The sequence below is a fragment of the Protopterus annectens genome, chromosome 7.part0, assembly GCF_019279795.1.
Source record: "Protopterus annectens isolate FY-2018-M chromosome 7.part0, PAN1.0, whole genome shotgun sequence".
NCBI classification, from domain to species: Eukaryota; Metazoa; Chordata; order Ceratodontiformes; family Protopteridae; genus Protopterus; species Protopterus annectens.
Window position 1 is genome coordinate 1,627,767,690 of NC_056739.1, and position 72,089 is coordinate 1,627,839,778.

The window sequence follows — 72,089 nt, forward strand, 5'->3', positions numbered from 1 at the left end:
ACCCTGAGGACCTTCTTACACACTACACCCCACATTGCCATAGTTAGAAATGGCTGCTGCTGTAATTCACATTAAATGTACCTTGTTACACTCTAAACCCTATGGACTACCTGGAGCTTGCAGTACCAGCATAACACTGTTGTAAAATGGATAGATAGGCATGGGTTACCCTCTGAGTCCTGGCAAGTGTGTGTATGTGTGCAAGTGTGTATATTTGTAGGATACAGCATTCTGAGACCGCATTCTCCAAATACAATACACCTGGCTATACAGTATAAGGCATACTGATGTTGCTGACATTAGGAGAGCCATGACAAACCATCACCCTACTATCCCTGTGGCATATGCAATAAATGCATATTCCTTTAGTAGCACTGATGAGATAGACAAGGGGTTGTATTGCAGTCCTGGTCAAAGTGTGATTGTGGGTATGTCAGAGTATTATCATGGGTTTCAGTGAGTAAAGTATCCAATGTGTGGTGTGGGTGCTGGGTATACTGTCTTTACACCATGGTACCCCCAGTACATGTCCCAAGGTTCACTGTATGAGGACCATGGTCACCATCAACCATACAGGCAACTGAGTACACTATCCATCTCAATGATGCATGTGCTGTGTGCAAATTATCTATAACAGAATAGACTCACTGACAAGGTAGTTGGCACTGATAAATCCAGATCTCTCAGATGTGTCTATGACTGTTATGTGTTTGTCAATGTGTATATGACATTATGGCATACTATGTATTGTACATTAACACCCAGCACATCCCCCATTACCATACTGTACAAGGCCTGGTGATATTCCTCACTTAACAAGAGACTCAGGACACACCTCATCCTAAAAGCTGCATGGTGTGTGCAATTAAGGCCAAACACATTAGTAGCAATAAGTACCTAGGTAGGGGTTCTACTCTCAGTGTTGCCAAGTAAGTGTGTGTGTATGTGAAGTGATCAACTTCCGTTTGCAGAATATACATGTTCCAGAAGGTCATCTGTCCAACAACTGACTGGCAAATGCTAACATTTCAAAGGAATCATGTCATGGAAATTCATTCCATCAAAACTAGTAGTAGATGTGTAAATGCCCTCTTCCCCACTGTATAGATGTACAACAATACTGGAGATGGTATATATAGTTGGTTGTCAATGTTGTGGACACAGCCACCTTCATTGGGATTATTGTTGTGTGTAACCCCATGCTTAGTCTGCTGAAATACTGTACAGTGTATGTTAACAGGTTAGGTAGTCATCACTCACACTATGTGTGGCTCTACACCACTCTACACCCTCCAAAGTGTAGGGCTTTGCCACCCACACCAGCACACCTATGTTTACCAACACCGGGATTGCTCTACATTTGGGAAGGGGACATATACCCTGCCAGTACCATCGTCTATGGCATTAAAGTAGCAGACTGGTTATTTATTGATGTGATGTTTTGCCTATTATGTCTTGGTGGAATTACATAGGCTAAAATGGGTTCACTGCAAAATTAAGTACATCCATGTGTACAGTATTCTCTGTCTATTGCATCAACACCAAAGTCTGTGTGTCTGTGTGTTATACATAAACATGTGGTGTGTGCCACCCAGAACACTTGCCATTGTCCACTGTAAAAGGGCTGCTGACATCAGCCACCATGCACTCACCTGTATACACCCCTCAGACCTATCAGCCATGTGGCACATGCAGTAATGCTTATACAGACCTGTTACTTGTGTTCAGCTGTACTCAGGATATGACACAGTCAATGTGTCACCACAGTGCCATACCCCTTGTCGGAAACAACAGCAGATGAACATCCTGCTGACACATAGACACCTACAATACAAACTGAATACATTATGGAGACCACTATCAGTCAGTGTTAATAACAGCTATAATGCATCATGACTGCACAGCTACACATCCTGACATGTAAGCATTAAACGTTCCTGCTGAAAACATGTTACACAGCATTACATTGCTACACATTTGTACATTCACCCTGTGCATCAGAACCATATTACCCTGTCCCTGTATTGATGGTATGGATGACGGGGATGTGGTACAGGTATCATCATATGCACAAATTGTGTTGTGGGTTTGCCAGAGACCTAGGATGAGCTGTTTGGTTGACATCATGTGTATGTGTGTTAGGGGGTTTCATTATTAATTGGGCTGTGCAGATGTGGTGTGTGTAGGTATGGAGGTGCCCTAGCTGTGTTGGAGATGTGTGTGTGTATGTATGCACACAGTTCGGTCATGTGGCTGCCCTTTACAGGGGTTTGTTGGACAGCTGCAGACCGTACATTGCAAGGTGTGCAGTTCACTGTCTCCGGCCATGGACATGTGAACTGTGCTTGCCAGGGGTTATACGGACACTACCAGGTACAAGGCCAGATATGCTACTCTCCCCTGATGATGACACATGTCCACTGGATCCAGGTCCCTGTTGGGACTGGCCAGGGCCACGTGCATGTGGCTTGCTGTGGTGTGGACAGCACCCCCCTGCAGTGCTAGTGCTAGTACTGCCACTACGGGAATTGCTCTGACTTGTTGCACGTCCATCGTAGACCTCCACCTGCTGGTGTTGCTGACCTACGTCCACATGGCTGTTGGCCTACTCCCACCATATGCTCTAACATGAACATTGGACGGTCGAGGATTCCCACCATCTCACCCAACCATCTATCCAGGACCGCTGCAAAATAACGGTGGGCACCTGCGAGATCAAGGATGTTGTCAATAACAGCAGAATGAGTAGCCCTCTGGAGCCTCAGACCCTGTCTGGTATAACATTCCATATGTGCCTGTGCCCCCATGATGGCCCGAAACATGTGTCTGGTGACACCTGCTGTGGCACTTCTGCGAGGGGCATGATGGCCAGCAGAAATCCTACGAGCACCCCTGTACACCTGGCTGTGTGGTACCTCACCGGTCATCTGGCTATGGCTGCTGTGCAGAGACACACTTGCCATAGTCCCCACACTGTCCTGTCCCATGCCACCACCCACCAACTGTCCCTCATCTATGGCCAGTGATGATGGGGTATGTATAGACAATGTGACTGTGTGCGGGGATGGGGTGTATAACAGTGGGATGTTAACCCATAACACAGCTTCAGCCCCTGACAACCCTGCCTGTGCCTCACCATACCTATCATCATTGTCAGTGTCTGTATGGACACTAACATCAGTTTGTCTGCAGGAGGGACCCTGACCCACCTCGCCACCTGTGAGAGGAAAACAGAAAATGTACTTTAAGACCTGTATGTCATTGCTTACCTCTACACACATGCACAGACACACAGACACACACACACACACACACACACACACACACACACACACACACACACACACACACACACACACACACTTGCTGGTGAGGTGACACAAAGATATTACACAGACCTCTCATTACCCAACTGTCAACATGCATGACATATGGCACTCAACAGCATGCACTACAGCTATACTCAATCCCTGTTACCAACATTATACATATCTGTGATGCATGAGTTGTGTTAGTAGGTGATGCCCCTTCCCCTGGAACACACTACAACCATGTACACAGTATTGCTGTGCACCTGTTCAGCACCCTGCCATGTACTGTGCATCATACCTCACAAGTGTACACACCATTGCTGAATGTGTATATGTGTGGCAGTTATGTTTGCTCTGTTGCTCACAGCCCCTATGTGTTTGTCTGACACATACCTGGGTTGATATGAGGACAGATGTCAATAGTGTATGCCTGACATCCGATTTGCAGATCTCATCATCAGCAGTCCATGTATGAGCAATAAAATCCAATTATACTGACAACCTCCAAAGCTTACTGTGGCTATGAGGAGTGTACATACCCTTATTGACATGCCACCCTCTTCCCTGATATGCCATGGTGCCACAATACTGCATATGTTAACATTACACACACCTGATATGTGACATATGACCTGTGAAATCAAATGCAGTATCAAACAAATGTGTTAGTTTTGCAGATGTTGGGATGCATACAATATGTGGGTTGCATAAGTGTGCACACCCTTAACATGATGGTTTGTTGCAGCACCTGTTAAGTGAACTACAGCAGTCACTATTCCTGGAAGGTGTATACTAGCATGGCCCATCTTCACTTGTCATTATTTGGTCACTTCACCCTACAAATGTCCCCCAACTCTGCCAGACTGCAAGTTCAGCTCATGTGCACAGCCCTTGGAGGTCACACAGTGCCTTCACTATTGCTGTGGAGTCAGGGTTATGTCTGGCACAATGCATGACCTTGACTGTGTTCAGATACAGACATTCTTAGCAAGCTTTGGACGTTTGCTTCAGTTCACTGTTGTGTTTCAGGATGACACCCCTTCCCATCCCCAGCCTTTTTGCAGATGCTTGACAACTATGGGCCACACTTGAGTGTCAGTTTGCAGCGTCCCATATTCAGAACACCATGTCTATGGCCTACTTCCTGCTAATGAACAGCAAACCTACAGGTGTACACTGGCACCAGCAAGGTACAGATGGGGATGGTGGGCCTGAGATAGAGTGAGGTGTTGCTTGTGCAGCATCTTTATTAATACTGTCTGTAAGTTTCAGTCTTGGTCTCAGTACACCATTACACATTGCAACACATGCCTTTGGAAAACTTGATGTTATGCTTATGCTACCTGTAGTGAGCCCTGGATGATGTATCCTGTGGAACAACTGTTCCATCTGATTACCCTTACCCATAGGCCACACTTATGCAGAGTCCAGGTAATTGTCGACACATGCACTGCAAAGGCAGTACTTGCTAGACATTCCTGCAAGTCCCTCAGTGTTGCTGCATGTGTCTGTGCAGCCTCCATGACCAGTTTGCAACATATGTTGTCATCTGTCTTGGATGGGCATCTGTTTATTTCCTACACTAATGGTGTCCTACACTTCATCATCACATACATGCTTGTCTGCACTGTTTGCCATGTTATATGCAATGGCGAGGTAAGGCAACGTCTCTCACTCCTGAGTGGTACCTTTTCGATATGGGATCCATTCCATGGTTTGTAAGATGTGTGCAAGCCATGGTTGCCTCTATTGCAGGTAAGTGGGCAAATGTAATGGACATACTTCTTGGACAGCAGATCATTACTTGGTGTGAAATTGAGGACCCGTACTTGATGGAAGGTGCATACTCAAGACGAGTGAATGCTGCAGTACCTAAAAATCTGCTTCCACAGTATGTTATTTGGAGTGTGTGCACACATATGCTTCCATTGTTTCTTAAGGTATGTAGTCCCCATAGTTGTTGTCCTAACATAGGATTACATCTTACACATTCATTGCTAATGTTAGGATCACATTACAGGTTGTAAATGTTGTGGAATGTGATATTGTGATATGCCGTTGTGTAGATCTGTAACAGTTGCCATTGTAATACTGATATATACACTCACTGTTCTAGCCACTGTATAAGGGTAATGTTTCAGACATTTCCCTACTGTAGGCCATGTGTCCCACCATTATGTTTATCTCTGTACACACATCTTGCACTGACAGGCTATTAGTTATGCTGCAGGACTCTTACATACCCTTCAGATATGCCACCATGGTCACTACTGTGATACAGTGCAGTTAACAGCAACAATAAGTGAACATGTACATCATGTATTATGGGTAGGTGTGTTAAATGTGTGCATGGCAAATGCCATGGCCATAACATGGTTGGTGTATTGACAAACCTGAACAAAAGACCTCCATACTCACCAGCTACAGGCTGCTGCCCCAGAGGTATATCAGAGGGACCAACATAGTTGTGTGAGAGATGTGATGTCATTAGCCACACCTGTGGCATTAGTACAGGGTGGTAGCAGCATTTCAGTACGTCAACAGTACAAACCCACAATACTACAGATTATGCACATCTGTTCATTACTACACTGCAGCGACTGACTATGTTATCTGACATATGCATAAAGATACTTTATAGATAAGGATGTAAAGCAACAGTAGTCTACTAATGTGCACTGGGGCCTTACCTGCACACTCCTTGTCCATTGTGTAGGTAGCACCAACCTTCACAATGCTATCTTCCAGTTCTTGACTTTGCTGGTGGGCAGGTGCCCCAAGGCTGGCAAGGAGCTCCTCCATATGTGTCAGTGGGAGCTGGATGGCATGACCCCCACTTGTGGCTAGCTGGTCCCTCCCAACTGCAGCAGTACACTGATGGGCATGGTGGATGAGGTCAGTGCAATGATGTCACACTGGCTCATAACTGCGGTTATGCAAGCCGACATCATTTACCCTCTGGACGAGCTCATTGCACAGGGCAGTCCTCTCCTGCAGATCATGGGCCATATGCCCAAAGAGGGTTGCATGGTGATGCACCAGGAAGTTGATCAGAATGTTGTTCTCTTGTGGGGTGAACACCGGCAGACACTCTCTTGACATGGTACCTGTAAGACATAAACAAGTAAAAAGGTCCGAGGTCCTCATACTGCAAGGATATTATAATTGTTAATTGACATCTCTCTCTAACCCCTGCCATATCTGCAAAACTATCTCAACACACACATCAATGGGTATGTTTACACCAAACCTTCTGTTGGGACATATATCCTATTGTGCAGCAAATACTGAAATGTGTTTCTATTCATGTTCCATGTTGAAACACTATCATTGGTGGCCTGTTGCTAACAATGCAACCTGCATGCCATTGTAATGGCCACTGTGGTTCCATATATGATGTGTTCTGTTTGCTATGCAACTGTTCCAAATCTGGTGTTTTGGGTTACTGGGAATATGTATGCATGCTGTCATAAGTAATCCTGGATTGTGTTGACTATTACTACCCATATATGTTTTAAACTGCAACAAAATAGCACATTTAGGAATGCTGTTCCCAGCAGAATCACCTCTCCCACCTCATTTGGCCATGGCACCAGGCCACAGCACATCTGGGACCCAACCTGGCACTTCGTCATCTGCTGGACCTGCACTGCCTTCAGGTGGAATTACCTCAGGGTATGGGGCCTGTCCCCCCTGGGAGCATGCACAGACAGGATCCTGTAACCTGAAGTCAGGTCCAGGGTCTGGTGCATAGGGAGCTCTGCAGAGAATTGTAGGATCTGCTACACCACCTTGAGGCCCTCGTAATACATGTAGAGGCTCAGGTTTCTCCTCTTGCTCAGCCCTCAGCACAGCCACCTTCAGGGCCATCTAGGTGCAGCGGTGACTGCCCATGGGTGGGGATCTCAGCCCCACTGTTTCCATTTGGGGGCTCATGGGCTTCCAATTTCCAACTCCCCCATCCAAGGTGTCTACCCACCACATGTGTCATATACCACCCCTGTATGCTGTCTTGTCTGTCATGTCTGTCTTCTGAACCAACCAACCTCCCCATATATACCTACTATCCTTCCCTAACATCTCACTCTCACCTTAACACAAAAAGGGCAATCTGTTACCAACACAAATGTCACACCATACATGACTGTCCATTTCACACCCACTTACAACTGCTTACGGGTGCCTTAATCACTCTGTATCTAACAGCCCTTGTTCTGGCCAGCAAATACATTATCAGCCCTTGCAATTGTGTAACCCAGGACCATGAACACCATAGCCACATCAATTTACCAGTAAGCCATCTGAGCTGCAGATATGTGTGATGTGTTCTCAAACATATCATGTAGCACAGTCATTCAACAGTAGGGGAAATGTATGTGTGCATATATATATATATATATATATATATATATATATATATATATATATATATATATATATATATATATATATATGGTGTGCCTTCAGACATTAGGTCCATACTCTGAACCTCCTTCCTCAACTGCTGCACTGTTTTGCCTTGCTACAACACAGAGCATCACATGTGGACACAGCCTAAAATTTGGGGGATATATAGGGACAGATTGTAGATAGGCCTATTACAAACCTATGAAGTTTGTACATGATGCATTTCACATTAGCATGACTGTTCTGAAGGTGGTGGGGTCTGACACTCATGTGTCTATCATGACTTCATTACTTCAACCTTCAGCTATTTGCCAGACTAATATACATGTTTGGAGGAACAGAACAAACACTATGATGGCTTATATCTTGTCATTCTGTGCAGATCCGCACAGTTGACAGGTATCGCCCACTGCCCACAGGCCCAGATGCTATGTCCATAGCATTTGTTCAGCAGGGCATCATTACAGCAAGTCTTGATGACACATATCAAGCTTTCAAAATCATCTGTCCCATTATTACAGGCCAAGTAATACATTCAATTACATGCTGACATGTTTCACATACCTGTTTTATTAGTATGCTCTTTTCTGTGTTGCACTTCAGGATGTCTCCCTTCTTTGTTTTTTTTTTTGTTTGTTTTTTTTTAGTATTATTTTTGTTTATTTACTATTATTTCTGTTTTTGCTGTTTCTTTTGTTTATTGTTCTCTCTCTCTGTCTCTCTCTCTCTCCACTACAGGGATTGAGCTGGTTTGAATAGGTTGCAGCATGGCTTTTGTAGATGCTGCTAATAATCAGGTGATGGCCTCTGGACCAATTGGTGTTCTCCACTTGCTAATTGCATGCAGCCAGCTGTGTAGTACTTCCAATAGCCAATGTTAAAGCAACCCACTACTATAAATGATTACATCATGTGGATGTTGTCCTTTTACCTTTCCTGTATGGAAGACATCCTTCCTGTGTGTGGGCAACAGTGTTACAGAGAGCAGGTAGCAATATCTCTTACAACAGGACTTGGGGACACAGGCCAAATACATGTTTGTATAAGGTTCCAGACCTATGGACAGTGTGAGTATTGCTATTATATGCAGTGAATACTGCTGGGTTTACAGGATTTGTGTGTACATGCTAGTTTTGCATGGAATGGAGTCTGTCTGCATAGCTCACAACTGTGGGCCTATTCACATGATGGCCAGAGGATTGGCTGTTATGTTTTGTCTGTTCACCACACAGGTCTTGTGTCTGACATATCAGTGGCATTATCTCCGTTGTTTGCTATCGGTACATGGCAACATCCATTTGTGTTTCTGACTTCATATTCCTGAGTAAGGGTATGTTGCAACCAATCCTGTAACACTAGCAAAAACTTTCACAGTGTATAACAGCAATATTGCAAATGTGGCCCTGTGTTCCAGCCTCTGTCCTCCACATATATACCAGACTTTGTCCAAGTGTCATGCAGTAAGAGGTTGTTAGGTAATGTCCTATTATTATTTAGTGCTGGCATTCCTGCTATCATTCCAGTGATGTTGTGGACTCCCACACAAATTGTGGGGTGGGGTCCATATATATGAGGGCAACAGCTGGACAAAATGTGTGTGACCGTGTACAGTCTGGAGGTCAGTGAATGGAAAACACTGTTATATGCCCTTGTAAGACATTTTATGAGGGAGTGGTATTAAATGCTTTTAACCTAGGCTGTTACAACATGTGAGGGATATCAGTGTTAAGAAACATTGAGGTATATGGCTGTACATTTTCATACATTTCACCATGGGAACATTGGTGGGCTACAGCTTACTGTCTTACACACAGTTTTGTTTGTCAGTGTGATAGTGACATTTTAAGTTAAGCATTGTTATGTGACAGATACATTTACATTGTGACAACTAATACTTTCCCCCTAGGGGTTGAGTACAGAGTGTAATTGGAGGCTGCTGAACTACATCTGTAATTAAGTGTTGATTAGTTCTTATCTTCAAGGCAAGTGTTTTTTTTTTACTGTTTTACTACTTGAAGGCCTTAGCCTGGACAGCAAAGTATGTTATGTTTTTCACATTACTGTGTCAAATGTTTTGTTTGAGAGTTGCATTAATCAGTTATTATGTATTTCATACACCTAACTGCTGTACGAAATGGCATAAGCAATTAAACTGTACACAATTAAACATTTTTGTGTATGCAAACTTGTGTGTGGTGTCATGTCCTTTGCATTGTGTGTGGGTATATATTTCATGCAATAATTCTCATTTGTAGGAATGAATCCAACACTGTCCATTTTAAAAGGTGGCAACTGTAGGAATAATGGCTGTTTGATATGCTGTGCACCCTCTATATATACTCTTCTTATACATATCTATAAGTACTAATATCTTTATATGTGTGTGTGTATATATATATATATATATATATATATATATATATGTGTGTGTGTGTGTGTGTGTGTATGTATATATATATATATATATATATATATATATATATATATATATATATATATGTGTGTATATGTATCATTGGAATGTTTAGTGCTTCCACATAGGTTCATAGGTTCATAGGTAGGTACTAGGAATATCAGCCCAAGGGCCTAAGTAGGCCTAGCCAACAAGGTTCCCTGGCTTACACCACCCAAGAAAGTTAATTTCCTGTGCCCCTGTCGAGCAGATCCACAGAAGTGATCCCCAGGGTGTATTTCCTATTTCCCATCCACTCATCAAGATTTTTCTTGAAGAGTGCTAATGAGGAACTTTGCTTGACATAGATGGGTAGCTTGTTCCAGAGTATAGCAAGTCTCTGGGACAGGAATCTATCACTCCAGCATGTCCTGTTTATTGTGGTGACAAGGTTTAGGTCCCTAGAGCATGTAGCTCGGGGGGATTGGGATTTCTTTAGAAAATCTCCTTGGAGTAGGCAATATGCTACAGAGTAAAGCTGGAGTGTTTTGACACTATCAGTGTAGGGCATCTGTTTTAGGCCAGTAATCCTCTTTGTGAGGTACGTCTGTGGCCTTTCCAGCTACTGCAGATGTCTTGTGAGGCACATTCCAAAAGGAATGCTGTACTCTATAATGGGTCTAATGAGTGCCGAGCAGAGGGGACCAATGACCTCTTTTTTCCTGGATGAGAACCCTTTTGTGATGAGGTATGCCACACAGAAGGATTTCCTGACTACTGTGGCGATGTGATTATCAAAGGAGAGACTACTGTCCACCTGGGTCCCAAGGTCTCTTATCAAACATTCAGCATTAAGTAGACTATCGTTTATGTGGTAGTTCATGGGTACAGAGTTTTTACCAAAGGGGATGACAATGCACTTTTTGGCATTGAGCTTGAAGCCATGCATCTGACACCAGACATATGTCTCAGTGAGGCCCTTCTGTAGGATGTCCACATCATTTGGGGACTTGACTATGGCTCCTAGTTTGCAGTCATCTGTGAACTTTGTTAGCCAGAGGCCTTCTGTGTTAGCCTGTACTTCAGAGAAGTAGATACCAAACAGGAGAGTTCCCAGGACTGAATGCTGTGGTACTCCACTTGTCACTGGTTTGAAGTCAGATTTGGAGTCTGCAAATTTTACAGTGTGGGTTCTGTCAGTGAGCCAGTTGGCAACCCATCTTGTGATGTAGGGATTTATACCGAGTTTAGTGAGTTTAGCTATAATTCCAGAATGCGGGATGGTGTTGAAAACCTTGGCAAGGTCAAGATAGGCTGTGTGAACCACCTTACCCTCATCTACGGCTTTGGTGACTGCCTCAAAGAAGTCGGTCAGGTTCAGAAGGCATGATTTGCCTTTCACAAACCCGAACTGGGTGGGGTCCAGAGTTTGGAGGTTACCAATGTCTTTGTTTATAAGTTCCATGATGATATGCTCCATGGCCTTGCAGACCAGGCTCATCAGGCTAATAGGGTGATAGTTCCCAGGATCAGTGGTGGCTCCCCCTTTGTGGAGTGGGATAACTGTTGCAATGCACCATTCAGTGGGCACAAAGCCTGACATGAGACTATGATTGAACATGGTGCTTAGGTGTGGTGCCAGTTCGTTCTGAAATTCATGTAAAACACAGCCTGGGATGTTGTCCGGTCCCATGGATGCTGTGTTTTTGGTTTTAGAGAGTACAGCTTTTACCTGCAAAGATGTGATTACAGGGACTCTGTATTCTTCCTGTATAGATATAGGCCCTTTAGGGGGCACTGAACCTATCTGCCAGGATGTTGGCAATATCAGTTGGATCTGTAATTTTTGTGCCATTGTGCTGTAACTCAGAGCAGATCTGGGTGTTGTCATTGAGATTCTTGACATAGCTATAGAATGCTTTGTGGTTGCACTTAGAATCAGTGGCAATTTTGTTGTACATTCCCTATGGTAGACTGACTCTTCTGCATAATATGTTACGGATATCATCCTGACATGTTACAGCTGAGATGGCTTACTGTTAACTTGTTGTGGGTGTATTGTGCAGGGTCCTGGGTTCACGACTTGCAAGTGCTGGTTATTGTGTAGCAAGGGATATCTGTTCAGCTGTGGAAGAAGAGGAAATGGCAATAATTACAAGAGATCTCTCATTTGGGTGCCTTCACCCCCATTAACACTGTGTTTGGTCAGATGTTTTGCAGTGAGCGGTTCAGAGTGTGGTTTCAATGTGTGAATGCATATATATATATATATATATATATATATATATATATATATATATATATATATATATATATATATATACATGTCTGTCTACATATATACATACATACATACATACATCTACATATAAAAATAAATTTTCCTACTGTTGAATGACTGTGCTGCATGATATATTTGATAAAATATCACATTTATGTACAGCTCAAATGGTGTAGTGGTAAGTCACTGTGGCTATGGTGTGCGGGGTTCTGGTTTGGAGACTTGAAAGGGCTGATTATTTTATTGCTGGGCAGAACAAAGGCTGTTGGATACAGAGTGACTAAGGCACTTTTAAGCAGTTGTAAGTGGGTTTGAGCGGGTTTGCGTGAAGGTAAGCAATGCTAACTCCTGGTTACATATGCTTATAGCCAGTTAGCCAGTAAATTGCTTATTCTGTGTAGGCATTGCTTACCACCACACAAACAGACTTAAACATGCTTACTACTGCCTAAAAGTGCTTACTCCCGCTTACCCCATGTTAATTTCTTTAAAAGAAAAGTAAAAGGGGTGATAAGAAAGTGGTAAAAATGAGGGCACGCAGATGGAAAGACAATAGGAAAGTAGCTAGGCATGTGCAGGATGGGTATAGGGAAGGTCCATAGCTGTCCATTTCTTCTACAGCAACAGCTGTGCATATAAACTGAATTTGGAGGTAGATTTGGACACTCCAACCCCTGAGAGAGAAGTGAGGACAACAATAATATGTTTTAAAACCAATTAGACCAGATTGCATGTGTCCAGTGGACACATGCGAAATTGACAGCTATGTATGGGGCGAGATTTTTTTTTTTTGGGAACAGATTGCCCTTCTTTTCTATAAGGTGAGAGTGGGATGCTGGGGAAGGATAGTAGGTATATTTGGGGAGGTAGGTTGGGTAGGAAGACAGACAAGACAGCATACAGGTGTGGTATATGACACATGTGGGGGTAAACACCTTGGACGGGGAGGAGTGTTTGAAAGTCGGAAGCCCATGAGCCCCCAAATGGAAACAGTGGGATTGAGGTCCCCACCCATGGGCAGTCACCACTGCACCTTCACGGCCCTGAAGGTGACTATGCTGGGGGCTGGGTAGGAGGGGCAGGCTGACCCTCTAAATGTGCCACGCGGCCCTCAAGCTGGAGTAGCAGATTTCCAAACTCCCTGCAGAGCTCGCTATGCACCAAGCCCTGGATCTGTCTATGGGTGACAGTTTCCTGTCCTCGCCCGCTCCCGGGGGGGTAAGCCCCATCCCCTAAGGCGGTTCCATCTGAAGGGGGTGCAGGACCAGCAGACGAGTAGGTCCCAGGGTGGGTCCCAGATCTGCTGGAGCCCGGTGCCATGGCCAGATGAGGTGGGAGAGGTGGGTCCGCTGGGACCGGCCTTCCCAAACGTCCTATGGTGTTGCAGTTTTAAAACATATGTTGGTTAGTAATAGTCAGCACAATCCAGGATTAGTTATAACAGCATGCATAGATATTCCCATCAACCCAAAACACCAGATTTGGGACAGTTGCATAGCAAACAGAACACATGCATATATGGAACCACAGTGGGCATTACAATAGCATGCAGGTTACATTGATAGCAACAGGCCACCAGTGATAGTATTTCAACGTGGAACATTATTAGAAACACATTTCAGTATTTATTGAACAATAGGACATATGTCCCAACAGTAGGTTTGGTGTAAACATACCTATTGATTTGTGTATTTAGATTATTGTTGCAGATATGGTGGGAGGGAGAGAGAGAGATGTCAATTAACAACTTATATATCCCTGTATTTCTCACAACTTTAATGCTCATTGCTCTTATCAGTAAGGTACAGGTATTATTACACTATCCTATGGCCTTGGTTTGGCCAGTGGTATGTTTGTAAACAAGTGTATACTTCAACTGTCTTATGGCTAAATTCTACATCTCTTACCTGGTATACCTGTGCAGGGAATGATTGCTAACAATACCTGACTGTTTCTACACATATTCCCAGATTCCATGTTAATATTATGCAAATACCTCTCAATCTCTTATTGCACACACTCTGTTCAAAGCCTGACAACATGGGGGTGAAAATGGGACATATTTTGAATATTGCTCTCATAAATTTGGAGGGCTGATAGAGTGACAGGATTTGTTTTCATATACATTTTCTGAAGGTTTTGAGGTCTGAAAATCAAATGTATGTCATTATGTGCTGACTACAAATCTGAGATCATCCCACTGATTTGCCATGGGGACAGGGGAACAGGCAAAAATATGAGCCAATTATCTGGACATTGTGAAAGAATGTGTACAGTTGAGAGGTATGATTATCCATACAGCTTACTACAACTTCCAGGATTCAAACCATGGCTGTGTCTGCTAACAATACAACAGTTTAAGTCACAGTAGAGTGTGCTATTTGGATATTGCTGTCTATCTCTTCAGTGTTTTCTGTCTATGTCTCTCGTGGTTGTACAATTTGACCTTGTAATTACAACAGTCTTATACAGACATTTCTAGACATTTTTATTATGTAGCACAGTGTGGGTAACAGTGGTTAATATAACATTACTATTCAGAAAATGCAACACTAAAATTGCCATACAATACCAGATTAAACACTACCAGTCCAGGATTTCAATCTTTATTGGCAGGCTCAGTTTTCTTATCTGACAGACCTGTGGAGGGAATGCTTGTTAACACTAACTGAATGTTTCCACACATTTACCAGATTCTGAGTTAATATTATGCACATACCTCTCAATCTGTTAATGCACATACTCTGGTCATAGCTTAACAACATGGGGGTAGAAATGTGACATATTTTGAATATTGTTCTCATAAACTTTTGGTGAGTTGCTAGAGTGATGGTTGGTTTTCATATGCATTTTCTGAAGGTTTTGATGTCTGAAAATCAGATGTATGTCATTATTTGCTGTCTAAAATTCTGAGATAATCCCACTGATTTGCCAGGGGGACAGGGTAACAGGCAGAAAACATGAGCCACTTTTCTGGACATTCTGAACAAATCTGTACAGTTGAGAGGTATGATTATGCATACAGCTTACTACCACTACCTGGATTTGAACCATGGCTGTGTCTGCTAAAAATACAACAATTTAAGTCACAGTAGAGTGTGCTGTTTGGATATTGCTGTCTATCTTTTCACTGTTTTCTGCCCAAGTCTCTCTCGGTTGTACAATCTGACCTTGTAATTACAACAGTCTTATACAGACATCCCTAGAAATTTTTATTATGTAGCAGTGTGGGTAACAGTGGTTAATACAACATTACTATTCAGAGAATGCAACACTAAAAATGCCATAAGATACCAGAGTAAACACAATCAGTCCAGGATTCAGAGCTTTATTGCCAGGCAGTTACAGTTTTATTTAAATATGACCTATATGGAACTATTACTGTCATATTGTCTAGTTTATTCAGTACAACCCATACACAAAACAGTTTTTATACTGGCAGTTGACTTTCTACTACTTTTATATTTATTTGGTATGACTACTACGAGCAGGATTATTACTCACCAGCCTTGCGACACAGCCTTTGCAGCCTACTCGCATGGGCTTCCTGATTCACAGCCCACTCAGCTGCAGCTGTAAGAGAAATAGAGAAATATTTCGCCATACCTATTCATCATATACACAGGCTGGACATTACTAAACAGTTACTGGTATGAGTACTTACACACTGCTGGGACATCACCCCTCTGCCTAGATTCTTGGATCCTCTGATATAAGAGCTCTCTCTTCCTCCATTTCAAATCGGCATAGTGGTGCTTGACCTGCTCACCAGTCCGAGGGATAGCAGTAGCACTGGTGAGGTCATGGGTGAGATGGTCCCAGGCTTCTGCTTTATATTGGGAGCCCTGGTACTGGCCCTGCAGTAGTCTCTTGTCATGGTTTTCTACCAGGAGTCCTACCATGACCTTGGACTCCTGGATGCCCAGTACTGCGCCCGGAAGTGCACTCCCTCTCCAACTCCAGCCATGCTGCCTACAGTGGGAAGCTACAATCAGTTATGAGCTGTATTCCCACCTGTGGGGTTTAAATATGGCCCATTTTCCACCCTTTGCTGTGATTGGGCAGTTTTGAATATACTGAGCTAAGCTAAGCTACGGGCAAACCTGCTTAGCTAAGGTTGGCATTGCTTAAAGGGTCAGGTTCAGCATTGCTTACCAATGGGCAAATCCACTTAGCTGGGCTACTCATTGCTTAACAGTCATATTTACACATTGCTTACACCTGGTAAGAAGAGCTGTGCAATGCTTAGCATTGTTTATTTTTCATTTTATAGACTATTTGCTGTATGGCATTAATTTATCATTCATTACATCCCTGACATCCCCAATGTGCTTTCATTACATTTATTCATGTGTGACTATACTGTATGGGTCACTTGTGTGTATATGGGGATTTCTCCACTTTATTACACTGACACCTCACATCTGGACCTAATGCAGTACTCCAGTTAACAAATATATGTTATTTAGTAGGTAATAAAAAATTGTTTATGCACTGCTGTCACATTTAAACAATGAATTGGTTATAGTGGGGATCAAACCAGAAATGGTTGCTTGAAAAGCATACGTTCTACCCACTACACTATTGCAAAACTCTTTATGTTGGATGTCTCTTGCTATTTAACTTCTTGTGCTGTTTAAGCTGGACTAAGGGTAGCTATGCAATGGGCACACCCGCACAGCTATGCTTAAACTTTAGCACATTTATAAAAAAAAAGTTTTGTTGTATTATTTTATCTATACCCTTCAGAATATCCCTGCTAATGCTAAACCCATTCTTTTGTCAACTTTCTGCTTCATGGTGGGAAGCACTGGTTGGACAGAGAGGGTACTGGACGTTTTAGCTTGGCCAGTTAGGCTGAGACCTGGACCCTATAGCTGTGCCAGTGGGGAGTCTTATTGGGGACCTGGTGAGCAAGGGAGCAACCAGCCCCAGACTGACTGTGCACTTAAGGGAAATTGTACTTTACTGTGTATATTAGTTATCCTTTTCTCTTCTAGGACATGACCTCCCTGGTGTTAGTGGTGAGGATTGAGGCTCCTTGATTGCTGGGCCAGGGCACGGTCATCACAAGTGGTGGCAGTGGTGGGATCTACTTCACATACTAATTGGCTTGTAGTGGTGTGGGGCAGAGTGAATTCCTGGAGCTTATGTACAGTGATCTTGAAAAGTGTTTTGTATTCTAAAACAGCCACGCAGTGTATACTCAGAGTTCAGATCATAATTGTTTTATTTCTTTTATTAGCATAGTGTTAGTCAGGGTGAGCAGACAGCATGTCAACAGAAGAGTATGGAAAGCTGACAAGGAGCCAGCTGGCGGAGATGTGCCAGGCTAGGGGACTGGTGCATGGAAACCTAACTAAAGCAGACCTGCTTGCAGCCTTGGTTACAGTTGCATTAGAAAACAGCAGCCTGGAGGACAATCAGACTGACAGTGGAGATACAATATCCTTGGAGAATGGACAGCTCAACCTTTCTGCAGTGGACTTAAAAATCCAGCTGGAGCTAAAGAGGCTTGAGTTGGAGGCCCAGCGTATGGAACTAGAAGCAGCTGAGAAAATGAGGAGTCTACAAGCTGAGGAAAATTAATGCCAGAGATGGCATGAGAGGGAAATGCTGACTCTTCGCCAGAGTCATGGAGGTAATGGGGAATGGAGTAACTGGACCCCAGAAGCACAAAAGGTCAGTACATTTCTTCCACAGTTTAAAGAGTGGAATAATTTTGAAAGCTTCATTCATATGTTTGAGTGGGTATGTAAACAGTATGAAGTTAACCAAGGGCTCTGGTTATGGTTCCTGACCCCCTTACTCCATGGTAAAGCCGTAACTTTGTTAGCAAAAATGCATGACGCTGACTGTTTTGATTATACTGCTGTAAAAAGACATTTATTAGAATGTTTTAAGCTAACACCTGAAATGTATAGGAAAAAGTTTTGTGAGCATAGATGCAAGGCAGATGAAAATGTATGTGAATATGTTGTTGAACTGAACACTTATTTTCATAACTGGGTGAGTGGATGTCAGGTCACCACTTTTGAAGGGCTGGCAGACCTTTTGGTGAGGGAACAAGCCCTTAGCACTTTGCCTGAGGACATGAGGATCTGGTTAGCTGATAGACAAAGTGCTACTTCGGAGGAGTTGGGGAAGAAGGGAGACCTATACCTAGCAAGCAGGGCAGCCCTGCACAGGAAAGGGACCCCCAGTACTGCTCATGGGACTAAAGGAACCCATAGTGGGCAGCACAGACTGCCCCAACAGAATCTGCCAGTAGCAGGGGAAGCCACTAGTCCAGGTACATGTCCAGGAGCTAGGGGTAAATGTTTTGAATGCAACCAGTGGGGCCATGTGGCATACAGGTGTCCACGGAGGCAAGGTGGAAAACCAAAGGTGATGGAGCCAGTAAGTGGGAAAGACAAAATGCCAAAAGTAGGTTGTCTTGAGATAACAGGGGAATGGAACTACCATCCTGAAGATATCCTGAGAAGGAAGGATTTGGATAAGGCAGTACTATGTACTTATGCAGTTACATGCAGTGAGGCTAGGAGACAAGCATGTAGGTCTGGTAGCCTGGGAGAGACCCAGACAGACTGCATACTTGCAGCCAGGACTGCTGAGGTGGTTACTTCAGGGAGTGAGTTATACTGTAGCAGTGAGACTGAATGTGAGCCACAGCTGCTTGTGGGTACTGATGTTCCCTTGGACAGGGTAACTGCAAAGGTAGAGGTGAGTAGTAATACCCAGGCTAACAGTGAGGCACCGCTGTCAGAGGATGCCAGACTTCCTGTGGAAGGGGAGTTGGGAAGGGATACAAGGAGATAATTGAGACAGGCTCAGCTCTCTGACCCTACATTTCAAGGCCTGAGGCAGGTAGCTAGGGAGGTACCTGATTCTCAAGGGAAGGGGGAATCTGTATACTGGAACAAAGGGTTACTGTACAGAGAGTGGACCCCTGAGGGAGGGCTAGAAGGTGAGAGAGTACAGCAGTTGGTAGTGCCTAGAGCTTACCGTCTGGTGCTTCTAGCCATAGTCCATGATATTCCCTTTGTAGGTCATGTGGGCATAAAATGTACAAAGAGGTGTAGTATGCAAAACTTCTATTGGCCTGGAATTTCCAAAGATGTAACAGTGTACTGCAGGACCTGTGAGCAGTGCCAAAAGGTAGGCAAGGCAGGAGACAAGGTGAGAGCTCCTTTGATGCCTTTGCCTGTCATTGAGGTGCCATTTCCGAGGGTAGCTATGGATATTATGGGTTCTCTGAGTACCCCAGATTCCACAGCGAAAAAGTATATCCTAGTGATTGTAGATTATGCTACACGATACCCTGAAGCAGTGGCTTTGTCTTCCATTGAGGCAGAGAAGGTGGCAAATGCTTTGCTAGAGATTTTCAGCAGGGTAGGTTTCCCAAAGGAAATACTGTCTGACAGAGGTGCCAATTTTATGTCAGACCTGCTGGCTTGTCTGTGGAAGTCCTGTGGGGTGAAGCACATGAAGACCACCCCCTACCATCCCCAGACTAATGGTCTTGTTTGGATGTTAAACTCTACAATCGAGTCCATGCTATAGGCATTTGCAGATCAGTTTTAAGAGGGAGTGGGACAAATATTTGCCCAATCTGTTGTTTGCTTGCAGAGAGATTCCTTAGGAATCAACAGGTTTTTCACCCTTTGAGTTGCTGTACGGGCATAGGGTGATGGGTCCTCTAGAATTAATTCGAGATGAGTGGGAAGGTGACTGTGAGTCTCACAAGGAGTCTGTTGTGGCATATGTCCTGAACCTCAGGACAAGACTCAGGGAACTCATGGGCCTGGCCCAGGAGAACCTGGCAGAAGCCCAACAACAGAAAAAGGTGTGGTATGACAGGAATGCTCGAGCTAGAGAGTATGCTGTAGCGCAGCAGGTGATGGTTCTCATTCCTGTCAGACACAACAAGTTGCAGGCAGCTTGGGAGGGACCCTACAAGGTGGTAAGAAAGGTAAGTGGTGTTAACTACATGGTGGAAGTGCTAGGCAGATGACAGGGGCACAAATTGTACCATGTTAACATGATGAAACCTTACCATGATAGGGAGGCCCTTGTGCTGAGCATTTGTAGTGGATTGCAGGAGGAGTCTGAGAGAGATCTTGTGACTGATCTCCTCAGTGAGGCCCCAGCTGACACCTCCATGGAAGGGGTAGCAATGTCCCAGCAGCTATCTCCTACCCAGGTTCGAGAAATCCGAGGAGTGTTGCAGGAGTTTGGGGGCATGTTTACCGAGAAACCAGGGAGCACCCACATGGTGCAGCACCAGATGGATGCAGGACCCAAAGGCCTATCAGGCAGGCCCCTTATAGGGTGCCTGAGAGAGTCAAATGGACTCTGAGACAGGAGGTACAGGAGATTTTGGAACTAGGGGTGATTCAAGAGTCCAACAGTACTTGGGCCTCACCAGTGGTACTGGTGTCAAAAAAGGATGGCAGCACCAGGTTCTGTGTGGATTACAGGAAGTTAAATAGTCACACAGAGTCAGATGCTTACCTTATGCCTAGGACAGATGAGGCCGTAGGGCAGCTTGGTGGGGCTAAGTATCTTACAACCATTGATCTTACCAAGTGTTACTGGCAGGTGCCCTTGACTCCCAGTGCTAGAGAGAAGTCAGCCTTTGTGACTTCTTTTGGCTTGTATGAGTTCACAAAGATGCCCTTTGGGATGAAGAATGCCCCAGTGACTTTCCAGAGGCTGGTAGATCATATCTTAGCAGGAGCAGGACGGTCTGCCCTTGCTTAAATAGATGATATTGCTATCTACAGCCATTCCTGGCAAGAGCACCTTCAGCATGTCAGGCAGGTGTTGGGCAGACTACAGAGGACAGGGTTAACCATTAAGATGAGCAAATGTCAGGTGGGTATGGCAGAGGTCTCCTACCTAGGGCATAGAGTGGGGAGTGGTAAGATAAGGTCAGCACCTGCCAAAGGGGAAGCTATTCAGGCATGGCCTGCACCTGTTACCAAATAGCAGGTGAGGGCATTCTTAGGGACAGCAGGGTACTACAGAAAGTTTATTCCCAATTATAGTACCATAGCTGCTCCCCTCACAGACCTGACAAGGAAGAACAGGCCAGATAAGGTAGTGTGGACCCCAGCATGTGAGCAGGCATTTCAGAAGCTTAAGGAAGCTTTGGGAGGACCCCATGTGTTAGCCAGTCCAGACTATAGCAAAGACTTTGTTGTGCAGGTGGATGCTTCAAACTATGGGGTGGGGGCTGTACTTATCCAGATTTCTTCAGAGGGAGAAGAGTACCCAGTGGTTAAGCTCAGTCATAGGCTCCAACCCAGGGAGGAATGCTATGCAGCGGTAGAAAAGGAATGTGTAGCCATAGTGTGGGTACCACAAAAACTTCAGCCTTATCTGTATGGAAGAAAATTCACTGTGATGACAGATCACAACCCTCTAACATGGTTAAACAGAGCCAGTCAGCAAAATGCCAAGTTGCTAAGATAGAGTCTGGGGTTGCAAGCATATATGTCAGTGCAGCACTGTAGTGGGAGTAGCAATGCCAATGCAAATGGGCTCTCAAGACAGGGAAAGAGGTGAGGTACACCCAGATAGACCTGACACTCTCAAGCGATGTTTCTCAAGGGGCACTTGAAAACCTTGCTTGAGTTCCCTGAGGGGGAAGAGATGTGACGATTGGGGATAGATGGGCGAAAGCTTCCAGCCTAGTCAAATAGAATTTGATACATAATTCTATCAACTGTATAAATAAATGTAAAATACAGGCTTGTGTTTTTAAATGTAAGAAAACACTGTAAAATGTGAACTTCAAGATTGTTGCAACATTGCCATCTGCTGTAAGGAAAACCAAGACAAGTATTTCAAATGTGTCTTTTTAAGTTGCAAAGATCTTATTAATGTTTTACAAGTTGGTTCCAGTGCAGCTAGATGAAGGTTTCATGTCCATTGTTTTAAGGCTAAAGTTTATGACTAGAATTTAGATGTAGAATGTGTTTTATTACTCTGGTTTCTGCTAGAATGTATATGTGAAATGCCTTGTATTGTAAGTTTCTGAGGAGGTGTTAGATTGCTAAATAATGCAGTTTGTGGCCTGAGAACTCCGACCAGGTGTTAAGATGATGCAATATGAATATTGGGAAAACCTAAGTGTCAAAAATGATGTAATTTTGAAAGGGCCTTAGAGACATGTTTGTTAGTAATGTTTAAATGCTATTTCCCACAAGAGACCCGGAAGCAGTTTGATCTTGGATATCCACTTATCAGCACTCTGCCTTATGCTCACATGTAAGTTTTAGCACTGTGATTTCTTGTAGGAATAGTTAAAGCTAGTAAAGATTAATTGGGTATTTTTCTTTGAAATCAGACCTGTCCTACTGTATTATTTTAAGTTTCTGTGTGATCTCTAAACTCTTAGTTATCTCTGCGGTGTAGTAGTTTTGTCTTGTGTTTTAATTATTTATTATTAAATATTTTTAAAACCTTCTACCTGTGGCTGCTTTGTGTAGAGATAAGCTCTAGAGTACATTGCATATTTATAGAGGTTATTGTAATTGGCCACTCTAAAGTACGCCTTGACTGTTAGTCATACTACCATTGGATATTAATATTGCACAGTAATAATTGGACACTCTTTTTAGGGTCTTTTAGTAGCTGATATTATTAACTGGGTGGTGGCAGTAATTACTACCGTATAGCCTGGGTAAAGGAGCACAGTTGGAGAATCTGTGTCAGCCTTTCCCAGGAGTGTCTGTGAAGTTGTATAAATACTTATCTCAAAGTGTGTGTGTTTTGTGTCAGCTACTTGGCAGGGTCACAAAGCACTGGTTGGACAGAGAGGGTACTGGAGGTTTTAGCTTGCCCAGTTAGGCTGAGACCTGGACCCTATAGCTGTGCCAGTGGGGAGTCTTACTGGGGACCTGGTGAGCAAGGGAGCAACCAGCCCCAGACTGACTGTGATCTCTGTGTGCACTTAAGGGAAATTGTACTTTTCTGTGTGTATTAGTTATCCTTTTCTCTTCTAGGAGATGACCTCCCTGGTGTTAGTGGTGAGGACTGAGGCATCTTGATTGCTGGGCCAGGGCACGGTCATCACAGTGGGCATACCTCTTAACCTCTTGGAGCAAAAACTCTGGACAAACCCTAAAATGATGGGGGGACAAATAAAGGGACGGATTTTAAATATTGCTCTTACAGTCTTGCATTAGCATGGATTTTCTGAAGGATGTGGAGTCTTTTAAACTCAAATGTTTGTCATTTCATTTATTGACTTCAATTCTCAGCTATTTTCCAGGAAGGTACAGATTTTAGGGGGAACATACCAGAAATATGTGACAAAACTGTGGACTTTCTGCAAAAATCTTTACAGTTAAGAGGTATGTCATCCTGTTGGGGTATTATGAGCATTCTCGCTCATTTTAATTGCCAAAAGGCAATTCTGGAGTGCAGGGGTGTGTGTATTGTGAGAGCTCTGCTCTCAGACACACCCGCTGCACTTGTACAAGGCTCCGGGTTAGTTTAAGAGCACAGGCAGCGTGCCTTCATGAATATGCAAGGCGCGCTGCCATGCTGTTCAGGAGCAGTCCCTGCCGTGCAGGAATAACGTATTCCTGCATGGTCACTTGCTGAATCCCAGGGTATGTTTACATTGTCAAGAAGAAAAAGAAACTAGTGAACATGTGTTTTTGAAATATAAGAAAGTAAAAACCTTACAGGGAAAACCATGTAAAGAAGATTTTTTAAGATATAAAATAAGTGGATAAAATAAACATGGATATGACTAAATATGGATTTTATAAGAAAAGAAGTAAAGAATACATTAAAAGAATAGATAAAAAGTTATATTATATGGGTTATATGGAATGAAATAATAAATGAAATTATGTTTAATGGCAAATGATTTTACCAACAATATAAAAACAAAACTAAACACAATGCCTTCGAACTGTGTAACGAACAAATAAAAAACTAAACTAACACATTAAAAATGAGCGATGCCACTGAAAGTCTCTTCAGTAAGTTTAATGCCACAAGCTTAGTGCTTTCGGCCAGAAACAATGGCCTTCTTCAGAACAAACACTTTAATTACATACCATCTTTAAATATTAGTTCAAAACTATCACACCAATCAGCAACAAACTTCAATTAACCCTCAACAACAGATGTAATTATTGAAAACAATGAGGGTAAGGGAAAAGAGAACAAAGATTGGGCTGTGTCTATGCCCTTAACATTCACCACAGACAGTAAGGCCATCAAAAATATTGTAGCCAACAACTGGAAGATTTTAGAATCCAATAGTGAGGTCAAAGCAGTAGTAGGTGATGCATCCTCCTTTATTGATAAAAGGGCAAAAAATTTCAAAGAATTGTTAGAAGCTAGTCATTATAAAAAAGCAGTATCACAAAGAGGCACTTTTAAATGTAAGAGTTGCAATTATTGTAGGTACATTGCAGAGTGGCCCTTTTTTGAAGTAACGACTCATGATAAGATTTGGGAGGTTCCTGGTATTTTCACATGTAGTTCCACTTACGTGGTACATATGCTAAGTGCTATCTGTTCCTCCTTTTATATTGACCAGACTAACAGACAGTTAAGAAATAGGCTTTTCAAGCTGTGACGATTGGGGAGAGATGGGCAAAAGCTGCCAGCCTAGTCAAATAGAATTTGATACATTACATAATTCTATCAACTGTATAAATAAATGTAAAATACAGGCATGTTTTCTTGAGTGTAAAGAATACTGTGAAATGTGGAACTGCAAAATATGTGACAACATTGCACTCTACTGGCACAGTGAAGCATGTTGTGACCCTTTCATGTTAGAATTCAGCTCCACTGTGGCTGGATGGAGGTTTCATGCCATTGTTTTAAGGCTAAATTTTATGACCAGAACTTAGATGTGGAAGGTGCTTTACTGCTCTAGTTTCTGTTAGAATATACATGTGAAATGTCTTATAGTGTAAGTTTCTGTGCAGGTGTTAGATTGCTAAATAATGCAGTTTGTTTGCCTAGGAACACCTAAGTGTCAAAAATGATGTAATTTTGGGAGGGACCCAGCAAACATGTTTGTTAGTAATGTTTAAATACTATTTCTCAGAAGAGATTGGGAGCATTTTGATCCTGGATATCCAACTATCAGCACTCTGCCTTGTGCTCACATGTAAGTTTTAGCACTGTAATTTGTTGTAGGAATAGTTAAAGCTAGTAAAGATTAATTAGGTACTTTCCTTTGAAATCAGACCTGTCCTACTGTATTATTTTAAGTTTCTGTGTGATCTCTGAACTCTTAGATATCTCTGTGGTGTAGTAGTTTTGTCTTGTGTTTTAATTATTTATTATTAAATATTTTTTAAAACCTTCTACCTGTGGCTGATTTGTGTAGAGATAAACTCTAGAGCACATTGCATATTTATAGAGGTTATTGTAATACGCCACTCTAAAGTAAGCCTTGACTGTTAGTCATACTACCATTGGATATTAATATTGCACAGTAATAACTGGACACCCATTTAAGGGCCTTTTAGTAGCTGATATTATTAACTGGGTGGTGCAGTAATTACTACCGTATAGTCTGGGTAAAGGGGCACAGTTGGAGAATCTGTGTCAGCCTCTCCCAGGAGTGTCTGTGAAGTTGTATAAATACTTATCTCAAAGTGTGTGTGTGTTGTGTCAGCTACTTGGCAGGGACACGAAGCACTGGTTTGACAGAGAGGGTACTGGAGGTTTTAGCTTGCCCTGTTAGGCTGAGACCTGGACCCTATAGCTGTGCCAGTGGGGAGTCTTATTGGGGACCTGGTGAATAAGGGAGCAACTAACCCCAGACTGACTGTGATCTCTGTGTGCACTTAAAGGAAATTGCACTTTACTGTGTGTATTAATTATCCTTTCCTCTTCTATGAGACGACCTCTCTGGTGTGAGGATTAAGGCTCCATGATTGCTGGGCCCGGGCACATTCATCACAAGTGGTGGCAGTGATGGGATCTACTTCACATACTAATTGGCTTGTAGTGGTGTGGGCAGAGCGAATTCCTGGAGCTTATGTACAGTGATCTCTAAAATTGTTTTGTACTCTAAAACAGCCACGCGGTGTATACTCAGAGTTCAGATCACAATTGTTTTATTTCTTTTGTTAGCTTAGTGTTGGTCAGGATGAGCAGGCAGCATGTCAGCAGAAGAGTATGGAAAGCTGACAAGAATCCAGCTGGTGGAGATGTGCCAGGCTAGGGGACTGGTGCATGGAAACCTGACTAAAGCAGACCTGATTGCAGCCTTGGTTACAGCTGTATCAGAAATCAGCAGCCTGGAGAACAATCAGACTGACAGTGGAGATACAATATCCTTGGAGAATGGACAGCTCAACCTTTCTGCAGTGGACTTAGAAATCCAGCTGGAGCTAAAGAGACTTGAGTTGCAGGCCAGGCGTATGGAACTAGAAACAGCCAAGAAAATGAGGAGTCTACCAGCTGAGGAAAATGAACGACAGAGGAGGCATGAGAGGGAAATGCTGACTCTTCGTCTGAGTCATGGAGGTAATAAGGAAGGGAGTAACTGAACCCCAGAAGTACAAAAGGTCAGTAAATTTCTTCCACAGTTTAAAGAGGGTGATAATTTTGATAGTTTCATTCATATGTTTCAGAGGGTATGTAAACAGTATGAAGCTAATCAAGGGCTCTGGGTACGGTTCCTGACCCTCTTACTCCATGGTAAAGCTGTAACTTCTTTAGCAAAAATGCATGACACTGACTGTTTTGATTATACTGTTGTAAAAAGACATTTATTAGAATGTTTTAGGCCAACACCTGAAATGTATAGGAAAAAGTTTTGTGAGCATAGACGCAAGGCAGATGAAAATGTATGTGAATATGTTGCTGAACTGAGCACTTATTTTCATAGCTGGGTGAGTGAATGTCAGGTCACCACTTTTGAAGGGCTGGCAGACCTTTTGGTAAGGGAACAAGCCCTTAGCACTTTGCCTGAGGACATGAGGATCTGGTTAGCTGATAAACAGTGTGCTACTTCAGAGGAGTTGGGGAAGAAGGGAGACCTATACCTAGCAAGCAGGGCAGCCCTGCACAGGAAAGAGACCCCCAGTACTGCTCATGGGACTAAAGGAACCCATGGTGGGCAGCACAGACTGCCCCAACAGAATCCGCCAGTAGCAGGGGAAGCCACTAGTCCAGGTACACATCCAGGAGCTACGGTTAAATGTTTTGAATGCAACCAGTGGGGCCATGTGGCATACAGGTGTCCATGGAGGCAAGGTGGGGAACCAAAGGTGAGGGAGCCAGTAAGTGGTAAAGACAAAATGCCAATAGTAGGTTGTCTTGAGACAACAGGGGTATGGAGCTACCATCCTGCAGATGTCTTGAGAGGGAAGGATTTGGATTAGGCAGTAATATGTACTTAAGCAGTTACGTGCAGTGAGGCTCGGAGACAAGCATGTGGGTCTGGTAGCCTGGGGGAGACCCAGACAGACTGCATACTTGCATCCAGGACTGCTGAGGTGGTTACTTCAGGGAGTGAGCTATGCTGTAGCATTGAGACTGAATGTGAGCCACAGCTGCTTGTGGGTACTGATGTTCATTTGGACAGGGTAACTGCAAAAGTAGAGGTGAGTAGTAGTACCCAGACTGACAGTGAGGCACCACTGTCAGAGGATGCCAGACTTCCTGCGGAAGGGGAGCTGGGAAGGGTTACAAGGAGAGACTTGAGACAAGCTAAGCTCTCAGACCCTACATTGCAAGGCCAGAGGCAGGTAGCTAAGGAGGCACCTGATTCTCAAGGGAAGGGGGAATCTGTATACTGGAACAAAAGGTTACTGTACAGAGAGTGGACCCCTGAGGGAGGGCTAGAAGATGAGAGAGTACAGCAGTTGGTAGTGCCTAGAGCTTACCATCTGGCGCTACTAGCCATAGCTCATGATATTCCTTTTGCAGGTCATATGGGCATAAAACATACACAGAGCCGTGTTATGCAAAACTTCTATTGGCCGGGAAATTCCAGAGATGTAACAGTGTACTGCAGGACCTGTGAGCAGTGCCAAAAGGTAGGCAAGGCAGGAGACACGGTGAGAGCTCCTTTGATGCCTTTGTCTGTGATTGAGGTGACATTTCAGAGGGTAGCTATGGATACTGTGGGTCCTCTGAGTACCCCAAGTTCCACAGGGAAAATGTATATCCTAGTGATTGTAGATTATGCTACACCATACCCTGAGGCAGTGGCTTTGTCCTCCATTGAGGCCGAGAAGGTGGCAAATGCTTTGCTAGAGATTTTCAGCAGGGTAGGTTTCCCAAAGGAAATACTGTCTGACAGAGGTGCCAATTTTATATCAGACCTGCTGGCTTGTCTGTGGAAGTCCTGTGGGGTGAAGCACATGAAGACCAACTCCTACCATCCCCAGACTAATGGTCTTGTTGAGAGGTTAAACTCGACAATCAAGTCCATGCTACGGGTATTTGCAGAACAGTTTAAGGGGGGGGGGACAAATATTTGCCCCATCTGTTGTTTGCTTACAGAGAGGTTCCCCAGGAATCCACAGGTTTTTCACTCTTTGAGTTGCTGTATGGGCATAGGGTGAGGGGACCTCTAGATTTAATTTGAGATGAGTGAGAAGGTGAGTGTGAGTCTCACAAGGAGTCGTTTGTGGCATATGTCCTGAACCTCAGGACAAGGCTCAGGTAATTCATGGGCCTGGCCCAGGAGAACCTGGCAGAAGCCCAGGAACAGAAAAAGGTGTGGTATGACAGGAAAGCTTAAGCTAGAGAGTATGCTGTAGGGCAGCAGGTGATGGTTCTCATTCCTGTCAGACACAACAAGTTGCAAGCAGCTTGGGAGGGATCCAGCAAGGTGGTAAGAAAGGTCAGTGATGTTAACTACATGGTGGAAGTGCTTGGAAGATGGCAGGGGCACAAATTGTACCATGTTAACATGATGAAACCTTACCATGATAGGGAGGCCCTTGTGCTGAGTATTTTCAGTGGGTTGCAGAAGGAGTCTGAGGGGGATCTGGGGACTGATCTCAGTGAGGCTCGGGCTGACATCTCGGTGGAAGGGGTAGCAATGTCTCAGCAGCTATCTCCTACCCAGGTTCGAGAAATCCGAGCAGTGTTGCAGGAGTTTGGGGGCATGTTCACCGGGAAACCAGGGAGCACCCACCTGGTACAGCACGAGGTGGATACAGGACCCCAAAGACTGGTAGGCCCCTTACAGGGTGGCTGAGAGAGTCAAACAGACTCTGAGGGAGGAGGTACAGGAGATGTTGGAACTAGGGGTGATTCAAGAATCCAACAGTCCCTGGGCCTCACCAGTGGTGTTGGTGCCAAAGATGGATGGCAGCAACATGTTCTGTGTGGATTACAGGAAATTAAATAGTCACGCAGAGTCAGATGCTTACCCCATGCCTAGGACAGATGAGGCCCTAGAGCAGCTGGGTGGGGCTAAGTATCTTACAACCATTTATCTTACCAAGGGTTACTGGCAGTTGCCCTTGACTCCCAGTGCTAGAGAGAAGTCAGCCTTTGTGACTTCTTTTGGCTTGTATGAGTTCACAAAGATGCCCTTTGGGATGAAGAATGCCCCAGCGACTTGCCAGTGGCTGGTAGATCATATCTTAGCATGAGCAGGTGGGTTTGCCCTTGCTTACATGGATGATATTGCTATCTACAGCCATTCCTGGCAAGAGCACCTTCAGCATATCAGGGAGGTGCTGGGCACTCTACAGAGGGCAGGGTTGACCATTAAGCCAAGCAAATGTCAGATGGGTATGGCAGAGATCTTCTACCTAGGACATAGAGTGGTGAGTGGTAAGATAAGGCCAGAACCTACCAAAGTGGAAGCCATTCAGGCATGGCCTGCACCTGTTACCAAAAAGCAGGTGAGGGCATTATTAGGGACAGCAGGGTACTACAGAAAGTTTGTTCCCAATTATAGCACCATAGCTGCTCCCCTCACAGACCTGACAAGGAAGAGCAGGCCAGATAAGGAAGTGTGGACCCCAGCGTGTGAGCAGGCATTTCAGAAGCTTAAGGAAGCTTTGGGAGGACCCCCCTGTGCTAGCCAGTCCAGACTACAGCAAAGACTTTGTTGTGCAGGTGGATGCTTCAAACTATGGGGTGGGGGCTGTACTTAGCCAGATTTCTTCAGAGGGAGAAGAGCACCCAGTGGTTTAGCTTAGTCATAGGCTCCAACCCAGGGAGAAATGCTATGCCATAGTGTGGGCACTACGAAAACTTCAGCCTTATCTGTATGGAAGAAAATTCACTGTGATGACAGATCACAATCCTCTAACATGGTTAAACAGAGCCAGTCAACAAAATGCCAAGTTGCTAAGATGGAGTCTGGGGTTGCAAGCATATAATATGTCAGTGCAGCACCGCAGTGGGAGTAGCAATGCCAACACAGATGGGCTCTCAAGACAGGGATGGGGTGAGGTAACCCAGATAGACCTGACACTCTCAAGCGACGTTTCACAAGGGGCACTTGAAAAACTTGCTTGAGTTCCCCGGGGGGGGGGGTGTGACAATTGGGGAGAGATAGGTGAAGGCTGCCAGCCTAGTCAAATAGAATTTGACACATAATTCTATCAACTGTATAAATAAATGTAAAATACAGGCATGTTTTCTTGAATGTAAAGAATATTGCGAAATGTGGAACTGCAAAATATGTGACAACATTGCACTCTACTGGCCCAGTGAAGCATGTTGTGAACCTTTCATGTTAGAATTCAGCTCCACTGTGGCTGGATGAAGGTTTCATGCCATTGTTTTAAGGCTAAAGTTTATGACCAGAATTTAGATGTGGAAGGTGCTTTATTGCTCAAGTTTCTGTTAGAATATACATGTGAAATGTCTAGTATTGTTGCAAGTTTCTGTGCAGGTGTTAGATTGCTAAATAATGCAGTTTGTTTGCCTGGGAAAACCTAAGTGTCAAAAATGATGTAATTTGAGGAGGGACCCAGCAAACATGTTTGTTAGTAATGTTTAAATACTATTTCTCAGAAGAGGCTTGGAGCATTTCGATCTTGGATATCCAACTATCAGCACTCTGCCTTGTGCTCACATGTAAGTTTTAGCACTGTGATTTCTTGTAGGAATAGTTAAAGCTAGTAAAGATTAATTAGGTATTTTTCTTTGAAATCAGACCTGTCCTACTGTATTATTTTAAGTTTCTGTGTGATCTCTGAACTCTTAGATATCTCTGTGGTGTAGTAGTTTTGTCTTGTGTTTTAATTATTTATTATTAAATATTTTTAAAACCTTCTACCTGTGGCTGATTTGTGTAGAGATAAACTCTGGAGTACATTGCATATTTATAGAGGTTACTGTAATAGGCCACTCTAAAGTAAGCCTTGACTGTTAGTCATACTACTATTGGATAATAATATTGCACAGTAATAATTGGACACCCTTTTAAGGGCCTTTTAGTAGCTGATATTATTAACTGGGTGGTGGCAGTAATTACTACTGTACAGTCTGGGTAAAGGGGCAATTTTGGAGAATCTGTGTCAGCCTTTCCCAGGAGTGTCTGTGAAGTTGTATAAATACTTATCTCTAAGTGTGTGTGTGTGTGTGTGTGTGTGTGTGTGTGTGTGTGTGTGTGTGTGTGTGTGTGTGTGTGTGTGTGTGTGTGTGTTGTGTCAGCTACTTGGGAGGGACACGAAGCACTAGTTGGACAGAGAGGGTACTGAAGGTTTTAGCTTGCCCAGTTAGGCTGAGACTTGGACCCTATAGCTGTGCCAGAGGGGAGTCTTATTGGGGACCTGGTGAGTAAGGGAGCAACCAGCCCCAGACTGACTGGGATCTCTGTGTGCACTTAAGGGAAATTGTACTTTATTGTGTGTATTAGTTATCCTTTTCTCTTCTATGAGACAACCTCCCTGGTGTTAGTGGTGAGGATTGAGGCTCCTTGATTGCTGGGCCAGGGCACGCTCATCACACAAACATTATTATGCCATTAAAAAGAAGACTTTAGACAATGCATTATTTAAGCATACCCTGTCATGCCCTGATAGTAAAAAAAAAATATTTTGCTGTAATTGAGCACGTTCCCAGTGATTTTAATGGGGATAGATAAGGGAAACTTGATTGTAGGGAGTTAAAATGGCAAATTTTGTTAAATGCCTGTAAAGTACCTGGGTTAAACAATGGGGTTAATTATAAAGTTGTTTTAAAAAGTAAAGCTTATTATGACAAATGTAGATAACTTTTTAGTATATTATTTTTTTCTAGAATGTTTAGAAATGTTTTCAGTAAATAGGAAGTGATTTTTTAACAAGTTTTTAAAACCTCTGAATTTTTGAGGGTTAATTGAAGTTTGTTGTTGATTGCTGTGATAGTTTTGAACTAAGCATTTAAAGATGGTATGTAATTAAAGTGTTTGTTCTGAAGAAGGCCATTGTTTCTGGTCGAAAGTGCTAAACTTGTGGCATTAAACTTATTGAGGAGACTTTCAGTGGCATGGCATCACTCATTTTTACTGTGTTATTTTAGTATTTTAGCAACAATATTAAGTAAAACAAGATGGTGGTTATGGAAAAAGGAGTGAGGGTCTAATAGGATAAAAATTTAATATGACGGTAAAGGAAATTATGAAGATGTGTAAACAGACTTGTTTATCTATGTATTTTTACATTTGTAAATATTTGTAAGTATGTAAATGCTTTGTAAATAAGACTTCTTTTTGTATATAAATAAAGGACCCCTACTCTGTTTGATAGGTGCCATGGGATCTTTTACATCCACCTGAGCTACCACCAACTTAAGCAGATGGGGCCTCTGTTTAATGTCTCATCTTAAGGATGGCACACTCAGGAGCGCAGCAGCCATTGCTTTACGATGTTCTGTAATAGATAATTGAAGCGATGTAACTGACAGAGAATCACACTTTTCCAGGAAATTAATTTCGTTAAATTATGCAGGTAATAACTGGATGCTAGAAATAAAAGTGCAATTCTTTAATTCTTCATAGTGAAGAAGCATTAACTATATCACCTAATGTCTCCATCAGGTCATCATATCTCTTTTGCCATACCTTGGCTGCCAAAGTAAATTACACTTTCAACCCAGATAAATGTAAGTAAAACAGATATCCTTGGTGCAGGAAAAATGCTACACTTAACCTGAAACCAAAACCTTTGTTAACCCTAGAGTTCATGAAGAATATCAAAGCCAAAAAATCAGCCTGGGTTACTTTTAAAGTTCTCAACTCATGCTTCAAGTGCCTCAGCTTTGACTCTGTCCGGAAAAGATGCATAAAAGCCGATTCTTAAATCTGGATCTGCATACATGAAACTGCATTATTATAAGCTTCTGAGAAAATAAATGAGCTTACGACAGGAGGTCCACAAATCAGTAGGTAAACCAAAGTGACTCAGAAATATCACACTAGAATATTACATTCACTGCCTCTGTTGTTGACACACTCATGTATTTTTTTAACTGCTGACCTAGCATCAGTTACAGTAACCTTAATCAGAATTGCAGGGCTGGTCTTAGGCCAGTTGGACCTATTTTTCACAATAGGGCCCTGCTCCTTAATGGTGTCCTGTGCTAGGCTGTGATAGGGTCATTGTACCTTATGTGGTCCAGATATCTTCCTGAGGGACATTACATCAAAGTGCAAAGCATTTCCTACTGGTAATCTTTCTTCCATCATAGTTACAAGTCTTTAGTAGAACAGACAATATTTTCTGTCATGCACTGCACTAGCCAGTATTTTTTGTAACTGCAGGTTCAGACTTCGTGTCTGGTTCACATTGTCAGCTGCTCATCCACCCATTGTAGTCTGTTGCTGAATGCTCAACAGTGTTTACAACCCAAAACTGATCACACTACCCATCTGGTTCTCTGAACCACTCCTTTTTTTCTCTTGTAAGATAATATCATCAGGCTTAACCTAAAAACTGATAGGCACTATGTTTTATTGTACCTCTCTTGTTAACATGATGATTGGTTAACAAATACAGTTACAATTACAACAAACTGTGAATTAGCCATTCTCAGAGAGAATGAAAACAGGCATTCTAAGCATAAACAATAAATAAATACAGTGACATACTGTAATGTGAGGTGACTTAGGATCAATAGGACTTGTGACAGAATGTTGCCATTTCAACAGTATGACAGAAAAATGCTTGTAGCAGTCATAGTCAGGAGCAAAATAATCTCAAAAAAGTAAAACATAAGGTGTGTGTGTGTGTGTGTGTGTGTGTGTGTGTGTGTGTGTGTGTGTGTGTGTGTGTGTGTGTGTGTGTGTGCAGAGTGGTGGGAGGTACAGGTAAACAGAAAAATTGATTCAATGGCTGAAAGTAGAAAAACAGTAACCAAAACAGTTTGACTCATAAATGTGCTGGAGCAGTATCACAGTTTTATTGTCACGTACAAAACTGGAGGGCAAGCAGAAACTCAAAGCTATAAAATACTTTTACTGGGGAGGTGTTTTTGAGGGAAATGTATTAATGAAAACTGAATACACTATCAGCTTTTTATGTTTTCTCTACATCCATGTGGATTTCTTTAAAGTGTTTTGATTTCCTTCCACCTGCCAAAACATTATACTTAGTGACTATACATTATCCCTGCATGTAACTGTAATCCTTACTGTTGCCTTAGTGACCTGGGATATAGATGAAACAGATCTGCATTTATTATACCATTTACCCAATTTAAGACATCATTAAATAAATAACAATAAACGTTTAGAAATAGCTATAAGTGGGGTGATCTGTGTCCAATGTAATTTCTACAGATGCCTGAGATTATTACCGTTATTATTGCTGATCGTTCTGAGGAAATTCTTCAGTTTTATGTGGTTTTTGGAAACACATTGATTGTAACAAGATAGGAGAATTACCTGGATAAGAAATCCTAACCATTCACAGCAAGTGTAGGAGATGACTTGAGGCCTGTATAGAAAGAAAGGGGTAATATGAGATGAGATTGTATAATGGAACTTAAAAAATATTCATACTCTTTCTGAGCTTCCAGTCTTTCCACAGCCATTGAGTACAACTTCCCTGACTCATTTGTCCAGTACCTCCTGGCATCCAATGACATCGGGCATAGGAGGTGAAACACAGAGACTGCAATGAGCTAGACGTTTTACCAGGTTTCATGTTTCTAAATGAGTGCACTTCTCAGTAGTATGGTCTACTTGGTGCTCTCTGCAGCATTTATCGATGATGCTGGAATATGTAGAGCACTTAACTTACAGACATATTTTTATTTTATTTTACTTTTATTTATAGCACTGATAGTGCTAGACCATTTTCAGGCTCAGCATAGCAGAAATACAACCAAAGAAACAATAAACTATAATCTCTAACACCACAACAAAGGTAAATGTAAGAGCAAGCATGCAGAGTGGTATGTCAGGATAATGTATAGCATAAATTAACATAATCATAAGTAGACATGGTAGAAGAATTCACTCATCAAAATAAGTAAGAAAAGTACCTGTTCACTGTCATAACATCACATAGTATAACATTTCTATGCAGAAAATAACACACAAAGAAAAAAGTATTTGTAACATCTACACTTGCTGGGCTTGTGATGTGAAGGAGGGTAAGGCATTAGTCAAATAAAGGAAAGAAGAGAAAGGAAAACAGAAAAAAAGAGAACATATAAAAAAGAAACAAATGTGAGGAGAAACATAAGGGGGAAGTATGCAGCTATCTTCTACCCCAATTCAGAAGATCTGAGCAGTGTTACAGGGATTTAGGGAAATGTTTTCTGGTGTACCACTTGATGAAGTACCTCTTAGACACAGGGACTCAGTATCCAAACAAAAAAGGTCTGAGCCATTTAAACTGACCCTGAGAGAGAAGCTACAGGAGATGCAGGATGTGTGGGTAATTCATGAGATCAGTAAATAACTTCTGTTGTAACAAGTCTTTATGATAAACTATAAGTTAACAAGTTAGCATATTGTTTTATTTTTAATTATCAGTAGTTGCATATGTTCCTGATACTTAATCGGAAACAGTCTTTATTCTGGAAGCCAACAAGTAGATGGATGGGGGTATCAGTTAAGGATCCTACCATAGTGGTCCAAATTGGGCCACAAAACTGCTAAGGCTTCCCTGACAATTGTGTCTAGTATGATGGCTACTTTCATAGACTGTTCACTTTTGTATTCTCATTTCAAACATGTTACAATTAATTATGTCAAAAATTGGCCATCAACTTCCCAGTTGTGTTGCATCTAATTCTGACAGCCTTTTTCGAAAGTGGAACATATTCACTGCAATGTCTCTTTATCACATCATCAATATCTCCCTTACTTCTGAACTTTTTATGGACTTTGAAATGATTTTACAATTATTTCACTGTGCAAGTTGTACCTAACCAGCTATATCCAGCAATTAGAATGTTCACAGAGGTTCCTCACTAAAAGAATACAGGGCTTAAGTAAAATATCCTATGAAGCCACCTCAAGGTTCTATCCCTGTATTCTGTCTCCTACAGGCTTTTGAAGGGAGAGCTACACCTGATATGCAGGGCATTATCAGACCCCCACTCTGATGACCTCCTGCAGATCCACAAAACAAACAGCATCAGAATTACCTGTTCTAAAGACTTAAACCTTGCCTGTGATATAAATAGGACCTGTTGGAGAGACAGGTATGTATCCCACAAATTACCCCATCTCTGGAACAGATCCATGTGAATTAGAGTTCCTGCCTAACTCAATTCAAGTGCACCCTGGACAATTGGATGGGGAACAGGAAATTCATTCCTAGTTTGGCACCAATGTCTCTAATTGACACAGGTAACCTGTAAATGGTTCATCTCCCAGGCCCCTGCTTACAGTTATCAATGGTATCAGAACTTGTCAGAGATTTGGGATGCATGGCTAGGCTTAAAAAGGCCCTTGTGGTCATTAGCCTAGTGAACACCTATGAACCTATGAACACAAGTAAGAACCACCAAAATTGGTTTTAAGTCTTACATCTTGATCTTACTTCTCTCTGCTGTATACGCAGTACCAGTGAAAGTAAGTTTTAATAGAGCTTAACAGTTATGGACTCCTTAAGAAGCTACAGCATTGTTTCTGTAAGGGTCATATCATGTTTGTCACCATGTTTTCCCTCCTTTCTAATAACATGTTGAGCAATAAGGATAAAGGAAATATGACTGCAATAATTTAAATAGTTATAACCAAAGTCTTTTATTTGGTGCAACACCAATGACTAATGAATGAGATCTCGGCTTGGAATAAAGTGTAATATCCTTGACTGTTTTTGTATATTCCTGATAAAATCATTATTTACAATTATGTAATACAGGCACATTCCTACTAAATCTTAGCCACTGTAGGAATTGGTTTTGCTGCCAGTTTTATTTTCCACATTTATTAGTTCCTTTTCTATTAAAACCCAACCGCCCTCTCAATATTCTTTGTGGATAACCTTACCTTCAGGTTTTCTGATCAATCCCCTAATGTTTTTTAGCAAAAGTAGGTTACAGGCCTGTGATGCAGTAGGACAGTTGTCAGTAGGAGCTTTAACAAGATCAGGGATGGGCACCTAACAGACTTAGCCTCACACTTGCAGTCTGGGCTGTAAAATCTCTATTAGTTGGCTCCCTAAACTTATTCAAACATTTTAAGTACCTTGGTCTAAGGCTGGATTCCTACCTATTATACACAACACATCTTGATAAAGTACTGGCTAAATAATCTTATGTTGAATGCAGGTTATAAATTGTTCACTTACTAGCAAAACAACAAAAGGCGCTCTTGGCAAATGTGAGCTTCTCATGATCTTGGAAGACACCTTGCCTGTTACTGGCACTGTCTCACCTATTAACTGTCAGAGAATGCAAGTTACTATGGACAAAATCTGCTGATTTATGGTAAGTGTACCCAAGAGTGCACAGTCTTGTGATGACATAAAAGAAGTGGACATATTCCAAATCATAGAAAAAGTTATGTCTAACTAGTACATTCATATATGACAGTGAATGCAAAGTATTATCTGACTTCATATTATTGTTTAAAGCTAAAACATGTCATATGGACTCTATCTATCTATCTATCTATCTATCTATCTATCTATCTATCTATCTATCTATCTATCTATTTTGCTATACTATGTATGAATCTACCTATTTTGCTATACAGTATGTCAGGTTAATATACATTTCTGAATACCCAACCTCCACAGATTGCTTCACTATAATATTATATGAAGTGCCACATTATGTCCTTCTCCATCTGTGCTCCCAAAATGGGGAAATAACTATTATTTATGCCTAAGACACTTACTATCCAAGGGAATTTTGTATAATAAAAGGCTGCATTGTGCAAGTGAAACTGTGTGTAGATATTTTACCCTCAGAGTAGGGAATAAATATGCTTATTAAATTTTGCTCATAGGTAGTTAATAGGTATGCCATGTAGGAGAACATTGAGGAACCTAGTCTAGTTTCCCAATCACCCTAGAGTACTGCCTGGTTAAGGGATTTGCTCAGAGTCACACAGTCGGCAAATGGGTGCTGAGAGAATCAAACCCTGTAATTCATAAAGCACCTTGTTAACAGTGCACATCCTTAAACATCTGCTGTAACTGCCAAATCTTTCTGGACACTTTTGGACAGGGGACCTTATTGCAAGTAAGGTAAATGTGATGTGTTACACAAGGGTAACAACCCCTCCACTTTAAGTTTGCTAAAGCATATTAACCTCTGTTATCTTAGGACCTTAAGTGGCTGTTATTGCAGCTATGAAAATATTGTGACTAATGCTTCTTTTTATGGATACTGGTGTACTGCTGTAACCCATTACATCTCAACCTCTTAATGAAAGAAAACTGGACAAAGCCAAAAATAATGGGGGGAGATCAAGGGTCTAAAAGCAAGGACGCATTTTAAATATTGCTCTCATATACTTGGAAAGTTGATAGAATGATGGATTTTGCACTGACATGCATTTTTGGAATGACATGAAGTCTGAAACTCAAATTTCTGTTATTATTTATTGACTGTAATCTTCAATGATTTGCCATAAAAACCCAACATTTTGTGAGGAAAAGACCAAAAGTATAAGGCATACGTCTGGACTTTCTGTGAAAATGTTGACGATTGAGAGGTATGCTGTAACCACTTTTGTCTTTAGAAGGCTGTAGCTAAAAAGAGGCCTGAGAGTCAGTTCACTTACTTTAAATAAGTAAAATAAAAGTTTATTTGATATATACCTTATCTCTTAGTCTCTTTTTAACTTCAAGACAGGTGATTCATTTATTGGCATTGTAACTTTATGCTGGCTAATCATAAGGCACACACACACACACGCACACACATACACAGACACACACACACACACACACACACACACACACACACACACACACACACACACACACACACACACACACACACACACACGCGTGCGTGTGCACACACACATGATACTTTAAGCAACACAAATTTTAGTTGCAGAGGAAATTTTTAGCATTTTTTTGTCTCCCCATGGCTAAACATCATGTACTCCGAAGACCCTTCCTCATTTGCTAAGACTACCAAACCCTCCTTACTCCCAGACTAACTCTAATCCATGCTGGGACCAGTGAGAAGATTAAGGCATCTTGGGCAAAGCGATACTAATGTTGATGAGTGTTTTCTTCACACTGTGGGTGGAGTATTCATTTGACACAGGCACTGGACTGCTTTTCATTTCCACAAAAGGCCAGTGTCAGCTCCTCTATCCAACCACCCACAGCCAGCCCACATGATTTTTTCTCAAATCTCTGCCAGAGAGATCAACCCACAAGAATATGTTCTGAGCATGTGTGCCTCTGACGTACCTCCAGAATGGCACATCCATTCTCCCTACCTGTAACATCAAGTGCCTGAGAAACTATTCAAACCTGGGTATCCCAGAACTTAGCCATGGTTATATCCTTCTACTCTGCTGGCACAGACATGGTGAGCACTAAATGGAGCTTATAGAGTAGCAAGTCCTATTATAACTAATAAGGTGAGCATGTCCAAGTTACATGTAAAAAGTTAAGCTTGAACGTCATGCTTTTTATCTGTAAGGCCATTTACATGTTTAATTTCAAGACCTTTTTCAATTCTTCAGAATTGAGATGTCTGGATGGCTTCAATAGAAGTCTCTGAGTTGCTGTTCATCGAGCATCAGGTTCACAAGACATTAAGATGACAAAGGTCAAAATGCCAATGGCTGTTTTCAATTGAAAATTACTGCCAGCCCATTTTTTATGTGTGCGATAGCGGTTTTCTCCCTTCTTAGTGTTTTTATGACTGTGGAGCTTATATATAATATATATATATATATATATATATATATATATATATATATATATATATGTGTGTGTGTGTGTGTGTGTGTGTGTGTGTGTGTGTGTGTGTGCGTATATAGGTGCTAGTGACTATATCTAGTGTGTGTAAGGTGGACAGCTGTTAACTTGACCGCATATGGTCAACTATGTAGTTGATTTACAGGTGTGCACAAAAATCTATGAGATGGGAAATTTACCCCATATTTGTGTGATCTTGGTGTTAGTATATATAATTAGCAGGGAGTGTAGGGATGGACGGGGGCTATTTTTGCTTGTTTTTTTCAGTGTTAGATTTTGCATTCACCAAGGATTTTTTCAGTGCATGAGTGGCACTATCTCAGTTATGCTGATTTCAAACTTTGGCAGTTCATATTATAGTAGTTGTTTTTGGCTGTTTTAGATTATATGTGGCACACACATATAGATAGACAGATAGATATAAGGTCAGGTGTGTGGGGAGCTTGCCATCCACATCAGTTGGGTGCAGGGGGCAATGCTTATTCTGTAATTTTTCATCCTGGTGCATTTTGGGCATTAGTTTTTGGCATTATGGATTATTGGATTTTAGTAGAGGAACCTGTAGAGTCTGAGCACATGTGGATGGGAACAGGAGACATTAAAATAAGGATGTGGGTGTATATGCCCACCCAGTAAAAATGTCAGAAGAAGGGTTAGAGTTACTTAGATGTTAACTTAGCATTTGTAAAAAAAAAAAAATAGCATGTAACAAATTTTGATTTGGCAGTAGAAAAGTTATGCTAACATTGTAAAGGTTTTAAAAAAGGGAATTGGGATTGGTCATGGGAATAATGGCCATAGCCTGAAATGATGTATTGTTTAGATAACTTTTAATTAATTACAGATAACCACTTTACCATTATCAAATCAATCATTACTATTGCATTTTAGTTACCTGGCACTTGCTCACTAAAGCAATTATATAAGTCAGCACTAAAATATTAAAAGCACTACACCCTCACAAACTCCCCTTGAGTACCTCGTTCCCCATTGGCCCTCTTTTTTTCAATTATAAAGGAATTCCCAATACTATTCTAGCATGTCCAAAGGTCAGTTGTCAATCTCCTCTCCGGTCCAGCTGGTGAATCTGGGAATCTTGAGGCAATGTTACAACTGCCTCATGTAGACAGACAACCCTCTCCTCCTCCCAACAAATTCCAACACATGTGAGAGATGCAACCATATAGCCATACTGGAGGCTAAGCTCTCTCAACTCAGTACTGGCGAAACCAGTCAGGAGGAGAAGGAAACCACACTCACTACAATTCCAGTCTCACATAGACCTACCACGACAGCAAACCAAACACATAAACACACAAAAACATACTCGGAGGCTCTAAATAAAAATCTGCCTAAGCAGCAGAGACCTCCAAAGCAGATACCCAAGGAACCGCTACCCCAAAACAAAACACGTGCAACACATAGCTCACAAAGCCAGTGTGCCAAACAGTCACAGCCCTTAAGGCTAAACAACACACCTGATACACTTGTAATAGGTGACTCTATCGTCAGGCACACTGACGTCCCACTCACTAGGCTGAACAAGGAGAAGGTCATGGTGAGCTGCCTGTCGGGCGCTAGGATCCGCCACATAACACAAGCACTAAGGTCACTCCAAGGCAAGTACAAATATGACTCAGTCATTGTTCATGCTGGTGTGAATGACCTGAGACGTACCTCCCTGGACTACATGAAAAGAGACATAGAGGAGCTCTCTGAGCATGTAGCCCAGGCCGGTATGACCCTGACCTTGAGTAGCATCTTACCCTCACCAAGAATGATGCCACAATATGAAGACAAGATGATCAATTTCAACAATTGGCTTAAGTATTGGTGTCATTCAAAGGGGATTCAATGCCTGTCAGCCTGGGATGACATGCTCGACAAGCCACGATGCTTCGCTAGGGACGGCTTGCACCTGTCACCCCTGGGCTTTTGGATATTGGCAAAGGCTCTTGCTACCCCCATAGTGCCTTTTTTAGGCTAGACTCAAAAGACAAACCCACCTCCATAGGTATCACAAGGGATAAGAAACTAAGAGTAATGCTACTCAACGCCAGAAGTCTAAACCTCAAGATGCACGCACTTGAAACTCTCCTTAGCATGGAGAACATCGATATCTGTGCAGTAACAGAAACCTGGTTCAAGGCTCCTGAGAGCACCCCAGCACTACCAGGTTATACCTCATACCATGCTTTTCGGCCCCAAAACTTGGACCGAACCACAAAAGGAGGGGGAGTATCAATATTTGTCAAAGATACCCCCACCTCCAGGTTGGTGGCACAGCGCAAAGCATCAGAGACTATCCATGTGCAACTAACAGTGGGTAGAACTGCCTTCCAGTTTATAGCCCGCTACAGACCACCCTCCCAAACCCAGGAACCCCACTCGGCCTTCCTGAGAACACTGGAAAATATGAAGGTCTCTCCAAACACCATTATATTGGGCGACTTCAACTACCCAAACATAGACTGGGAACATTATTCTAGCTCCAACACCCTAGCCCAAAGGTTCCTAGACTTTATAAACTCAAATGTTATGGAACAACTTGTTACCACTCCCACAAGAGGGGAAAACATACTGGACCTGATCATCACCAACATGGGGACTCTATGCTCCAGACCAGAAGTGTATCCCTCACTGGTAAGATCAGACCATAAGGTAATCTCACTGGATATTCACATCCCGACTCCACCCCCTGCCCTGAAAACCACAGTGAAAAACTTCTCTAAAGCAAATTTCACACTCTTCAAAACCAAGGTGGAATCCTTCAAAGACCCCAGGCCTGTGGAAAATACAGCCCAGACCACAGAATCCTTTATAAACGCATTCTATGAACACCTTCAGGAATGCATGGATCATGCAATCCCAAATAAAACCAAGACCCAGTCCTCCAAAGGCAGACGTCCTGTCTGGTGGACCTCAGCCATAAACAAACTATACAATAGAAGGAGGAAGCTACTACATGATAGAGCAAAATCCCAAAAAGGGAAGGCATCTCTGATCAGTATTAGCAAAAAACTATGGGCACTCATAAAATCGTCTAAGGCCAGCTTCGAGAGAAAAATTGCACAGGACACTAAGGATAATCACAAGGCTTTCTTTAGTTATGTTAGGAACCTGGGTGGGAATTCCCAGATATGCTCAGAATTAGTCCAAAATGACAAAAAATACACCAAACCCACAGACATTGCCAACATCCTAGCTGACAGGTTCAGCGCAAACTTCTCCCCCCCCCACCAAAAGGGCAAATATCTATCCCAGCAGAGTGCTGTCCCCCTGACATCTCAGATGCTCAGGTAAGAGCTGCCCTCTCCAAAGCAAAAATCACAGCATCAATGGGACCAGACGGTGTCCCAGGCTGCGTCCTACATGAACTCCAAGAAGAGCTAAACCCAAACATAAAACTACTGTTCAATCTCAGCCTTACTACAGGATATGTACCCAAAGAGTGGCGTACAGCAACAGTGGTCCCTCTCCACAAAGGTGGTGCCTCAACGGATCCTGGAAACTATTGCCCCATAAGCCTGACTAGCTTGGTCTGCAAAGCTATGGAAAGGATCATCATGGACCTCATAAATAAAGATATTGGGGACCTACAGACACTGGATCCTACCCAGTTTGGCTTTGTTAAGGGCAGATCCTGCCTCTTAAAACTGGTTGAATTCTTTGAAACAGTCACCAAGGCCATTGTCGAGGGGAAGGTGGTCCACACAGCCTACCTGGACCTCGCAAAAGCCTTCGATACAATACCCCACTTGGGCATTATAGATAAGCTCACCAGCTGAAATATAAACCCCTATATCACTAGATGGGTTGCAAACTGGCTCAAGGACAGAACCCACATGGTTAGAATTGCTGGAGCCATGTCAGACTCCAAACCAGTTACAAGTGGTGTCCCACAAGGCTCAGTCCTGGGACCTCTCTTGTTCCGTATATATTTCTCAGAGGTACAGGCCAACACGGAAGGACTGTGGCTGACCAAGTTCGCAGATGACTGCATACTGGGTGCCATAATCGACTCTCCAGCCGAAACAAGCATCCTCCAAAAGGGCCTCATAGGAACAGACAACTGGTGCCAGAGCCATGGCCTCAAGCTAAATGCCAAAAAGTGTATAGTCATCCCCTTTGGCAAAAACAAAGTGCCCACAAATTACCACATAGGTGGTAATCCATTAAGTACAGAAGAAGTAATTAGGGACCTGGAGACCCAAGTTGATAGCAATCTCTCATTTGACAACCACGTGGCCAAAGTGGTTAGAAAAACATTTTATATAGCCCACCTAATCATGAAGGGATTCACATCTAGATCAGGGGAGGTCATCGTGCCTCTTTACTCATCCCTTATCAGGCCCATAATTGAGTACAATGCCCCTTTTGGGATGTACCTTACCAGACACCTGCAGCAACTGGAAAGACCCCAAAAGTACCTCACCAAGAGGATCAAAGGGCTCAAACAGATATGCTGCCCGGTTAAAGAAACTCCAGCTCTACTCAGTGGCATACCGCCTGCTCAGAGGCGATCTGTGCCTGATGTATAAAGCCATGTCCAACCCGGAATTAATGGACATGCTGCACCTCAGAAAATCCAAATCCCATCGAGCTACGCGCTCGAGAGACTTGAACCTCAGCACTGAAACAAATAGGACATGCTGGAGGGACAGATTCATAACCCAGAGGCTCCCTTCACTCTGGAATAAAATCCCAGTCCAGGTTAGGCAGAGTCCCTCATTGACTCTCTTCAAGAGGAATCTTGATGAGTGGATGGGAGATCGTAGGTTTACCCAGGGTATCACTTCTGTGTCACTATTAGACAGAGGCACAGTATACTAACCTCGAAAAAGGGCATAGCAAAATTAATTTAAAATGGGTGGCGAAAGCAAAACACACTCTGGCTAGGCTTATAAATGCCCTAGGGCAGATAGCCTAGTATGAACCTATGAACCTATGAATTGCATTGTTAGGAGAGTATCATGCAAAGACATACTGTAGGATTCAATAAATGCGGTAGGCTTTGCGCAAAGCCTACACAGAGTTTACATGTTTGTGTGGTGAGCAACAGCGGTGATTATGTATTCATGCTGCACACCGCATTTAAACATAAACAAGAGCAGTTTCATGGCAGGCAGCAGTGTTGCTGGCCAGGAAACCATGGAAAGAAACATGGATAGCAAACTTGTTTACCTTAGAGCACACTAGGTTAGCAGGATTGCACGGAATGCCACAGTGATTACCAGGGTTTATCATATAGTAATGAATATGGTCCAAACACAGTACAGAATATTGTATACAGTGCAGAGTATTGTAGAATCCCTTTTCAGGCATTCTGTAGATAGGTTGTGTAAATGATCTGTAAGGATACACGGGCTGCCATTTAAAATATACAGTCAGGGGAAGTGTGTATATTGAATAAGGACACACAGATGAACTGTAGGAATGAACACAGGGAAACAGGACAGGTGAAACATCGTAATGTACAGCAGATGATGGCATGCAAATGGAAGACAGCTGTAGCAGGAACACTAATCACATATTGACATGGTACAGTATGGACTGCAGAGTGAAAATGTATATTATGTGACTGTCAGACAAGGTAACATAAAATGGAAAAGATGTCTTTGTTATATAAGCATCCTGACATGAACACTTTAGAGGATATCTAACAAGGATGTAATACACAATTGGGGGAGGGTGCATATTGTGAAGCTGTCCAGACTGATTAGTCTGAATTTTACTGTAATGTTAGTAGAGGTCTCCAACAGTGGGTCCCAGTTACAGGCTCATGGACAACAGTAAAATAAGCACTCACTCTGTGTTCCAGTAGAACAAAGCTGTACTTTATCTGTAAGACTCCTGTAATTAATTAGCAAAATAACTAAATGATTGCAACTAAGTGAACAAGAAAAGGTAAAAAAGGACATATCTAGCTTTAATTTTAATTCCACAATAGTCAATGGAAAACTGATTAATAAAAGAAAAAAAGAATATCAGGGTAGCTTTTATATAAATATATTTAAATATGGATCACATTCAGATGCATACCTCTCAACCTGGAAATATCAAAAATCTGGACAAGGCCCATGAAAAATAGGTACAAATTTGGACGCTGATTAATGTAAAATTTGCTTACATAATTACACAACTCCACCTACTCCAATGAAATTGTGGGATACAACATTTCAAACGCAGACCAGAACAGAGCCAAAATATAGCACCAGATGCATAACTCTCAACCTGGAAATATCAAAAATCTGGACAAGGCCCATGAAAAATAGGTACAAATTTGTACGCTGATTAATGTAAAATTTGCTTACATAATTACACAACTCCACCTACTCCAATGAAATTGTGGGATACAACGTTTCAAACGCAGACCAGAACAGAGCCAAAATATAGCACCAGAGACTCCCTGTAACCATTCCAATGCCCCATTACCTGGCTATTTCACATCATTTACCATAAACACTAATGTGTGCATACAGCTTTACTACAATGATTATTTGGATTTTATTTTTTACATTTTATAGCACAATGCACAAACAGTAATAGATATCTGGCTGTTAAACAAAGCAATACTGTCTCACAATGAAAATAGATTCGGCATTAAAACTTCTCTGCCCTTGAAACTCTCATTCGCTGAAACAGCATTGAAACCCACAGATTACCTTTGGGCTGTATTCATATCAGAAGCCCCTTGCACACAAAACAAGAAACATATATTCGTTCTTTGATATACAAGGAATATAATAAAATCAGGAAGGTGTAATACAGCACACTTGTTAGACTTAAGTTAGAGCACATTTTAAATTTATTGTTTAAACATTTTTACAGTAGGCAATGAAACAAAATGCATGAACAAATAATGACAAAAATGCCTTATTCAGAACACTTCCATGATAGTCTACTTATACACACACACACACACTAATATATATATATATATATATATATATATATATATATATATATATATATAAATCACAGTAGTGTAAGCCATAGGCATGTTGCACAGCTTCTTGCACTTATTTTTAATTGAGGGGAGGCAAAAGGCAAAAAAACAGGGATGCATTTTAAACATTGCTTGAATATAATATCACCATGCATTTCACTGCCAAGTCTTGAACCAAGGTATCTCTACACTACAGTCAGAACAACGTACCACTAAACCAAATCAACAGTTTGCTGAAAGACAGGAAGACAAACTTAAATAGCTATCATTTAGTGAATTCAGTTCACACTCTCAACCTCTTAGCACAAATAAACAGAGCAAAGACAATAATGGGGGAATACAGCCCCAAACCATTTCAAATGCTGATCTTATAAACTTAAAACAAAACCTTTTATTCTAGCAATTTTCTACCATTTATTTTATGAAGAATATGAAGCTTGAAATTGAAATACAAAATACCATTACTTCGTTTAGCCAACAATGCAATGCCTGTTACCATGAGCCACTCTGAATGCATGTTTTCATGTACCCACGCCTTGTTGAGGTCGCACTCGCACATTCTCTCAGAGGGTACTCGTTAGATGAGAATGGTCTTATTTCCCTCTTATGGTGCTGCCTTCACAAGAACATAAGCTGCCATTTTAACTAAAATTATCTTGGGCACAGTCAGTGCTAAAGCTATTGTTTTGAAGACCTGGCTGAAAATGACATGCCTTTTTTCACAAGGACTGCTTCTGGCAGGGTTTCACGACATAATACACAAACACACACACACACACACACACACACACACACACACACACACACACACACACACACACACACACACACACACACACACACTTTCTTCCTTACCTGTTTCCCCCGCATAGCAAAGCAAAAGTCCCTCTCTTGGCAGCATATTCAGCAGTCCCTCTCTCGGCAGCATAAAGCAAAGCAGAAGAAGCAAGTCAGCAGTTCTACATCCATCTCTCAGCAGCATTTTCAAGACAAAGCACTTCCCGGCAGTGAAGTCCCTCTCTCGGCAGCATATCCACTTATCCAGCAGTCCTTCATCCCTCTCTAGGCAGCATAAGCAAAGCTTCTTCCCTCGAAACAAGTCAGCAGTTCTGAGTCCCTCTCTCAGCAGCATTTTCAAAACACACAGCAGTTCCCGCCTGCACGCAGTCAGCCGGAAATGATGACGTGAGCTCCTTGAGCTCAATTCCGACTGGCTGGTAGTGCTGTTGGAGCTGACGTCATTGCGCACGTGATGACGTCAGCTCCGACAGCACAATATTTCAAAAAATAAAGAAAACAGCAGCAAAGAAATCGGAAATGAAGGGGTGCCACTCGGGAATAGTGGCACCCCTTCATTTGGACACCAAAACTCAGTAAAAACCGAGTAATTCTGGATGGTTGGGAGGTCTGTTCAGATGCTACACTAATCACAAGACCAAATAAAATGGCTGACCATGCAAAGTTGTCCAATGCATAAAAACTAAGAAAAAATAATTTTTAGGGAATAAACGTCTCTTTTTCCTTTCACATACATTTTTTAATTATATGATTTCACTCTTTTCCCTTTCTTGAGGTTCTCTGACCCTAAGTGTACACTAATGGAAAATCTTAATGTTCTTGTAAGCAAACATATGCATATGTCACAGATAAAAAAAGCAGACAGGCAATTTTCTATACAACTTGTAGAAACTTACAAATGTTGTCTGTGACCTGTTTATTTGAAGTTAGCCCAGTCTGAATTATTGCACAACGTGAGGTACTTGGGAGCTGAATGAGGCCTTCAAAGAAGTTATGTGGATTTTGCTGTACAGAGTCTGTTATGCTCAGGTTAATAGGAGCTTTCATGCTTGTATTTCTCTGACAAAAAATGTAATTTCTTGTTTTTGCAGTAGAACATTGGCCACCTCTGTATCACTCATAGGGGCAACTGCAGTTATACTACTGGTCATTAAAAGACACCAATAAGGTAGGACAGGAGATCAGTATAGGAAAACAGATATGGCATTCCACAGTGTGCACCTTGCCTTTTTAAAATACTGTATTGATTAGGCTGGCTGTTTCAGACTCAGAAAAAAGTCAGTTATCAGGGATTGAAGGCTAACTAAAAAAATTCAATTAGTTCAAGGTGGCGTGTGAGTAACAAATAGTAGCTTTTCAAGTTTATGTTGCCTTCTGCATTGTGAACTTGTAAAGCAGTTTTGTAGCCTTGCCAGTAAAGTTTCACAAGAAAATCCTTTTATGCCACCTTTGTCATTAATGTGTTGAAACTCCCTTTTATCTTAATTTAAATTCAAACTTTGTTAAGCACATTTAAGTGAACTTTCTAACAGTAAGTTAAGTAATTTTAAGCAGTAATATATCTGTCTATCTGGGTCTACTTCATGTTGTCGTAAGCTGACAATATCGAGTCTGATATTGTTGGCACGACAATATCGAAAGTGAATAACATCATGCAAGTAAACGGAAATCTCCGTAAGGGGAAATTTCCATTTACTTCAATGTAGTGCGGTCTCAGAGTTGGTATATTTAAGCAGTGGGGGTGTGGGGGGTGCAGGGGGGCTTGCCATTTTTTTTTTTATGTTATTCGATGTTTTACTTAATCGATCAATAAAGTTCAGCCTTTATTGATTCGATTAAGTAAACTTTCGATAACATGATATAGATGCTCTCTATCTACATATATGTATATGTATATATATATATATATATATATATATATATATATATATATATATATATATATATATATGTATATATATATATATATATATATATATATATATATATATATATATATATATATATATATATATATATATATATATATATATATTATATATATATATATATATATATATATATACACACACAAACACACACAACACACACACACACACACACACACACACACACACACACACACACACACACACACACACCGAACTACTATTTATGGAGACCACATCAAAATATTAATTCACTGAACATTAAATTCATTGACTCCCACTTCATCGAATTGCCATAGTTGGCCAACATTCCAGATGTCATACTAACATGGTGAGGAACTAAATTAAACACAAAACAACAGTCTCCCAACTCAATATACATAGAATATAAACTAAAGTACTAAATTGTAGAATATTATCCCATCAAATCCAACAGTAAAGTACATATAAAAAACTTGTGTAAGTGTTTCATTAAAAATATCACCTTAAACATGTTATGCTAAATATCCCATTACACAGTACTCTGAGAATGCAATACAATACATGGTGCAAAAGGCAGAAAGTGCAAAACTTGTCAATACTTTTAGAAAGAGAGCAATAGCTGTTAGGAAGGATTGCATATCATAGTTATTTCTGGTCTGAAGCACTAGTTATAAATGTATATGCCTCACTACAAGTTTATGTTTTTTGGGAGAAGGCAGGCATCCTGCCAATAACTGTAAATGCAATTTGTTGACTCTGTTTTGCTCTTTAACAAGTACTGATATAACAGCAGGAATATATGAGAGTCTTCTGCGTGTTAAACAATGAGCTTTTTGATGCCACCCTTCTGCATTATATTGAGTACATGGCAAGCAGAACTCATTTAAAGTTGAAACATTGCAAAATTTAATAGGAAACAAGGGAGGAAATATAGATTTACTTGCACTGCTTGTACTGAATTTACGCAAACAACTAGCAATTAACCATCTGCAAAATATGTTAGGATATCTTTACCCTCAGTTGCGAATGACTTTGAGCATTCATAATATGTACCAACAATTTCATTTTCTTGCAAAAATGAAAAAGCAACTAGTTTTTTTGACACATGGTTGAAATCTTGTACATCTACTATACAACAATGATAAACCTAAAGTAACATTTTGCCATATGTTTTAAGCAAAATGAAGAAGGTAGCCTTTACATTCAGCTTCACTTATATTGCTATTGATACTTTTTTATGGCAGCAAGCTCAAAGTCACATAGCACATATCTAACGTTTGCAGTTAGATCATATGTAACATGTAACTGAAAAATACATTCCCACATATAGTTGCAAGCTTTGATAGATTTCTTAGTCATCAACTAATGCACAAGGGGAAGACATTTTGTAGTACTGCCATATGAGATTAAACCATGTACACTATATAGCTGCCTACATAAAGTTGTTGTTTGTCTTTTCGGATTTTCCTGGTTAGGGGTCACCACAGTGAAACTCCAGTCCACTAATGATTGGCAGTTGATTTTTATGGTGCCGAGTTGCCAGCCCGATGCTCAACCTTTAGCGAAGGCACGCCCATTCATACATGTCTTTCAGAGGCCACTTGACTGTGGGGAGGATATGCAGACTCCACACAGAAGGCACTCCAGTTGAGAATTGAACAGGAGAACCTCTTGCTGTGAGGCAACAATGCTACTGCTGTAACACCGCGGCAGCTGCCTACATAAAGTACCTTTGGTTAAATAGACACCATCCATAAACCATGTAGGCTAACTACACAAATCTTTTAGATTTTCTTTAGTTGAAAAAACAAGAACATGCATATTTATATGGTGTCACGAAAGAAGATACTGCCAGCCCAGCTAGCTGGAATTTTGTAAATAATTATATGTCATTTGTAAATATTAATATGATTTATATAGGTGTGACAGAAGGATATGCTGCCAGCCCAGCTATGTGGAATTTTGTAAATTTGTGAATGTCAACATGATTCATATGCTTGTGTTACAAATGTATTGGAGCTGTATGTCATATAAGATGGTTTGTACAGACTTGTGCGGTGAAGAGATATCTTGTAAAGTACTGAACAGAAATGTATATGCACTATTGTGGCTGTTTAGATGTATATATTTTTAACAGGGGAGACTGAAACACAGGAGGTTAATTTCAGAAGAATAGCTGAAAATTTAAATTACTTTATAATCACATAATAAAAGGATGTTATCTTTCAGTTACAGTCAACAGGAGACAGAATGTCTGTACTAGAGAATTTTTTTTGCATTGTCTTTAAATGTGGAGGAATGTAAATTATTTTATGACTTTCACTGTTTGCCAAAATATCTGAGGTCTATGTGTTTTCGCAGGTATATGCTAAATGCTACAGCAGCATTGATGGTTGTGAGCCTGGGAAGTGAAGTCAGAATGACAAGAAATTATGTCATTCTGCAAGTATCCCAGCAGTAATATTTGGGATATTAATTTAAGCACTCTCTGAGAGAGAGACTGAGCATTCTGTATTTTGTCTTTGACCTGACAAGAAGACCCATTCGCCACACTTGCCTTACTCTGTAAGTAAGTTAACTAGGGTATAGAAATTCTCTTAGATTCAGTCAGGAATATAGTGAAGTATAGTTTAGATGTTTTCTGTGTTTATTTGAGACTGCCCTGCAATGTTGTTTTAAGTATTTCCTGTGATTTTGAACTCTGAGATAACTGTAATTATTTACTGAATATTTTCTTGTTCTTTTATTATTTATTATTACATATATTTAAACCTATCATTGTGGCTGACATTTGTGAGACATATTTAAGTTCTGAGAGTACTTGCATACTTATTTGTTGACACTGTTGGCCACTCCTAATAGCCTTGCTCTTGGTCAAACTACCATTTGTATTGATAGTAACATTACACAGTAAGATTGGATACCCTTTGTTAAGGGCTTTAAAGTAGCTGATAAGTAGTGACTGGTGGCAGTAATAACTACATTATAGTCTGGGCAGAAGGGGGCATAGCTAGTAAGTAAGTAAGTAAGTAAGTATTTATATTTGACAATATAAATATTTGGTGAATGAATTCTTTGACCTTGTACTCTTGATGAATAGCAGTTCGATGAATAGATCATTCGATGCTTTCTGTATATATATATATATATATATATATATATATATATATATATATGTGTACCGTATATATATATATATATATATATATATATATATATATATATATATATATAAATCTATCTATATTTATTTATATAGAAATGGATTTACTTACCTTTGTCAAAAGCACTAATATAAATGTGCATAATGTTGACAAGTGATCGAAATTATGTACATTGACATGCTACTATGCATGTGTCAAGCACTGGCTTCAGCACATACAAAAATTGTACAACAAAGTGCAAAAGAAACCCCTTGCCCCTCTGCAACCTCCATATCCACTGCTAATTATATATTCTGACTCCAAGATTGCACAATTCTCAGGGAAAGGGCAAATTCCCCAACCCCTAGAATCATCTGATCTGCTACTTTTGTCATCTGGTATCAACCATCTGTTTAACTGACTAAACACACATATATACAATTGCTCATGTAAGACCCATCTGGTACAAGTATCTTTCTTCTGTGGTGATCTAGTAGTAATGACATTGTTAGGTGCGCTTCTAAGCATTGCAGTCTGTTCATTTGACATTAGTAAGGTTCAACAGCATGTTTGAAGTTTGTGGTTTTAACTACCTCAGTCATTTTGATTAGGGTAATCATGGTATACAAAAATAGATCACATATCTGTGACAGATGAACCTGTATTTGTAGATACAGTATTTTCTGAATGAGGTGCATAGTTTTAATCTTTCCACATTGAATTTCTAGCAGGAAAGAAGCACTAGCAGGAAAACTGCAAATGAAAATTCAAACATAACTCAGAAATGAATGATGCCCATGTTGGACTGGCAAATAAAGACAAGTCCAACTATTTTCTTCAAGAGGGCTAGGAGTCACAGTTTCAGGACTTGTGACTTTTGTATGTTTATCCTAAGGGATGTTGACTCCTTGCTGATCAGATTTATGCTGAAAACCTGCATTTTTTATGTTTAGAGTTTTTTGGAGTGAGGTGCATGGCTTCAGATCTTCTCCTGTAGGACTTTGATTGGAATCCTTTGCAGAAACAAACAATCATGATGTAAAACACAGATAAGAAATAACTGTATGAACAGAACTAAGCTTAGGCAATTTAAAATGGTAGAATTTATTTCTTTAATACCTATTTTCTTTTACCCAGTTTAGCCATCTACATACATTCAGGTTATCTGTCCACTGTTAACTAGCTTTCTATAGACCAACAAGCTACCTGCCTTAAGTTAAATGATAATTCATTTGTAAATAAAAGACATTAGTGCCAGCAACTGCAAGCAGCATTGTGATAGGAATATAACAAACTTCGTCAAGTACAGAAATCACTTGCTGTGAGTGAAAGAAACATAAATATAATGTGACTGTGTATTTTGTATATCTGATTTGTAGCTAGGTAGCCACCAGAATTAATTGCTTACATTTTACTGGAAGATAGCAATAAACTATGCAGATTCTGAAGGATTGATCATATTTTTAGCACTGAGCAAGCTCTGTTTTAAAAATATACAAAATAGCTATTTCATCAGCCTACAAAGAGATAGCCACACAAAAGAAGTCTGTCTGCCCACACAATTCTTTATGTTAGTTGTGTCAGCTTTAGAATGCTTAATGGGCAACCCTTGTTGCCACAGATCTGCTTCCTGGGACATTTGTATTCAAAGTATCTTATTTTATAGCAGTTCCTGGCAGTTCCTAGTTTACCAGATAAATTAGCAAGGAGAATGAATTAATATAACCCCCAGGAGTCAGCAAAGCTAATGAACCTTTATATGAAGACTGCTGCTGCAGGAACAGATCTGTGAGAAGTGGAGTCTGCTTTCATTAAGTTGTTTTCTTCTTTTGTCACATTCCTTTTACTAGCCTTCTTGTATTTCATGGTAAACAAAACCCACAGTGATGACTACTGCCAGAGAGGGGGAACTCTACTCTACCCCATCATCAAAGAAAATACAAACATGCATTTGCTGTGTTCAGTAAAAATAAATGTCCTAATTTGTTCAGTAAATTATTTTGCCATCATTTTATAGTGCACAGGACTTGAGACATCACATGATAAAAACCTAAAGGTCATTAGGTACATCATTCTTTGCAGTAGCCTTTCATACCTGCTTTTCATTCCTCACAGAGTCAGGTGCTAGGCTACAATGTTAAACCTTTGCAGCTGTGAATAACTTAGGAGCCTTCTAAATACATTGTGTTGCATCAGTCCGGGATATTTCTTGGTCCCTCTCTTGAAGATGATGGGTTATAAAAAGATGATGGGTCATAGAAGTACAAGAAACACTCTAACTTCTGCTGTCTTGATCTCAAAGCATTCATTTACAATTTATATGACGGCTCAAAGTGTGAAAGCAATGTTTATTATACCATCATGTGTACACAAATTTATATTACCCATTAAAATGTTGTCTTTTACTTTAGCAGAGAAAATGACTAAGCATGGCACTTGACAGCCTTCTCAAGCCAGACATTGTTTAACCACTTCCATCCTTCTATACTATATTTTCTTAGTTTGTACATGTTAACTAGAAAGTGGGAGAAGGTTCCTGGAGTGAGGTATAATTAAGTAGATGAGTGGTGTGAAGATAAGGTCTACTGGACATTATGTTTATGGAGACTGGCTGACAGTTACCTCATATGCGGTCTCACAGCCTTTTAGGACATTGCAACATTGTAACTGGCATATGCCTTTGCTGTATAAGCAGGCCTTAAGAGCTTGTTTTCACATAGTTATTCCTCAAGCTTTTTGTGATTGGCCACAGTCTTCCTAGATTTCTCCCTTCTGGCACAAGTGTTTATCAGCGTAGTTGTAGTGAATTATTTTGCAATAAGACACGAAGAAACACACTACTTCACAACTGTACAGTAAAACAATGACATTGCATGCACAGTTGGAATTGTGAGGCAGTAACCAGCTGGGCCAGTTTTACTATCATGATGCTAAACATTTTCTTCATTTTAAAGCATAACCTGTAAAATGTATGATGTTGTATCCTTGTGTCTGCTGTGGGGCTATAAGTCCAACTATCAGTTCTGAGACTCAGTTATATCATGTTGGCAGTGAAAACTATGAGGGAGTCATTTACAATGTTACAATGTCCTAAAAGGTTATTAGACCTCATATGACAGTTACAATGTTACAGTGTCCTAAAAGACTATGAGATTATATACAGTAACAATGTTTCAGTGTCTTAAAAGCTTATGAGACCTCATATGACAGTTACAATATTACAGTGTCCTAAAAGGTTATGAGACCTTATATGACAGTATAATGTTATAATGTCTTAAAAGGCTATGATACCTCACATGACAGTTACAATATTACAGTGTCCTAAACAGCTATGAGAACTCATATGACAGTTACAATGTTAGAGTCTCCTAAAAGGCTTTGAGACCTCATATTACAGTTACAATGTTACAATGTCTTAAAAGGCTATGAGACTTCATATAACAGTTGCAATGTTACAATACTGTAAAAAGCTATGAGACCCATACCTCTCAATGTCTTAGCACAAGTAATCTGGTCAAAGCCAGTAATTGTTGGGGGACATAGCCTTTTAGGACACTGTAACACTGCACATGCAGCAGCTGGAGAGACCACAGAGGTTCCTCACCCACAGAATCCAGGGCCTCAAACATGTACCCTACACAGATAGGCTAAAAGCCCTGTCCCTCTACTCAGTCTCCTACAGACTCCACAGAGGTGACCTCTGTCTGGCATAAAAAGCAATCTCAGACCCTGCCCTGATGGGACTGCTGCATATCCGCAAGTCAAGCTCCACTCAAGTAACCCGCATGCATGACCACAACCTGGTCTGTGACATCAATAGGACATGATGTTGGGACAGATTTGTGTCCCAGAGACTCCCCCTTTTGTGGAATAGACTCCCACCCCATGTAAAGCAGAGTACCTCATTAAACCTTTTTAAGCACAACCTGGATAACTGGATAGGAACAGAAAATACACCCCTGGGATTCCACCTGTGTCCCTACCAGTGGTGTAGGGTGCTGACTTGATGGAACATGGGTTAAATTCTTGGCTAGGCTTGTAAGGGCCTCAGGGCCAATAGCCTAGTAACTTCCTATGGTTCTATGATCCTATCATCCTATGACAAAGGCCCCAAAATAGTGATAGATTTTAAATATTGCTCTTATAAACTTAGAAAGATCTTGGGATAGAATGATTTGTGTTATCATGCAGTTTTCTTTAGGATATTAAGTCAATTATATGCCAAGAGCAAAAATATTAGATATAAGACACGTCTTGGAATGCCTTAATGTAAGGAAGTATGGATCTGTTTTTATTCATGTTGGTAGAAATGATCTCATCCGCAAGGACTCTCTGACTCTTAGTAGGGAACTTACGACCCTCTTAGATAGTAAAGCTTGTACTGGTGTTAGGACATATTTTTTACAAATCACATATAGAAAGGATAGTCAGGTCACTGTGAATGAAAAGATCGTCTGGGTAAATACCTACATGGAAAAATGTCCTGCTTTTTAAAAAAATGGAAATGTGTAGAGCATACAAGCTTAGTTTTGGATACATATGTGTTCAGACAGGATGGCGTGCGTTTGTCAAGATCAGGGAAGAGAATTTTTGCAGAAGATATTTTGCAATATTTGATAAACACTAGGCAAGATTTTTTGCCAGGTCAAAAATTTAATAGTTCACAGACAGCAACATTTGATGCATCTCTGATGGTTATTAATCCTAGGAGCATTAATAATACATTTTTTTACTGGAAAATTTGCTCCATTCCCACAAGATTGATGTTATTATTGCTTGTGAAACATTGTTAAAGAACAATGACTGCAAACCAGTTTTGTTGGGTATACATGTTTTACTGTAACAGACATTCTAGTAAAAACCCAGGTGGAGGTGTTATGATTGAATAGGTTGGGACTTGAAAAAAATATATCAGCATGCATATGCTGAAAATAGATTTATTATGACCTGCAACATGATGTTCTATAACAATATAATAACAGCTATGAATGAAAAATCGTGCTGTAATGTAATTTATATAGATTTAATTTCAACATTTGACAGGGTCATACACAAAACACTGATCAATAAATTAGAACAACTTATCAATGTACTGTTAATAAGATGGATTACTGTATGGCTTACAAATAGGACATGGCAAGTACCATACGGCAATTGGACAGGTGAAATTCTTGGTCACAGTCATGGTGTTCCACAGGTGCCTGTCCTGGCCCTTACTTGTTTAGATTATATCTTTCAGACCTAACTTTCTCATCTGAGATGTTCTACGGTCTATATGCATATGACCTGAAATTGGGTAATCTGATTACATATGTTACAGATAGTGTGTGCCTGCAAAAGAACTTGGCTAAATTGACCACTTGGGCACAGGAGAATAATATGCTGATAAATACATCAAAAACAAAGTATATAGAATTTGGGAGACATAAATTGAAAGGTGAATATATAATACAGCACACAGTAATTGAAACTGTAAACTTATTTAAGGACCTGGGTATATGGGTAGATCCAGCTTTGAACTTTTCTAATCATACCCACCAATTGGTTAGGGATAATTGTAGAACTATATGTTGTAAAATAGATTTATAAAGTCTAGGAAATCAAAAATGATGGAATAACAATATGGAAACCTTATAACTTTGACATGGTTGACCACAAAATGCTTATAAATACCTTGAAGGCCTTCTCCTTAAACAACTATGCACTCCAATGGTTTCAATCCTACCTGCAGGGCAGGCAACAGGCAGTCCTATGGCAGGACAAGCTATCATTTTGCCTCCCCATCACATTAGGAGTCCCCCAGGGCTCGATACTAGGACCCCTTCTTTTCTCCATCTTTATCAACGACCTTCATTCAGTTATCCCAGATGCTAGCTGCATTCAATATGCGGATGACTCCACCTTGATTCATTCTTACACCTCACCAGCTACTTTATTCACATTAACCCAAAATACCTTCAATACAGTGGAAAAATGGCTCTCCAATCAACATTTAATCCTAAACCCCAACAAAACTAAGCTGCTCCTCTTCTCCCCAACATGCAGGACCCCCCCCCCCGCCATCCTTCAACATAACCACTAACAATGGCACTATCATCTCTCCAGAAGCCCAAACTAAACTACTGGATGTCATAGTTGATAACAACCTGAAGTTTGATGCACATATCAATCAAGCTATCAAAACCATTAATAAAAAACTTGGCTCTCTTTACAGAATTAAACCTTTCCTTACCCCACTTGCTAGAACTGCAATTGCTCATTCCCATCTACTATCAACTCTTCTTTATGCCTGACCTCTATTCTCCAACTTAAACAAAACAGATCTTAATAAACTATCATCCTGCTATAACCACATTGCCAGATTTGCTACTGGCACAGCCTACCGGACACACCACTGTCACAACCTAAATCGCCTAGGATGGCTTGAACTGACTAGCCTACTGCAGTTCAACCAGCTAATAGTGGCACAGAAAGTCCTTTACCAACCAGAAAATACACCTGCACTAAAGAATATTATCAGCCCCCTACACCAGCACCTGGCCACTGCGATCATCCACTAAACTCCTAGTTCAAAAATACAAATCCAATTACTCAGCTGAGGACTGTCTGTTTGCCAACTCTGTTGGAAAAACATGGAACAGACTCTCGGCTGACTTGACCCTCGAACCCACACTAACTTGATTCAAAAACAAACTCAAGAAATACTTCAAAACTCATTGGTTATGTCCTTGCATTAACCCCTAGTGACCTCTCTATTACTTAGGTGCCTTACCTTGAACTACTTCTAACATTTTTCTACCACACCATTTCAGGAAGGGTCAATTGTATAACTGCTGCGCAATGTGTCTTAAACCTGAATGTAATGTTATGTATATATAACTTTGAAAATAATGTTATGTTTTGTAAAGTGTTTTATAAGTTAGTACTATATGTGCTAAATGCTGGTATTACTTATGAATGTAATCTGCTTGAAACTAGCATTTACTAAATGTTCAATGTGTATTATTATCTTGAAGCTTTTCTCCCCGGGCCTCCGCTGAAAATGAACATACATCTAGTCGGATTATCTCAGTCAACAAATGTAAAATAAAATAAAATAAAATAAATTATAAGAAAACAACCATGAGTAAACTGAAAAGAGTACAGCAGAAATATACCAATGGCATCCATGGATGTGAAAATTTAAGTTATTATGAAAGATTAAAATATCTGAACTTGTACAGTGTCTCTTATAGATATCCAAGAGGAGATCTTTTTCAGGTATTTAGGATATTTAGAGACAACTACCTCTGGGAATGTTTGGGGTTATCAAAAAGTACTAGAGAATCACCAGACAAACTGTGTAGAAGATTCTATAGGCATGAGAAGAAATTGGTACGAGAGAGTAGCTGATACATGGAACAGACTGCCAAATTACATTAAAACAAGTACTAGTTTAGCTATATTTAAGAACAGCCTGGACACTTACAATGGGAGCAAGAGTTTTGGTATATTGGCAGACTAGAAGGGCATTAATGCCCATGCTTGAGATATTTGTATTTATGTATATATGTATGTATGATCTTATTTGCAAGCATTATACATAACAAACCATACTGATATAATTTTAGTTGCAAACATTATACATCACTTATAATCTATCCAGTCATTCATAGGTTCATAGGTTCATCGATTCATAGGTAGGCACTAGGCTATCGGCCCTAGGGCCCATACAAGCCTAACTAAAAAATGTACCCTGGCTTTTGCCAACCAAGAAAATTATTTTCCTGTGCCCCTGTCGAGCAGAGCCACAGAAGTGATCCCCGGGGTGAATTTCCCATTTCCCATTCAGTCATCAAGATTTTTCTTGAAGAGTGCTAATGAGGAGCTCTGTTTGACATAGATAGGTAGTCTGTTCCAGAGTATGGGAAGTCTCTGGGACAGGAATCTATCCCTCCAGCATGTTCTGTTTATTGTGGTGACAAGGTTTAGGTACCTAGAGCGTGTAGCTTAGAGGGATTGGGATTTATTTAAGTGGAGCATGTCCAACAGCTCTGGGTTTGACATAGCTATGTATGTTAGGCAGAGATCGCCCCTGAGTAGGCGATATGCGATGGAGTAAAGCTGTAGTTTTTTGAGACGGTCTGCATAGGGCATCTGTTTCAAACATTACATAGTTCATTCAAATCCTGCCTTCTTTTAAATCTCATTCCTCCCTGTATGTATTGTTTCCACAATTCCCATCTTTTTTCTATGTAATTTACTCCTACCCTTTTCTAAAGATTCCAGTTCCACTTGTTTTATCTCAGTTGCTATATTCACTACTTCCAGTACAGCTGGTTAAGACTTCGATTTTCGTTTTCTAACTTTATCTGTATATTTACTTACTTCATGCCTAGTACCTTGGTTCAGCAATGTATTGACCTTAGTCTTACCATATTTCTGCTTAGTTTCTTGCCATACTATAGACCACGACAGAAGAACCAGCCAAATAATCCATAAAATACTTTAATTCGATGCAGAACTTCTTTTAGAACACAATAAAACAAGCGCTTTCGCCTGATAAATATCAGGCTTTATCAAGATACTTTTCCTCACGGATGTGCATAGCTTTATATAGTGCCTTAAATTACCAATTAATCAATTATTCACAGGAAATTAATTCATGAATTGTCTTTTAAAGTGCAAGTGCATTATGAATTTAAATGGAACATTTAAAACTTGTTTAAAAATATTTAAAAATATTCCACGTACATGTACTGTATACTATGGTTACTTTACAGACAGTTCAGGATAACTTAATACCTTTTAGTACATTGTTTGCACCATTGCTTCGAGATTATTCAACAGTAAATTAAAAAATTATTAAGACGTAGTTCAACAATAATTTACCAAGAGAAACTAAAAGCATTTTGTGCATAATAAATTAATAAAGAAACTAAGAACCACTCAATAGCTGTACATGTAAAAAACTTCACATAATAAACCGTCTACTGTGCATCTAAAACTACCCATCTAACTTCAAAAACCCTGAATAACCATTTCATACATAAAACTATAACTAACATAATAAATAATTAAATGAATAAATATTGTACGATAAAAACCTAATTTCATATTGAAGGATGTGCAAATCTAGCGTTGTAAATAATTAAAGCTGTATACCTACCAATTAATGAGGTATAATTAAAATGAATCTATTAATCATATCATGCTGTCATACTGCGGGTGGAACAGTTTTTAATGTAAAGACTAACCATAATATTGAAAAATTAATTCACAAAATCTTTGATAATACCCCATCAATTAATGTGTTTACTACGTGGGCTTGTTAGTAATATCTAATCAAAAATTATAATCTTGCCCTTCTAATTTTTAACACACTCCTAATACTAATAGTATCATTCATACCTGGAGGTTTGGTCGCATTCAGCTTAATCTGCCATAAAAGTTCGCTATATTCTAAAGATGCTTCCCATTCCCCTCCTCTAGGGTTCTGCATGACCTGTTCCAACACCAAAAACTTGAGAGACATAGTAGGGCAAATTAAGGAATGCTTATAAAAAGCATTTGATTCTTTTTTGTTGTTAATTTCGTATAAGTGTTCATATATCCTTTTGTGGAGTGTTCTCTCCATCTTCCCTATGTAAAAACCAGAACAACTAGTGCAAAACCCTAGATACACTAAGCCCTTTGTACCACAATTATAGTATCTGGTTGGTTTTATTTTAAAGTTTCTAGCTACAATGTAATAGTTACAGTCATTAAAAATGTGCGGGCATTGTTTGCAGGCCCCACATTTGTAAGTACCAACTTTAACTTTGTTGGAAACAGAATTCATTATTTCTTGCCTCTCAAATAACCCTTTTAAATTAATATTTCTTGTATTAACAAAATTAGGTTGAACAGCCGTATAATTCCTAGTGTCATCATTAGATTTTAAAATTGGCCAATACTTTAGAATTAAGTTTCTGAACTTACTTGAAACATTGTTAAAAGTGTGAACCAAAGTATTGTGTGTTCCCTGTTCCTCTCTATTATTCAAAGTCATGGGGTAATCCAACCCCTTATCCAACAAAGGGGCGTATTTGTCTTTTATTTGTCTGTTAACCTCTTCTAGCATTTTATCAAACAAATGCTTAGGGTATCCCCTTTCCAAAAACAACACTTGCAGTAACTGCGTTTCTTTCAAAAATAACTCTGTAGTACTACACATTCTGGCTGTTCTGATTAGTTGTCCTTTCAAAATACCTCTTTTTTGTGCTAAAGGGTGCCCACTATCAAAGTGGAGATAAGAGTTTGAAAATGAAGTTTTCCTATAAATTGTTGATTGGAAACCACCTATTTCCGAATTCTTAATTAAAAGAACATCCAAGTAGTTCACACTGTCCTCTTTGATATTATAAGTAAATTTTAAAAAATGTGTTGACCCATTGATGTAAGAAAAGAAGTCATGAAATTCTTGTAAAGAACCATCCCAAAGCATACAAATGTCGTCCAAAAAACGCTGGTAATGCACTATGTTTTTTGCCCAATGTGAAGTGAAGATGTATTTCTTTTCCCACATGTGTAAAACAATGTTGGCATAAGCCGATGCACAAGGGGTACCCATCGCTACCCCTTTCTTTTGCTTAAACAATTCACCATTAAAAAATATGTAATTGTTATTCAAAATTATTTCCATAAATTCTACCAACAGTCTAACAACATTGGCACTAAAATCACATGATGTAACCAAAAATTCATTAAATAATTCTAAACCCTCCACATGTGGGATGCTTGGGAAAAGTTCCACAATATCAATTGTTACTAAATATTTAGTCCTCTCATAAAATTATTTTTGAATACGCTTCAAAAATTCCCAAGAATCCTTACAAACATAATTCAAGGACCTGACCGTATTTTTCAAAGTGATATCAATAAATTTACCCAAGGGTTCTGTGATACTACCACCCCCAGCCACAATCGGCCTAAATTTTAGGGGGTTCAACCCTTTATGCACTTTGGGAATACCAAACATTGTGGGGGTTACAGGTTTATTAACAAATAAAAAATTAAATAATTTTTCATTGATACTTCCCTGCATTAGATTGTCATGTAGTATAAAATTAATCTTTGAATAAGCAATGTTTACTTCATTTATAGAGGCAATAGTGTATTGTTCAGTGTCATGTAGGATGTCAAACATAGCAGCCTCATAGTTACAACCATACATTAAAACAACCCCCCCCCTTTATCTGGCTTCATGATTCTCACCTTGTCAATTTTCAAAAGATTTATTAATTGCCAGCATTCCGGGAACAGATTTTGCACCTTAGGAGTGTTGGAATGAGCCTGACTGCGTATATCTCCTTCAACCAACTCCTCAAAAATTTTTAGCACTGGGTGCATGGGCGGGTTAAATGTACTTGCTCTCGAAAACATGTCTCGAGCGTGTTCCTGCCCTTTGAACCAAACATTCAAGTTTAACTTCCTAGTAAAAAGTTTTAACTCCAAAATCATTTTAGTAACCTCCATGGGGCGCATAGGTACAAAGTGGAACCCTTTGGTGAACAAATCAAAATGCACGTCTCTAACCTCCATATCAGTGTAATTATAAATTGAAAAATTCTTCTTAGAAACTACTGTGTAAGGAATAATAGCTGTGTCAAACACATTAATTGTTAAAGTAGTAGGTTCACCCCCTTTGTTCTGCTCTACCTCTGCTGTTTGCCCCAACTCTGCTGTTGGTGAAATGGGCCCCTGTTGTTGGACCTGCCCGGGGAGAACTGAAAAACCTGCTGCATATTTCTGCTATTCATATTAGATTGCTGCGCTAGCCTTTCACTTCTTCTTGGACCATCAACTGGAGATTCAACATTGTCAGCATTGTCAGCCCCATTAAATCTATTACTAGTATTATAAAAACTTTTTAACTTGTGCATAGGTTGGTAAGCTAAACCATTCTTATACTCATTAAGATCTCTTTCCAATTTTCTCATTTTTCGGTTTACAATTTTAATACAGTGCTGATCAACTTCTTGAAAAACATGATCATAGTCTCTTTTAACCTGACCAAAATTACTGTCGGTAACAACATCATTGTTTAATTTGTTTAAGTCAGCTAATAAATTGTCCAACTTGGATTCATAATCCTTTATCATATACTTGATCATTTATAGACCAGTCTTATTAAAAAGATCAGACAACTCTTTGAATAAAGCTGACCCTGGAGCGGCATTGTTCGGAAATTTTGTGTAGCGGAGTCCCTTAGGGACTCGTTGAATGCATAGGCATTCTGTTAAATAATCAATCTCTAATTGCGTTGCTTTGTACGCATACAGCTTGTCACTTAATGTCTTAAAATTATCCACAGTAGGTTCACTACATACTTCGTTATTAGAAAAAGTACCTGCTTTAAAAGCAAATTGCTTAGTTGTCCAGGCATTGAAGTTAAACACTGGTGCTGCTACTTCGGTGCCATTCGTTGAAGAGAAGGGTAATTTGTTAACTCCTTCATTGGATTCTTTCTGTAGTGATGGTTTAAAAGTGTTAACAGCACCCTGCTTATTCCCCGATACATTGCATGCACATTTGCTCTTATCGAACTCTTGCTGCTGATTACCCGGGACCTGATTAGCGTCAGTCTGTTTCAATGAAGCAGTCAACTGCGTTAGCAGCTGAATAACCTGCCAAAACTCCTCCCGGGTCACTGGGACATCATCCGGCACATCCTTGAAGATATTGGGTGTCGCATCATAATCGGACTGACTGGTCCGTTCAGCCATGGTAAAAAAGCCAAGTAAAAACAAACAGAGTCTGAGAAAACCACAAATACTGTAGACCACGACAGAAGAACCAGCCAAATAATCCACAAAATACTTTAATTCGATGCAGAACCTCCTTTAGAACACAATAAAACAAGCGCATACGCCTGATAAATATCAGGCTTTATCAAGATACTTTTCCTCATGGATGTGCATAGCTTTATATAGTGCCTTAAATTACCAATTAATCAATTATTCACAGGAAATTAATTAATGAATTGTCTTTTAAAGTGCAAGTGCATTATGAATTTAAATGGAACATTTAAAACTTGTTTAAAAATATTTAAAAATATTCCACGTACATGTACTGTATACTATGGTTACTTTACAGACAGTTCAGGATAACTTAATACCTTTTAGAACATTGTTTGCACCATTGCTTCGAGATTATTCAACAGTAAATTAAAAAATTATTAAGACGTAGTTCAACAATAATTTACCAAGAGAAACTAAAAGCATTTTGTGCATAACAAATTAATAAAGAAACTAAGAGCCACTCAATAGCTGTACATGTAAAAAACTTCACATAATAAACCGTCTACTGTGCATCTAAATCTTAGTTTCTTTATTAATTTGTTATGCACAAAATGCTTTTAGTTTCTCTTGGTAAATTATTGTTGAACTACGTCTTAATAATTTTTTAATTTACTGTTGAATAATCTCGAAGCAATGGTGCAAACAATGTTCTAAAAGGTATTAAGTTATCCTGAACTGTCTGTAAAGTAACCATAGTATACAGTACATGTACGTGGAATATTTTTAAATATTTTTAAACAAGTTTTAAATGTTCCATTTAAATTCATAATGCACTTGCACTTTAAAAGACAATTCATGAATGAATTTCCTGTGAATAATTGATTAACTGGTAATTTAAGGCACTATATAAAGCTATGCACATCCGTGAGGAAAAGTATCTTGATAAAGCCTGATATTTATCAGGCGAAAGCGCTTGTTTTATTGTGTTCTAAAGGAAGTTCTGCATCGAATTAAAGTATTTTGTGGATTATTTGGCTGGTTCTTCAGTCGTGGTCTACAGTATTTGTGGTTTTCTCAGACTCTGTTTGTTTTTTCTTGCCATACTACATGAACATTTCCATATATGTATTGTATTGCATTTCTATCCATTCTATATATTCCTTTATTGCATGTTATGTAATTACTTCAGAAGTATGTATACTTAAAATGTGATCTGTGTTTATCTTTGTTCTATTTGTTTACTTAAACTTATTTTTAAGAGCTTTTCTCCTCTGGTCTCTGCTGAAAAAGGGCTTCTAAGAACCCAGACAGACTAACCTGGTTAACAAATGTAAAAATAAAATAAATAAATAAATAAAATTGCTTTTTGGGCAGTCGCCATAATTAGACTCAGCAAGGCCTTACTATGTCTAGGCAATTCCGATTCTTTATCATAGCTCAGAAAAATCATTTCCCTAGATACACCAATTTGCTCACCCAGTATTTCTGACAGATCAGTCTGCAGGGAATCTTCAGTCTGCCAACTCATTGCACTCCCAGAAAATATACTCCCAATGACCTCTTTCTTCCCCATCGCCCCTCCAACATCTGCTGTCTACCTGAGGAAAAAATCTCTGGATATTATTCTTAAAACAGTGCTTAGTGTAACAACATTTTTAATTATATTATTCCTATGGTCTCTAAACCCTAGTTTTTCATCTACCCTAATAACTAGATCTTCAAATTTTTCACTTTCTTTAATTTAAATGGAATTTAAGTAGCATTGGAGCCTCAAGTTGAATTTACCTAAGTGAAGAATTATACATTTATTAGTATTAAAATTGATCTTTTTGAATTCTGACCATTCAATCAATCTGTCTAGGTAACTTTGGAGCTTTAACTGGTCATGTATTGAAGATGCATAAACACCTATTTTAATACCAGCTGCAAATTTACCAGTCCAACAATTACCTATCTCTGAAAATGATGACATGAACAAATGAAAAATAAATGGGTCTGATACTGTTTTGGTCCCCTTGGACATTATCATACTTTTGTGGACCCCAGTACCCCACAATGGGTATATATGACATCCCCCTACCCCTAGACTACTCCAGTATTAATGATACTTGTTGTGGATCCTAAGGGCATCTTGAAATGGTGGCCATCTGTGCCCCAGTCTGGAGGCTTTTTTTATTTTCCCAACCCACTCCCTTTCCCCACTCTTCCATCCTCATCAACATATCTGAAGGCAATGTCCCTCTTTGGACCACACCTCCCTTTAGGGAGCATCATTGACAAGTATCTGCCCACCCCATGTCATCCCTCCCTACCAGTTTGTCAGTCTCCCAAGCCACTAATCAAACCTTGCACTTCGCCAACTCAACTGGCTTGAACTACCCAACCTAGTAACTCTCCACGACTCACCATCGCACATAATATCATCCACAAACCTGATCACTAGCCTGCTATCTCTAACCTAGTCAAACCAAACACCCAGGTGCCTGAGATCATCTGTTTTCCTAAAGGTAAAAAAGTCCAAAAACTAGTATGACAACTATATTCTAATAAATATCCAAATCCTGGAACCTACTGTCCCAGCAAATACTTAACAATCCCAACAATTGCAAATTCAAAGTACTCCTAAAAGAACACCTTACTAACTACTGGCTATGCTCCTGCACCCACCCAGGCTAACCCCTCTAACCTGCCTGACTTCCACGCTAACACTGCATAAGTCCCATTCTTATACTACTCCCCTGTCATGATAATTCTCATGTGATATCACACATTACATTACATTTCTGCCTGTACCTTTTTACCCCTTACCAAAATAAAAAAAAGAGAGAGAGAGCGAGAGAGAGAGAGAGAGAGACAAAGAAAATGGTATTATTATTATGTATATAATGACATCACTTACCTGTTTTATCAATGTACACAGAAATTATAATTACCTCTGTCATGTATGTAACTTGTTTATCTTTCTCCATTGCTATGTTGTTGTCTACTACTTGCCTTGGAACTCTTCTCTCTGGGTCTCTGCTGAATATGGGCCCCTGGCCCAGTCAGACACTACCTGGTACACAAATATAAATAAATAAATGCATACATACATACATACATAGAAATAGTCCCTTGGGCCATAGTCAAGGCTTTAAGCTTCTACACCACTGGAAGAGATTAAATGGGACCAATACTGTGCCTCTGAGGTACTCTCCTAGTAATATTGCATTAATGACATATAGTCCCTTTTAAATAAACTTTAGCAGCCATGACACTTATTCTGCTCTGTATCCATCTAACAGCATAATGTTCAAAATCCTATTTATTAACTGCCTCAATAACTGAGTTATCCGGTGCAGAATCAAATGTCTTAGCTAAATCCAAATAAGCAATATCAGCTGTAAGGTAATTAACAGGGATATAATCCACCTTTGACTAAAAACAAATTAGACTTGTTATAGAGCTTCCATTTGGCAAACCTTGCTGATGAATGTCACAATAGATATTGTTTTTTTCCTTAACCATAATGTTTAGTAATATCCTGTCAATTTGTTTTCCATTCACACTTATAAGGCTAATTGGTCTATAATTTGTTAACTCAAAATCCCCCCCTACACACACACACATACACACACACACACACACACACACACACACACACACACACACACACACACACACACACTCACTCACACACACACACACACACACACACACACACACACACACACACACACACACACACACACACACACACACACACACCATGAACTGGAATGACATTTGCACATTTCTATTGACTTAAAACTGTTCCTGTTAACAATGATTTTTGAAAAAGAAATGTTAAAACACTCAAACAAACAGTGCTTTTTATTTATCAAGAATGTTCCATTTAAGTTATCCGTGCAAGGAGATGTGTCTTTCTTTATGTCCTGCATAGATTTCCTAACAGCATCTTTTATAAGTAAAGTACATTGAATGGATAAATTAATAAAAACTGAACCTTTCCCAGCCCACCCTTGGGAATCATGCACAATCTCTGAAATGGATTCTGCAAAACAATCTGCCATTTCCTGAAGTAATGATTATATCACCACATAGACAAAGTATAATGCCATGACTGACTTTTTGACATTTTTTTCATACGATAAAATTACTTTTTTAGTTTTTTTAGGACTGGTCCCTAATTTTCAAATCAAAGTCTCTTTTTGCTCTCTTAATTTAATTCCTAACCCTTTTGGCACATTTTCAATATATTTATTTTATTAATTTGTGACACATTCATTCTTAACCCACTCATTTTCTTTTATCTCCATTGTAATACTAATTATCATTCAAGGTGGTCAATACTTTTTATGCCCCAAATATTTCTTTTTAACTTGAATATATTCTTTTATTACAGAACTTATTTTGCTTAAAAAGTATCCTACGTTCCTTGGATGGAAATCCCCTTAAAATCCTCTTTTTATTTTCAGTTGTTAATTGCTATTTTAATAGAGCTATAATTAGCCTTGTAATAACTTATTTCATGTACATACCTTTACTGAGTTTACATGCATTTGGTTGCGCGACCGAAGGTCGATCTATCGTAATGCCGAACCTAAATGTCGAATTTCATACGCCCGAATGCTCGGAATGTCGCGAGCAACATTGAATTTGAAATTCCCAATCACACAACCGCCGCAACAAGCGCTACCATGGGTCGAGAGGGGGAATAGTAGCCTGCCTGGCATTCAGTAATCACAGGTTTGACATCTGCAGATTAGACATTCTGTGATCCTGGGGTTCTGCTGTCGACACATTTGCATTTGCACATCGGTCGTTCCCGCAAATGCATGTATATCCCTTTACTGGACAATTAATCTTTCACCTCGCAATCATGTGATCTGAATTACTTAATGGTTCTTTAATATGGACACCTAATACCACAATATTAGAAGAAGACACAATGGATCCAAAATATGTTTGTCTCTTGTAGATGCAGTTACATGCTGTTTTAATGAGGATTTAGACATGCTTCTGAAAACATCTTTTCTTGATTGAGTCTAACATTTTCCTCCAGTTTACATGAGGGGGATTTAAATCTTCAACCACACTATATTCACTACAAACAAAAAAACTACTCAATATATCTGTTTGTTTTCTCTTCTTCATTATCCATTGCTGGAGAGCTGTAAAAAGCCTGCAATTTACAGTCATTCCCCCAAACCACCACTAATATAATCTCTGAGTTTTAATGATTATAACAACACTGGGCATACATGTCATCTTAACAGAAATTAAAACTTAGGTTCATGGGTAAATGCTAGGCTAGCTGCCCCTGCAAACCATTTTAAGCCTAGCCAATTTTCCTTTTTTGTGTGTTTGAAATAACCTATCCAGCTTGGTCATAGATTGCCCTTACCCAGCCCATGGTCCATAATTATATATTGCCGCTAATGAGAATAACTGGGATCATAACATATATAACTTGAGGGGACCCATGTGTGAGATAAAGCATTTAGGAACTGCACCTGTCCATTAGTAGTATAGTGGGCAGTCCAGGGATAAATTTTCTGTTTCCCATTCATAGATCTAAGTCACGCTTGAAAATAGACAGGGATGAATTTTATTTTATGTGGATGGTGAATCTGTTCCACAGCAGTGGTATACTCTATGAAATGTACCTATCTCTCCAAACTGTTCTGCTGATGTTGCAGAAGAGGTTTAGATCCCTAGAATGAGTATTTCTGATGCCATTTGACTTACTGAAGTGCAGTAAATTCATCAGTAAAGGATCACTTCTTAGCAGACTGTAGGATATTGAGTATAGTGACAGGACTTTCAGTAAGTCAATGTTAGACAT